This window comes from Arachis hypogaea, chromosome 17 (genome assembly GCF_003086295.3).
Source record: "Arachis hypogaea cultivar Tifrunner chromosome 17, arahy.Tifrunner.gnm2.J5K5, whole genome shotgun sequence".
In the NCBI taxonomy this organism is placed as follows: domain Eukaryota; kingdom Viridiplantae; phylum Streptophyta; class Magnoliopsida; order Fabales; family Fabaceae; genus Arachis; species Arachis hypogaea.
In genome coordinates, this window is record NC_092052.1 from 35345899 (window position 1) to 35417987 (window position 72089).

The following is a 72089-nucleotide window of genomic DNA, read 5'->3' on the forward strand; positions in this document are numbered from 1 at the left end:
AAAAAGTTAAGAAACAAACAAGAAGTTAGTTAGTTAGTTGAAACAAATTTTGAAAAGATAAGAAGTTAGGAAGTTAGAAAAGATATTTTGAATAGATATTTTTGAAAAAGATAAGATAAGAAGATATTTTAGAAACTAATTTTGAAAAAGATTTGATTTTTAAAATCTCAATTAATGACTTGATTCATAAGAAATCACAAGATATGATTCTAGAACTTAAAGTTTGAATCTTTCTTAACAAGCAAGTAACAAACTTCAAATTTTTGAATCAAAACATTAATTGATTATGTCATTTTCGAAAATTTGATATAAAAATAAGAAAAAGATTTTTGAAAAAATATTTTTGGAATTTTCGAAAATAACTAAGAATTTTGAAAAAGATTTAATTTTTGAAAAAGATTTTGAAAAAGATAAGATTTTCAAATTGAAAATTTGATTTGACTCATAAGAAACAACTTGATTTTAAAAATTTTTGAAAAAGTCAAATCAAATTTTCGAATTTGATGAGAGAAAAAGGGAAAGATATTTTTTTGATTTTTGAATTTTTATGATGCAAGGGAAAAACAAGAAAAATGATGCAATGCATGAAATTTTTAGATCAAAACAATGAATGCATGCATGAATGATATGAGTGTCAAGATGAACATCAAGAACATATTTTTGAAAAATTTTTGATGCAAAGAAAACATGTAAGACACCAAACTTAGAATTCTTTAATGCTTAGGCACTAAGAATTCAAGAATGCATATGATAAACATGAAAAGACACAAAACAAAAAATCATCAAGATCAAACAAGAAGACTTACCAAGAACAACTTGAAGATCATGAAGAACACTATGAATGCATGAAATTTTCGAAAAAAATGCAAGATGCATATGCAATTGACACCAAACTTATAACATGACTCAAGACTCAAGACTTAAACAAGAAACAGAAAAATATTTTTGATTTTTATGATTTTCTAATTTTTTTGGATTTTTTTCGAAAATTTATTGAAAAGGGAAAATCAGGATTCCAAAATTTTTTATATGAATTCCAGGAATCTTGCATTCTTAGTCTAAAGCTTCAGTCCAGGAATTAGACATGGCTCACTAGCCAGCCAAGCTTTCAAAGAAAGCTCCAGTCCAAAACACTAGACATGGCCAATGGCCAGCCAAGCTTCAGCATTTAACACCAGAGTATATTGCTTTTGATAACAAATTGCTGCTCATCATTTATCAAGTATGTAACTTACCTCTGATGGTTTGGAAGCCTCAGTCCAAAAGAATTTAGACATGGCTTTACAGCCAGCCAGGCTTCACATGCTTCATGAAACACTAGAATTCATTCTTAAAAATCTTGAATAAAATTTTTGAAAACATTTTTATTTTTTTTTCGAAAACAGATGAGAGATTTTTGAAAGATTTTTTTGAAAACAAAATGAAAAGAAAATTACCTAATTTGAGCAACAAGATGAACCGTCAGTTGTCCAAACTCAAACAATCCCCGGCAACGGCGCCAAAAACTTGGTGCATGAAGTTGTGATGTCCAGGCTCAAACAATCCCTGGCAACGTGAGCAACTTGGTACGCGCAATCGTGATTACACTTTAATTATGTAAAATTCATGGCACTTTCTTTCCCTGGCAATGGCGCCAAGAACATGGTGCCAATACCATGGTTCACAACTTCGATACAACTAACCAACAAGTGCACTGGGTCGTCCAAGTAATACCTTACGTGAGTAAGGGTCGAATCCCACGGAGATTGTTGGTATGAAGCAAGCTATGGTCACCTTGCAAATCTCAGTCAGGCAGATATAAATTGATAATGGTGTTTTCGAATGATAATTAATAGAATAGGGATAGAGGTACTTATGTAAATCATTGGTAGGAATTTCAGATAAGCGAATGGAGATGCTTTTCGTTCCTCTGAACCTCTGCTTTCCTGCTATCTTCATCCAATCAGTCTTACTCCTTTCCATGGCTGGCTTTATGCAAGGGCATCACCGTTGTCAGTGGCTACATCCCCTCCTCTCAGTGAAAAATATGTTCACATGCTCTGTCACAGCACGGCTAATCATCTGTCGGTTCTCGATCATGCTGGAATAGGATTCACCCTCCTTTTGCGTCTGTCACTAACGCCCAGCACTCGCGAGTTTTAAGCTCGTCACAGTCATTCAATCATTGAATCCTACTCGGAATACCACAGACAAGGTTTAGACCTTCCGGATTCTCTTGAATGCCGCCATCATTCTAGCTTACGCCACGAAGATTCTGGTTGGGAGATCTAAGAGATATTCATTCTAGCTTATTTCATGTAGAACGGAAGTGTTTGTCAGGCACGTATTCATAGGGGAGAATGGTGATGAGCGTCACACATAATCATCACCTTCATCACGTTCTTGGGTGCGAATGGATATCTTAGAAGTGAAATAAGATGAATTGAATAGAAAACAGTAGTACTTTGCATTAATCTTTAAGGAACAGCAGAGCTCCACACCTTAATCTATGGAGTGTAGAAACTCTACCGTTGAAAATACATAAGTGAAAGGTCCAGGCATGGCCGAGAGGCCAGCCCCCATGGTCTAAGAACTATGCGTTCAGAGATGGTATACAACTGATCAAAGATACCTAATACAATAGTAAAAGGTCCTATTTATAATAAACTAGCTACTAGGATTTACATGAGTAAGTAATTGATGCATAAATCCACTTCCTGGGCCCACTTGGTGTGTGTTTGGGCTGAGCCTGAGTGTTGCACGTGTAGAGGTCTTTCTTGGAGTTGAACGCCAGCTTTTGTGCCAGTTTGGGCGTTCAACTCTGGTTTTGGCTCCTTTTCTGGCGCTGGACGCCAGATTTGGGTAGAAAGCTGGCGTTGAACGCCAGTTTACGTCGTCTATTCTTGGCCAAAGTATAAACTCTTATATATTGCTGAAAAGCCCTGGATGTCTACTTTCCAACGCAATTGGAAGCACGCCATTTTGAGTTCTGTAGCTCCAGAAAATCCACTTTGAGTGCAGGGAGGTCAGAATCCAACAGCATCAGCAGTCCTTCTTCAACCTCTAAATCTGATTTCTGCTCAAGTCCCTCAATTTCAGCCAGAAAATACCTGAAATCACAGAAAAACACACAAACTCATAGTAAAGTCTAGAAATGTGAATTTAACATAAAAACTAATGAAAACATCCCTAAAAGTAACTAGATCCTACTAAAAACATATTAAAAACAATGCCAAAAAGCGTATAAATTATCCGCTCATCAGCTACCATTAGAAATTAATTTGAATACTTTGAGAATATCAAAACAGAATGATTTTCTAGTCGATGATTATTGGTATGCAATGTTTGATGATTTGAATGAATTGGACTCAGGGCGAATGATGGCACTTGAAAATATAGTTCGACAAAAAGAAAGCATTGCTCGAAGTTATAATTGTCGAATAAGAGAGAAATATTTTAATATAGGTGAGTTGGTTTTAAAAGTTATTTTGCCAATGGAGAAGAAATAGAAATTTCTTGGCAAATGGTCCCATACTTGGGAAGGCCCTTTTCAAGTGATAGGATTATATTATGAAAATGCATATCAAATCAAGGATATCGAGTTAGGAAAAATAATTAACTCGATTAATGAAAAGTATTTAAAGCAATATTATTGTTGGCTAAATTAAAGTCAAACATGCATAAGTCCAGAAAAGATAAAGACCATCACAAAGAGTAAAGTTTGAGGAAAAAGAAATTCAAGGTGCCAAGAGTCTTGCCAAGTTTGAGCGTAGCTTTGCCCTGTCGTTGTCCAAAGTTGAAATTGCCTCAGCATGCCTGAACTTTTCAAATTGGACCTTGTCAAGTTGTTTCTTATATTCTTCTTGCTTGGTCTCAATAGAAACAATTTCTTGAATGATTTGTTGTTGTTCTTGCTGGGCAGTGGTCAGAGGTACGACTATTTCAGCCCGTCTCTCGCGTACTTTGGCAAGATTTTCATTGATTTGGGCTAAGTCTATTTCGAGCTTTATCTCTTCCTTGTCATAAAAGGCTTGAATAGAGACAGCATGAGAGATTCTCAGATTGAACTCTTTCCGAGAAGCTTTCTTCGATTGAAGAGCAGAGGCACAATTATCTACTTCAGTTGTGATCTTAGCCTCTTCATTTTTGATCTCTTGGAATTTATTCTGAAAAGCTACATTGTTGTTGGCAAGTTGCTTGAATTGTTAGATTATGGCAGAGTATGTAGTAGAAGCCGGAAACTCAAAGGGAGAATTCAAAAGATCAGATAAAAGTTAGTTGAGAAGGGGGTTCTTGATCCATGCAGCAGGTGGATGATCCAAGAGTTTGAGAAGTGATCGAAGCCGTTCTCGAGTGTCAACATCCAACTCGAATAAAGGACTGGATGAAGATGGTCTAGGAAGTGTTGGAACGGGAATGGGCACTTCGTCCTCTTGGATAACTCGATTTAAGACAGAGATAAAGTTAGCCAATGTAGCACTTGTAGGTGTGGTAGAAGTGCCCAAGTGTCCAGATTCTTGACCAGGAGGGGTTTGAAACTTGGCTTGTTGAGGGGGACTGGAGAATCCTTGAGGAGTTTCTAAGATTCTAGATCGAGGCGAGTCTGAATTAGTAGTTTCAGCGACTCGAGAAACAGAATCAGAATCTGGGGCTACTTGGTTTTCAGTAGAAAGTGGAGCTTGGTTTTTTGGAGAACTTGGATCAAGGATTTGTGTTGGTGTTGGAAAATGTTGTGAATGATCTTTTGTTTAATCAATCACTGGTGTTTCGATGGGAGGTGGAAAAGCAGCCTGTAGTGGTTCGACAGATCCTGTAGCTTGAATCGAATCATGAGATTTAGAATGGCCCAAATCCAGGTGTTGTTGCAGAAGTAGTTGATTAGGTGCCACAGGAGATGTGATTGAGTGAGCAGCAATGGTAGGCTGATATAAAAGGTACACAGTTATAAGTTAAGATTTATTCTAACTTAAATGAAATATGTAGAAATGATAATGTTACCAGAGTGCGTCTTAGCCTTCGAATTAGCTGAGGACCAGGGTCTGAATCAGCTGTATCCTCTGATTGAGAGGAAGCGGTAAGGATGTTCTGGATGGTTTGATCACTTCCGTCAGAGCTTTCGAAGTGCATGGGTGTGTGTAAGAAAGCAGTTACCCTTTTAGAAGTCCTGGTGGGAGTCCTTTGACTTTTATGTTGAGGTTGTCGACAGGAAGCTGCAGTATCAGCTTTCCTTTTGTGATATTTTTTGGGAGAACTTTCAGCAGCAGGGGCTGTTCGAACGGCAGATTGCTGGATTTCCTCCAAAGTGTGATTGTACCTAGAGTAGTAAGCAGTCCACCATTCGAAACAGGACTTGGAGATGTATAAGCTGCGATCATAAACAAGGAAATTGAAACATTCCCTGTGTTGTTGGTTTGTTGCGAGGAGGAAATTGAGGTCATCCTGAGAAGTCAGAGTAATGTGGCAAAGTGGCTTGCTGTTTCGAGAAAAAGGGGTTGGAATGGCTTGTGAAAATCCCAGTTGCCTAGCTGTAAGGTGAGGTGTGTACATGGTCACCTTGAATTTTTCCTTTTTATGCTGAGGTAGCCCCGTAGGAATTACTTGAACAGCTAGCAAGTTTGCCCAGTTTCGATTAGCCAGTTCATTTTCCTCAATATCATGTGGGAAGAGCAAGCGATCAAGCCACGTAGGACCACAATTTCGACGCAAAAAGGGGCGAAATTGAGGTTTTCATTATCAAAATCTTTGCAAGAATGGAAGAGAGAAAAAATCGCCCAAAATCGATTTTCATCCGATTGTGTATCTGGAAAGTTTGGCTTGTAGTCAGCCAGTCGGGAGCCCTCGATGTGTTGCTTGTCAGTAGCGCCACCTCCAGGCTTTGTCATATACTTTTCAAAAATGACATTAAGCCATAGTTGAAGAAGCCAGAGGGGACCATTAGTATTGGTCAGATTATTGTCTCGAAGACAATGCACAAATTGACCAAGCTCTTCGAAAACATGCCCTAGAAGAAGCTTAGCCAGATTAAGGGTATTACCTTCGTGAAGCAGAGCAGCCAGAGGCAGAAAAAATTTTGACATCTAGACACTTCGAGAACAGAAAATGATGGCATTTAACCAATAGAATAAAAAGGCTACATGTTCATCGTCTGTGACGGGAGTGCCTTTTTTGCCCATATGGTGAGCAATAAAATCACTGTAAGAGCTTGTAGGGGCAATGTTGTAGTGGCGTCTTGGTTGCATGTCAGGTGTGCAGTCTGGAGGATTTATGGGAAGCCTTGTAATAGCGCCACATCCAAGAGAGACATTTCAACCATTCCATAAGGAAGGTATAAATTATTGGTTGTCCTGTTCCAGAAACATGTCACAGCTCCGATCATCCAAGGGAGCGTTGAGGGTGCGAAATGAGAAAGCCTTAGGAGTTCCTGAATCCCCAGAGCCCCCCCAAGCAGCACTTTTTGAAGGAGCAAGGCGTTGAAGCCAAGCTGTAAAATCGGCTCCTCGAGGGTTGATTTTTGGATTGTTCCTGAAGGGTTTTTGATTGACGAAAAAGGAGATGTCCAAGGCTTGTTTAATCAATAAGTCTTCCCCTTGAGCACTAGAGAAGAAAGGCAGTTTTTTATTTGCCCTCTCCAGGGTTTCGACAGGCCTGAGGAAGCAATGTACATCTCCGCCTACTGTGAAAGGGATTAAAATTCTGTTATCATCAACCTGAAGTTGGGGATCACCAATAACTTCATCGTTGACTTGGTTCAGTATATGAAGTGTTGGTGGAGCTGGTGGTGCTTCCAAGGGACCTTTACCCTTGTCTTGGACAGCGATGTGAGAAGAGGAAGTAGCCATTGCAGAACGGAAAAAAGGGAAATTTGAGAAGTTAAGGGTTACGCAAGAAAGATTGGTGCAAAAGGAATTCAGATAGTAAGGGTTCGCAAAAAATTGAAGAAAAGCGACAATGTCAAATTTAAAGGATGTGTTGTTGTGCCCGTTATTGCAGAATGAGTGCAAAAAAGGTAACTTCCCGAAGAAGGTGAAGAGGTGGAGAGAGAAAGCATCTGTTTCGGGAAACGTGTTGAGTGGATCAGTATTAATAGGAAGTTAAATGGTAATTATTACTAATTTAAGAGATTGAAATTTGAATTTGGATTAAGTGTTTTATCTTCCGAATAATGTTGTTGTTAAAGGCAAACACATTAATCCAAGGGGACAATTTGTTGATCGAAAAATATTTTCGATTAAGGTAAGTTGGTTTGAAGTAGTAAAGAGGTCAAAGATATAAGTAGGTCCCGAAAAGATGCACGTGCAAGCATTGGCTGGAGGTACTCGATGCGGATTCAATTTCGAAATATTTTATCAAATTGAACAGGTCAAACCAGTCAGGTATTCGAAGAAAGTTATCGAATGAGTTATTTCGAAGAGAAGATCGAACGGTTATGTGAGTGGAGAAGTTGAAGACATTCACCATGTGGAGAATTTATGAGTAAGCGTTTAATTAGCCAAGGGGCGAAACGGTTACCAAGGAGTGTGCATTCAAGGTTGTGTTTCTGTAATTAATTGTCAGTTACAAAAGTGGATTATAAATACTAGAAAGTTTTAGGGAATAAAGGTTGGAACTTTAACTCAGAAAATTCTCAAGCACACTCACATCCCCAGAGAATTTCCGAGTCTGCGATCGAGTTACTTTTCTGTAGGGTTCCTTCCATGTTTTTACTCTTTCAATTTATTTTCTTGTAAACTTTATTTTTCAAGCAAGTTTATTTTCCAAGTATCATTTAATTTCAACGTCCAATTTACATTTCTGCACTTTTAACTTTCATGTCAAAGTCCTTTGACCTGGTTGAAGGCATTTTACTGTTTTCTTTTAATTTCAACGCAGTTTTTTCCGATTTCAGCACATTTTCTTTTCGAAAGCTTTATTCATTTGCTTCTTTTACCCTTTTATAAATTTTAATTTATCTTTTATCCCATTATCCGTCTAATCGAAGACACTTTGATGCGCTTTTAGAAAATTGGTACCTGCAAAGAAGAATAGGTTTCACTCCCAGACTACTAGATATCGAACCACCATCAATTTGTTAAAAATCGACAAAACAATATTATTTAACATATTTTTAATATATATTTTATGTTTTAACATACATTTTATATACATGGTTAATTTTATATACGTGGTTAATTTCACTGCTGAATCGTGGTATAAATGTAGCATAATTGTGTTCTTGCAATAAGGCTTGAATCGATTTTAAAATTAAAATAAATATAATTTATTATGATTTAGATTGTATTAATTTTATTTATTTTTCGTCTAATGCAATTTAACTTAAATGATTATGATATGTATTATATTGATTTGAATTTATTCTTTAATCTAATGTGATTTAAACTATTATAATTTAGATTGTATTATATTATTTGACTTTAAAAAAAAAACAATTTTAAATTTGGATAAAATACAATTTATACAAAATTTGTAAAATTTAAATCTTAAATTGGATATAATTCAATTTTGAAAAAATTAACAATATTTTTAATCAAATTAGATTATAATGAAAAATAAAATCAATACAATCAAAATCATAATAAATTATATCGATTTTATCTTGTTCCACAAAAACCCTTTTTAGTTATCAAATTACCAAATTTCGTTGTTACCGTATATAAAATAGATATACACGTATATAATTTATAAAAATAAATTTCTCATAAATATAATTTGTAAATGAAATAAGTAATAAAACTATCTTATTTATCTCATTTAAAATTTTACAATCTTTTTTTTTTCTTAACAAATATGGGAATTGAATTCATTTTGGAGAAATGATCAGTACCAAAAGTCTTTAACAGAACATGCAAAGGGTAAATGTGAAATTTAACTAACAAATAAAAACAACATAGAAAGATCGAAAATAAGAGGTAATCTAGGTTGTAACACTCTACCACACAAAGTTTTACGTTTATGACATAAACTAAAGGTGATGAGATATTAAGATCTCTAAAAACAAAAGACATATAAATATAGCTAAAAAATTATAACTAGGAGTCTTGAAAAATAAGTTAAGCAAAAACGTAACAGAAACTCGCATCACACTCGTCCGAATAAGCGTAGAAGAAACAGATAATAGCGTATGGAAGCATAAGATACATATGATATAGAGTGCCAAAAATACAAATAACAAGATCCAAACTCGACCTGCGAAGCAAAGGCCGGCCAGAGTACACAACACACACACACGCACACGCACACACGCGCGCGCGCGCACACACAAAACTAACTAAAACATAATATAAAAAGCACAAAAGATAAGTCTTCGCTTCTAAGAAAGTAAATCTAGCATGCTCATCAGCGAGGCGCGTCACGCCTTGCATCTAAAAAACAATATGTATGGAATGAGAATCGGGGGTTCTCACTTCTCAGCATAGTAGAGGTTCCCACATAGATAATATATAAGGTCCCGGAAAAGCCAGAGGCATTCCTAGAACTTCGACACTCAGATTTAAACTTAAAGAAGTATATTAAAGCAGAGATTCGGTACTCTATCTAAAGGATTCTATTTCTAATCTAACTCTTCACCTCCTATCAACCCAAACCTCCTTATCACCGGTAGAACTATGATAAACCCCAATTTTGTGGTTTATCTTGTGTTGAATTTAGTGGATTTCATCAACTTATCTCACATTTATTCAATGAAATAGCATGTTTTGTGAATTTTTTCTAAATTGTACTTAAGAGTAAAAACATATTTTTTATGCCTTTAATTTGCTAAATTTGATTCACTTTAATTCTATTTGATGCCTTGATGTGTTTGATGAAGTGATTTCAGGTTTAGAATGCAAAGCTTGGATTGAAGGAATGAAGAAAAAGCATGTAAAAGAGGAGAATTCATGAAGAAATGAAGTTTGGAAATCTGCCCAGTTCCGCATATACGTGACCCATGCGTACGCATGACCAGAAAATTCGTAAGCCGACGCGTACGCGTGACCCACACGTACGCGTGACATTCAGCACGTGACTCACTTAAAGAAATCATGGATAACGATTTCTGAGCTCATTCAAGCCCAAATCCAACTCATTTTTAAAGTATTTGAGACAAAATTCAAGATAGAACAAAGGAGAGAGCAATTAGATTAGGTTAGAAATATATTTTAGAGTAGTTTTCTAGAGAGAGCAGCTCCTTCTTCTCTCTAGAATTAGGATTCTTAATTTAATTTTCTCTTTAATTTCTCTCTTTAGTTCTTGTTTTAGTGTAGTTTCATTTATATTTTCATACTCTAGTAGTTTAATTCTCTTAGTTCTTCTTATTAATTTTTTATTTCAGCTAATTTTTAGTTTTATGAACTCTTGTTAATTTCAATTTTATTTAATGCAATTTGAAATTTTATGTTCTTTTAATGCTTGTTTGAGTTATTGTTGTTATTTTCTTGCATTTGGTAGCAGTAGATTTTATTATTACTGCAATTTAATATGCTTCTCTTTTTATGCATACCAAGTGTTTGATAAAAATGTTTGGCCTAGTTTTATAGTAGATTTTGAGCATTCTTGGCTTGGAAAGGGAAGCTTGGTAGTCTTGAGTCATTAATACCCAATTTATGTTGGTGTTCTAGAGTTGTTAGTTAATCTTGTTTCCATTGATGCTATTTATGGATTGGGATTAACTAGGCCTACTTGATATTCTCCCAGTATTGGAGATAACGTAATAGACTTAACTCTTGGTAATTCTTGTGTTATGATTAATGACTAGGATAGAAGACCTTGATTCTCAATCCTTGCCATGAATGCCTCTTTATCATTTGTCATCTTTAGTTTGCTTTTTTTTTTATTGTCATTTAGATTGTTGTCTTCTTATCCGCAAACCACCCCCTTGAACCTCATAACTGATAACACGCATACCTCACTGCAATTTCTTTGAGATATGATCTGAGATCTAATACTCTCAGTTATTTTTATTGGTTTACACTGTGACAAATAAAATTAAACTCTGATGCAGGTCAATTGTTGGTTTAGAACTATACTTGCAACGAAGTGATTCTCTTATTGAGAAGAAATTCCGGACTGATGATCAAGTTTTTGGCGCCGTTGCCGGGGAATTACAATGTATGCTTGTTATTGGTTATTGTACATATGTTAATATTATAAATAGTTTTCACTTTGTTTGTTTGCTTGTTTGAGTTAGTAGTTAGGATTTTGTCTCTTTGTTTCTTAATAGTTCTTGTTTTTTGTTTTCCCTTTTCACCATGAATTCTCATCCCTTTGGCTATGAGTTTGGTTACAATTATGTTGTAGAGAATGAAAACTTTAATGAGGGATCATATTATGGAAATGGAAATCAAGTTAGGGAGGAGCCCTATTGTAAGACCCAGAAATTTCGAAAAATCCTATTTTGAACTACTTTCAAATCATATATTTATTTACAGTTTTAATTTCAGAAATTATTTTATTGAAAATAATTAGAGGCAGTTTTGATTAATTGGATTTGAAATAAATTAAGGATTTTTATCAAACTCTATAATTATGGATTATTTTTCTATTTACAATTTAAAATTTTAGAAATCCAAAAATAATGAGGTTTAGCTATTTAAATTAGGATTTTATCTAATTTTATAATTATTGAGTTATTCTCTATATTTAAATTATAAAGTTAGTAGTTGTCAAATAATAAGAATTTTATATGATTTAATTTAAATACTTTATATTTTCATAATTTAATACTTTAAGTTTTAAGGATAAAGAAAATTAATTATATTACGATGTATTTTCAATTAGAGTAATTGATTGAGAATCAATTAGTATTTTTATTCCACAAATAATATTTTAAAGTAATTTTAATCAATTAAATTAGATTTCAAATTAATACTCTATGCTCCAATTTTATTAAAATGACCTTACTCTAATTAAACCCAAAATCTCAATTTTATACACAAACCCTAATTCTATCAACGCAAACTTTTCCCCTATTCCTAAGTGAAACCCTAGCCACCCTTCCTCCTCAACATCACACACACATACCAACACATACGCACAAGCCAACACACACGCAGCTTCAGCTGAAAAGAAAAGAAAAAGAAACAGAAAAGGAAGAGAGAAGAGGGATCCGCAGAGAAGAAGGGAAGAGGGGAAGGAGGAGCTTGCTGGCCAGCCGCGCCATGCCACCGTGCCAGCTCCTCGCCGCCGTGCTGCATTGCCGTTTGTTGGGAGTCGCCGCCACTGTTGACCGAGAAGAGAGGAGATCCGAGAAAGAGAGTGGGAGTGCCGGTGGGAGAGGGAGACCGCTGCCTTAGTCGTCGTCGTTTGTGCTCCAGCTCGTCGCCACCATCGCGTTGCCTGCACAATTGCCACCGTCCATCGCGCTGCCACCACGCCACATCGCCGTCGAGAGCAGAGCCACAGGGAGAGAAGGCTCGCAAGTGAGAGATGGTCACGGGCCTGGAACCACCGCGCCTTGTCGCCCTTCCTCGCGTTTTTGTCGCCGCAGTCAGTGCCTTGCCCTCACCGTCACTGCTGCGGGGAGCCGCACCGCGGTGACCGAGCTTTTGCCGCCAAGAAACACTGCTGCCGCCACTGAGATCCACTACCGGTAAGGGTTTTAAGTTGGTTTCCTTTACGTTAAGTTTCCAGGAACTTCGTCGTTGCTGCATGTTGTTCAGGTCACCGCTGCCGCCAGACCAATTCAGAGACCGCTGCTATTTTGTTTTTCTTATTACAGTAAGTATTTCTGTTTCAAAAATCCTGCGTTAGTATTTTGTTATGTTTGGTTATAAACTTTGAAATTCTGGTAACGTAGGGTCGTGTTCTGAGCGTTGCATGTCGGTTTTAAGTCACTGTGATTGCTGCAAAAGTGATCAGGGGCTAAGTTTGCAGTTGCTGTTGGTTTCGAGCTGAGAAAAAAGAGTTTTGTTGACGTGTTTGGTTTATGATTTTGACTTTTCGAGGTAGGGACTTTTATGATTTCAACTTGTCACTGTGATGTGATGAGCGAAATATGTTTATGGTGATTATGTAAGTCTTACGCATTGTCTATTTTTTCTTGGGTGAATATGGTTGTCTGCTTGATTGAAATAAGGTCTAATTTTGTTAAAATGGAGATTTCTGATTGGTTTGATTTGAAATGATTTTAATATTTAAAAGTCTGAATTTGGTTTTATTGGAAACTGATTTGGTCTTGAACCTGTTGGAAAGAGTTGAGGACTGGTTTGGTTGGGACCCGAAAAGGGTGGCAAAGTCCAAGTTTTAAGGGAGATACTATCGAAATTTCTATAAAATTCGAGACTTTGTTTGAAAATGTTATTTTAAAAATAATAAATTTTGCTTTGAATTAAATTATTGATAAATGAATTTATGTTTGAAGTTATTTTGTTAAGAAAATTATTATATTTTAAATGTATATTTAAGAAAAGAATTATGTTTTAAAGTTGATTTAAAGAGGAAAATTCTTATGTTTTGGAATTTGATTTAAGTAAACAAATTTGGAGGAGTTTTAGTGGATTTAAAAGAAACTTGAATTTTGATTAACTAATTTCACTTGTCGATGTTTTTGGAAAAGTTTGAACTATTCTCTAGAACTTTGATTTGGCAAAACTAAAACAAATTTCGAGCCTTTGGAAATAGGTTTAAGAATGAAATTGAAAATTGGATTTCGGTTTAAAAGAATTTGGTTTTGGTTTAAGTAAGTTGGTTTTGAAATTGGTTCGGAATATTCGGATACATGATTTGGTTTTAGTTTAAATTCTATTTTATTTATTTAAATCAAGAAGTTAAGGTTTTAGAGGTTTTCAATAAATTTAAGGAAATGAGTTAGGTTATTCTCCCCTAAAGTCTTGAGAGCTGAGAAACTTTATCACCAAATCTTGATTTAAAATGAATGTTTTTGAGTCACTCGGGATTGCGGCTGCTCAATTCTGCTGCTACCGTAAGTGTACTCTATTTCGAATCCTTGCCTTTAGTTTTTCCGTTATGTGTTTTAAGATTTCCGTGATATTAATGTTTTTAGGAATTAGAAGTCGAGTTTGCATGTTGCGATTGAGGCTGTTCTGCCATTGAGAAAGCAAGCGGAGTTGAGATTTCGGTTGCAGTTAATTTCGGGTCGAGACAAAAAGGAATTCTCTAACGCGTATGGTTTAGGTTTCGTGCGTTTAACATTTAAGGTGTTGTTAAAACTTAGACTAGAAGAACCATAGGATAAGTTGAATTGGTTAAAAGTAATATTTATAATGGTTGTTAATGAAATGGGTTGATATGGTATTAAAATGCAAGTTGTAATGGTAAGGGACATGAGTTGATGAAAATGAGGTTTGGTTAAAGTTGAATTATGATTGGTTAATGAATTTTTGAAATGGAAAATTATAAAAGAGATTTTGAATTCGACCTGGTTTTGAAATTGTTTGGAAGTTTTGGAAAGATGTGGAAAGTGGCTCCGCTTTGAAAAGTGATTCTTGGCAAGATTTAAATTCTTTGATAAATCCACATTTGATGATATTTATTTGCTCTATTTGGATGGATTTCATCAACTCTTCTTGCACTTATTCATTGAAATAACATAGTTTCATGATTTCTTCCTAAATTGTGCTTGAAAGTGAAAACATGCTCTTTTGTGCTTAATTTAGTTAATTTTAATTCACTTTAATCTCATTTGGTGCCTTGATGTATTTGTTAAGTGATTTCAGGCTTTCAAGGCAAGTATGGGTTGAAGAAGTGAGGAAAAGGGCATGCAAAAGGGAAGAAACCATGAAGAAATGGAGTTTGGAAGTTTCAGCACGCGTGCGTACGCACAACGAAGATTTGTGAGCGACGCGTACGCGTGACCCACGCGTACACGTGGATGGATTTTTGCGCAAACGATGCGTACGCGTGACCCGAGTTACGTCAGCTCATTAATTGTAAATCACTCGGGGAGAATTCTGGGCCTCCAAAACCCAGTCCAACTCATTTCTGAAGCTATTTCAACCCCAATTCAAGTGGAAACAAGGGGGGGCAATTAGGTTTAGTTTTTATGATGTTTTCTCTTAGTTTCTAGAGAGAGAAGCTCCCCCCTCTCTCTAGAATTAGGGTTCTTTAGTTTAATTTCTTGTAATTTCTACTTTTAATTCTTGTTTCTATTTACTTTTCCTTGTCATTTATTGTTATTGCTTCTTTTTCTTATTCATTTCTCTTGTTATTTCCTTTATTTTGTCAATTTATGTTTTATGACACTCTTGTTACATTTTACTTTCAATTAATGCAAATTTATGTTTCCATGTCATTTATTACTTTCTTTAGTTGTTATTGTTATTTTCTTGCTTTGGTAGTTATAGAATTTATTTTATTGTAATTTAATGTTATTTTATTTTCATGCACACCAAGTGTTTGATAAAATGCTTGGCTTAGTTTTTACTTAGTTTTTCTCCACTCTTGGCTTGAATTTGATGACTTTGGTGATCCTTGTGTCATTGATGTCCATTCTTGTTTGATATATTAGAGTAGTTAGTTGATTTGGTTTTCCTTGACTCTATGTGTTGACATAGGACTTAGGGATTGAAATTAACTATGCCTATTTGACTTATCCTCGATGTAGGGTTGACTAAGTAGGATTAACTCTTCATAATCATCATGTGTTTGTGGTCAATGTCTAGGATAGGTGATCTTAGCTCTCAATTACTTGCCAAGAGGTTTCTTGCACTTTAATTTTACTTGCTTTGAGTTTTATTGCTTTTGACTTTTAATTTCTTGCATGTTAAGTTTTCTCACTCTTGGTTGAGAAATTGGGTGTTTGTGTGGAATTGAGTTATGGATGTCCATTCCGCATTGTGTGAGAATAGTTAATTGGTTTGGTTTCCATTAACACTAGTCTTTCACTAAGTAATTAGTGAGTTGACTAGAACTTATGGATTAAGATCAAGTATGCTCTTTTGACTAATTCTCAAGGAGAATTGATTAATTTGGATTGATTCCACACAATTGCTATGTTTGTGGTCCATAACTAGGATAGGAATCCTAAATTCCACAAGTCTTGCCAAGAGTTGCCATCTACATTCCTTGCATTGCCTTTACTTGCTTTCATTTACTCTCTTGCATGTTCATTTAATTCCTTGCTATTTACATCTCTTCCTCTCTTGCTTTCATTCCCCAATCCCCATGGTCTCTCTCATAGCCAATGATTGTACACTTAATTGCAACTCTTAGGGAAGATGACCCGGGAGCTAAATACTCTCGTTTTATTTTGTATTGACTTTATTATTTGATCTTGAGAGTTCATTGTTGGTTTGGACTATGCTACCAACGAATTGATTCTAGTTTTGATTGATTCCAAACTATACGAAAATTCTCTTATCAAATACGTTTGTTATTTGAAAGTAAATGGGCCAATAATGATTTTTGAAATAAGATATTGAGTCTGATTGATTGTGGATATTACTGAGATTGTTGATAAGTCACTTGTGCCTGGCAAGAACGGTTGGTTAATCCTGCTTGTCGAGGTTGCGGCACCCGCGTAAGGATGGTTGGTTAATCCCGCTTACGTGTAGATGTGAGGTCAGAGACAGAGTGTCCCGCTCACATCCTTTCGGATCATAGGAGTGTGCCCAGCACTATATCCGTGGGGGGGGGAGGGGGGTTCCCGTAGCTATATACGTGATCGAAAGGCGACATTCCTATGGGAATGTGTCGGGTTGGCAATTGTTCCGACAATATGATATCACAGCTAGTAGGACAGACATTCATCATATGCATCTATTTGACATTGTTCGGGTGTGCATATTGTAATTGATTTGCCTACGTGAATAATTATGTTTAACTGCTTTTTGCTATACTTGATGTAACTGCTTTGATTGTGCTTGAACTACATTAATTATGATTGTGTTTTGATTGGTTGGTTTGTGATGAATTGGTTGATGATTAAGTTGTTTGGGCCGGGGGCCGTGTTGGATTTCGATGGCCCTGAGACTGTGATTGGTTTGTTTGAGGTCTAGTTCTATATAAAGTATCTGACTGGTTCAGCATAGACTTAATGAACCTATGGTTGGAACAGGATGATCATTTATATCGCGTACGTAACTGCTTTCATGTTTATAGTCTAGTAAAGTATGAAAAATTAAACTCTTACAGCATAGACTTAATTGAACCTATGCTTGAGACATGTTGGTCATTCATACTGTCTAGGAAAACTTTTAAGATTTTACCAGAAAGGAAAAATGTTTTTGATTTTGAGGAATTAACCAAGTTCTCTTTAAAAAAAGGATTTCTGGATTTTGAATGTGAACCCATAGTTTTTGGAAAGACTCATAAGACGAACAATGATCACTGTACTATAAAAATAGTTTTAGTTTACGTATCTTATTATAGCAATTCTGTAACCCTATAGTGAGAACCCTATGGCAGGCTGTATGTGATCAACGCCTTACTTGAGAGGTCACCAATACTCCTCCAGATCTGAACCCCAGGGTTAGTGCGAATCCAGTCTGATTGAGGGTGAAGCTTCTGCAGTCCATTCCCCTTAGTGATCCTACTCAAAACGCCACAGACAAGGTCGAATCTTCCAGATCAGAGAATGCTGCGCCCTTGGTTCTAGCCTCTACCACAAAGACCTTAATCAACCCATACCTCGGCTGAACTGATGTCTCGAGAAGTCCCCAATGAACTCGTGGATTAGCCGTTTAAGAGATGTATAATCAAGCTAGTGGTTCATCATTGTCCGATGAAAGACTCACTCTGAACCCATGTAGAATGAGATAACCTTATGCCAGTTCAACACATTCATAAGGATGAAGAACGAAGATACATCTTAGAATAGAGAATCAAACACGGGTTGAAGATAAAACAGTAATAAGGCAGAATAGGGCAGATGGCTGGCGTTGAACGCCAGTTTTGGGCCTTGAATTCTGAAGCAAAGTATGAAATATTATATATTACTGGAAAGCTCTAGATGTTAGATTTCCATGGCCGTTGAGAACGCTCCATTTGGATGTTTGTAGCTCCAGAAAAGCTCTTTCGAGTGCAAGGAGGTCAGATCCTGGCAGCATCTGCAGTGCTTTCTCTGCCTCTGAATCAAAGTTTTGCTCCAGCTCCTCAATTTCAGCTAAAAAATACCTGAAATTGCATAAAAATACACAAACTCAAAGTAGAATCCAAAAGTGTAAATTTTGCACTAAAACCTATGAAAACTTAATAAAACTTAAACAAAACATACTAAAAACTATATGAATGATGGCAAAAAGTGTATAAAATATCCGCTCATCACAACACCAAACTTAAACTGATGCTTGTCCCTAAGAAACCAAAAACAAAGTAGGATAAAAATAAGAGTAAGACACAATAAATCTCAGAGTTTGCAATGAAGCTCAGTTTCAATTAGATGAGCGGGACTTAGTAGCTTTTTGCTTCTGAATAATTTTGGCATCTCACTATCCATTAAACTCAGAAGTGTTGGCATCATTAGGAACTTAGAATCCAGATGATATTATTGACTCTCCTAGTTCAATTCTTTATGGTTCTTGAACACAGCTTTTTAGAGTATTGGCCGTGGCCCTAAGCACTTTATTTTTCAGTATTACCACTGGATACATAAATGCCATAGACACTTAACTGGGTGAATCCTTTCAGATTGTGAATCAGCTTTGCTAGAATCCCTAGATAGAGGTGTTCAGAGTTCTTAAGCACACTCTGGATGACCCAGTGCACTTGCTGGTTAGTTGTGCGAAGTTGTGAAGTTATGCTTGGACCATGGTATTGTGCACCAGTTTGTTGGCGCCATTACTAGGGAGAGAACGAACAACAAATTTTACAACCTCAGAGTAACAATTTCACATACCAGGACCTCAGGGATCACCTTCTTCTCTGCCACTACTTCATAGAAGTGGTCTTGGTGGGCTTTGGTGATGAATCTCTCCATCTCCCAAGATTCGGAGGTGGCGGCTACGACCTTTCCTTTCCTCTTTCTAGGGGGTTCTCCAACCTTGGGTGCTATAAGTGGTAATAGAAAGCAAAAAGCAATGCTTTTCCCGCACTAAACTTAAAAGCTTTACTTGTCCTCAAGCAAAAAATAAATAAAAGAGAAGAATGGAGTAGAAGAAGAAGAAAATAGAAGAAGAAGGAGGGAGAAAGTAATTCGGCCAAGGGGGCTTTGATGTGTATGAAAGGTGTGTATATAAAGGGTTAGAATGAGGGTATTTATAGGAGTAGGCTAGGTTAGGGTTCGGGCAAGGGTGGGATAAATGGGAGGAAAATTTGATTTTGAAGTGGGTGGGAGTTGGTGGGAGTTATAATGGATTTGGGAAAGTGATATGGGTGTGATTGGGCTAGGGTTTATAGGAAAGAGTGTATGGGAAAGAGTGAAAGTAAGAGGGAAGAAGTGGGGTAGGTAAAGATGTTGTGGGACCCACTGGTCCTGAGAGGCTAGGAAATTCAGAATCCCTGCCCTCTGCATGGATGTTTGAATGCACAGGGTCTACCTCTGGCTGGCGTTCAACGCCAGCAAGGTTGCCATTTTGGACGTCGAACGCCCAGCCAGTGCTCCCTGGCTAGTGTTCAACGCCAGCAAGACACTCTATCCAGAGTGTTCTGTTTTCATTGCTGAACCTTTTTGTCTCTTTTCTGATTGCTTCACATGATCATGAACCTAAAGAAAAACAAACTTAAGAAATTAGAGGAAATAGAAATAACTAAATAAGGTTGGGTTGCCTCCCAACAAGCACTTCTTTAACATCACTAGCTTGATGGTTAGCTCCTTAAGGAGAATGATATGGGCTTAAAATTTTGCCCCTTACAGTCAACTTTCTTCCTATCTTCTCATGGATGAGCTCCACATGCATGCTCTAGAGATAAGACACGACTCACTGTATGTGGTATGACTAGTTTCTTGTTGAAGACAACTCTCATGCCAGGTAAGAGGCCTTCAGTGGGGACTTTCTTGTCCTTCCATCCTTTAGGTACTTTTTTCTTAGTACCTTTGTTCTCAGTGCTTATTGATGGCTTCTGAACACCAAACTTAGAATTGGTATTTGGGGGCTTAGTAAAGCTCTACACTGAAAGAGATGGTTGGAACACTAAGTGTTGCACAGTTATCTCTCTTTTTTCAGAGGGAGAGTTGGGGTGAGGCATATTGAACAAGATGTGATCCTCCCCTAGTTGTAAAAGCAGTTCTCCCTTAGCTACATCAATGATAGTATTGGTAGTGGCTAGGAAAGGTTTTCCAAAGATGATGGATTCATCCTCATCTTCCCTAGTATCTAAGATTATGAAGTTTGCAGGGATGTAAAGGTCTTCAACCTTTACCAATACATCCTCTGCTAAGCCATATGCTTTCTTCATTGATTTGTCTGCCATCTCTAGTGAGATGTTTGCAGCTTGTACCTTAAAGATTCCCAACTTATCCATTACAAAGAGTGGCATGAGGTTTATACTTGACCCTAGGTCACACAAAGCCTTCTCAAAGGTCATGGTGCCTATGGTGCAAGGAATTAGGAAGCGTCCGGGATCCGGAAGCTTCTGAGTTAGCTTCTGCTGTACCAAAGCATTGAGGTCTTTGGTAAGCATTGGAGGCTCTTCCTCCAAAGGTTTTGTACCAAACAGCTTGGCATTCAGCTTTATGAGAGCTCCTAGGTACCGAGCAACTTGCTCTTCCCTAGTGTCCTCATCCTCATCAGAGGATGAGTATTCATCAGAACTCATGCACTGCAGGAGTGCATGCAAGGGAACCTCTATGGTCTCTACATGAGCCTTGGCTTCCTTTAATTCTTGGATAGAAATTTCTTCAGTGGATGCTGAACACTCAGTAGGTAGGTCTTTACTGGCGTTCAACCCCAGTTATGGTGGTTCTTTGGACATTGAACGCGTATCATGCATCCCTTTACTGGCGTTCAATGCCAATTCCTTTGCCAAGTTGGGTATTGAACGCCCAGTAAGACCTTCCTTACTGGCGTTCAACACCAGAGTCCCTGCTAGTTTGGACGTTGAACGCCCAGTGAGGGCTTTCTCACTGGCGTTCAACGCCAGCTTGGGCGTTGAACGCCCAGTGAGGTCTTCCTCACTGGCGTTCAATGCCATCCTAGTTTCTCCAGATTCGGCCTCGTCCTCTGTGGTGATGGCCTTGCACTCTTCTCTTGGGTTCACTTCAGTGTTACTAGGAAGAGTGTCAGGAGGAGTTTCAGGAATTCTCTTGCTCAGTTGACCAACTTGTACCTCCAAATTTCTGATGGACCTTTTTTCAGTTATAAAACTATGAGTGGTCTTAAAGAGGTTGGAGACTATAGTTACCAAGTCAGAAAGGCTCTGCTTAGGGGTCTCCATATGTTCCTGAGAAGATGGGAATAGTGATCTGTTGTTGAACCTGTTCTGGGTTCTTCCACCTTAATTATTATTGAAGCCTTGCTGAGACTTCTGTTAATCCTTCCATGGAAGGTTAGAATGGTTCCTCCATGAGGGATTGTAGGTGTTTCCATAGGGTTCTCCCATGTAATTCACCTTTTTCATGGTGGGTTGGTCAGGATCATAAGCTTCTACTTCAGAGGAAGCTTCTTGAATGCTACCAGCTGCAGCTTGCATTCCAATCAAATGCTGAGAAATTATATTGACATGCTGGGTCAAGATCTTGTTCTGAGCCAATATGGCATTCAGAGTGTCGACTTCAAGAACTCCTTTCTTCTGAGGGACCCCATTGTTCACAGAATTTCTCTTAGAAGTGTATATGAATTGGTTGTTTGCAACCATCTCAATGAGTTCTCTTGCTTCTGCAGGCATTTTCTTCAAGTAGAGTGATCTACCTACAGAGTTGTCCAATGATATTTTAGACATCTCAGACAAGCCATCATAGAAGATGCCTAGGATAGACCATTCTGAGAGCATGTCAGAAGGATATCTCCTTATTAGTTGCTTGTATCTTTTCCAAACTTCATAGAGGGATTCACCTTCTCTTTGTCTGAAGGTCTGAACTTCCACTCTGGTTTTGCTCATTCTTTGAGGAGGAAAGAATTTGGCCAAGAAAGCATTGACCAACTTTTCCCAAGAGTCTAGGCTCTCTTTAGGTTGAGAATCCAACCATATTTTAGCTCTGTCTCTAACAACAAAGGGAAAGAGCGTAAGTCTATAGACCTCATGATCCACTCCATTGGTCTTAACAGTGTCATAGATTTGCAAGAATTCTGACAGGAATTGGTGTGGATCTTCTAGTGGAAGTCCATGGAACTTGAAATTCTGTTGCAGAAGAGAGACTAACTGAGGCTTAAGCTCAAAGTTGTTAGCTCTAATGGAAGGTATGGAGATACTTCTTCCATAGAAATTAGAGGTTGGTATGGTGTAGTCACCAAGAACACTTCTTGCATCTTCTCCATTATTAGCATTGTCTGCCATGTCTTCAGCTTCTTGTTCGAAATTTTCTGAGAGGTTTCTTCCGGAGTGTTGTGCTTTAGCTTGTTGTAAACGCATCCTTAGAGTTTTCTCAGGTTCAGGGTCAGGATTAAAGAGAGGTTCTTTATCTCTGTTTCTGGTCATAAATAAGAAAAAGAAGACAAGAAAGAAGAAGAATGGGAGCTCTATGTTAAAGAACAGATGACTCCCTTTGAGATGTGAAGAAAAAAGAAAAGAAGAATAAAGATAGAGAAGGGAGAAGAAGAATTCAGCTATGAGGAGAGAAGAATTCAAAAATTAGAAGTAAAAAGAGAAAATATTTTTGTTTTTTTTAATTATTAATTAAATTCAAAAATAAAAATTAATTAACTAAAAAGATTTGAAAATTAAATGATGAACTTTTGAAAAAGAAGAGAGAGAAATAAAGAAGATATTTTCGAAAATTAGAGGAGAGAGAAGAATTAGTTATGAAGTTTTGAAAAAGAAGAAAGAGAAAACAAGTAACTAATTAAGAAAGATTTGAAAACAAGATAAGATAGAAGATTAAAAAAAGATTTGAATTTAAAATTTGAAATTAGAAAAGATAAGATAGAAATTGAAAAGATTTGAAAAATATTTGAAAAAGATAAGATTTGAAATTTGATTTTTGAAAAAGATTTTGAATTTTGAACATTTAAATTTTAAATTTTGAAAATTAAATTTTAAAATTTGAATTTGAAATAAGATAAGATAAGATTTTTGAATTTTAAAGAAAGATAAAAAGATAAGATAGTAATTTGAAAAAGATATGATTTTGAAATTTAAAACTAAGATAAGATAAGATAATGATTTTGAAATTAAAATTTGAAATCATTTTGGTGATTTTTGAAAATTAAAGTGAAAGAAAAGATCTTTTTTATTTTTTTGAATTAATGAAGAAAGGGAAAAACAACAAAAAGACACCAAACTTAAAATTTTTAGATCTAAGACACCTAGAATTCGAAAATTACAAAGAAAAACACAAAGCAACACCAAACTTAAAAATTTTAAGATCTAAACAAGAAGAAAAACAAGAACACTTTGAAGATTAAGAAGAACACCAAGAACAAAACTCAAAGAATAAAAAGAAAACAAGAATATGTAAAGGACACCAAACTTACAAATTTTGAAAACCAAAGACACAAATTTCGAAAATTTCAAAAGAAAAAAAACACAAGAAGACACCAAAATTAAAGATTGACATAAGACTCATGAAATTTTCTTTTTAAAAGACTTAAGAAATTCGAAAAAGACTCAAACAAGAACAAGAACAAAGACTCAAACAAAAGATAAAGATTGATAAAGAAAACAAAGGTTTTTGAAAATTTTTTTATTTTTTCGAAAAAAGAAAATAAAAGACTCAAACAAAATTAAAGACAATACCTAATCTAAGCAACAAAATAATCCGTTAGTTTGTTCAAACTCGAACAATCCCCGGCAACGGCGCCAAAAACTTGGTGCGCGGAATTAAACTTTGCACAACTGAACCAACAAGTGCACTGGGTCGTCCAAGTAATACCTGAGTGAGTCAGGGTCGATCCCATGAGAATTGTGATTTGAAGCAAGCTATGATTATCTTGATGTAGATCTTAGTCAGGCGGATAGAAAAGTTGGTTGGTTGTTTAAACGCATAAAAGTAAAATAAAGAAAACGTTACTCAGTTGATGGTGAAAGCAATGATAAGAAGATGGTTAAGGCTTCGGAGATGCTTTGTTCTTCTGGATCAATTCGGTTTTACTGTCTCCTCCAACTGTGAATGATTTCTTCTATGGCAGGCTGTATCTGATCAACGCCTTTCTTGAGAGGTCGCCAATGCTCCTCCAGATCTGAACCCCAGGGTTAGTGCGGATCCACTCTGATTGAGGGTGAAGCTCCTGTAGTCCATTCCCCTTAGTGATCCTATTCAAAATGCCACAAACAAGGTCGAATCCTCCGGATCAGCGAATGCTGCGCCTTTGGTTCTAGCCTCTACCACAAAGACCCTAATCTCCCCATACTTCGGCTGAACTGATGCCTCGAGAAGTCCCCAACGAAGTCGTGGATTAGCCGTCTAAGAGATGTATAATCAAGCTAGTGGTTCATTATTGTCCGATGAAAGACTCACTCTGAACCCATGTAGAATGAGATAACCTTATGCCAGTTCAATGCATTCATAAGGATGAAGAACGAAGATACATCTTAGAATACAGAATCAAACACGGGTTGAAGATAAAACAGTAATACTTTATTAATCCATAAAATTCAGCAGAGCTCCTCCCCTCAACCTAGGAGGTTTAGAAACTCATACTGATAGAAAATACAATGTGGAATTCGAAAATATGCTAGAAGTATTCAATCTTCTCTAAAAGTGTAAAAGTTCTCAAATAAATACTAGGCTAATGACTAAGGATTACATAAAAGGGGTAAAACAATCTTTTAGTGCTAAAATCCACTTCCGGGGCCGACTTGGTGAGTGTTTGGGATGAGCTTGATTGAGATCCATGTGATAGGAGGCCTCTAGGGCGTTGAACGTTGGCTAGGGTGTCCTTTTTTGGCGTTGGATGCTGGTCTCTTCTCCTTTGGCGTTGGACGCTAGAATAGGGCACATGGCTGGCGTTGAACTACAGTTTTGGGCCTTCAATTCTAAAGCAAAGCATAGACTATTATATGTTGTTGGAAAGCTTTGGATGTTAGTTTTGCATGGCCATTAAGAATGCTCCATTTGGATGTGTGTAGCTCTAGAAAATCTCTTTTGAGTGCAAGGAGGTCAGATCCTGGCAACATCGGCAGTGCTTTCTTTGCCTCTGAATCAGACTTTTGCTCCTGCTCCTCAATTTCGGCCAGAAAATACCTGAAATTGCATGAAAACACACAAACTAAAAGTAAAATCCAAAAATGTAAATTTTTCACTAAAACCTATGAAAACTTAATAAAACATAAACAAAACATATTAAAAACTATATGAAAATGATGGCAAAAAGCGTATAAAATATCCGCTTATCACCCACCATGGTAAAACCTTCCAATTTCTCTTCTTTATTTCATTCCTGTAAATATTTCTCTTAATTGTTAGATTAATTTGATAGATTTTAGTATGAATGGAATGGTTGAGTAGTTGAATAAATTTTTGGATATTAGAAATCTAGTCAGTTTTTGGATTTTGATTTGTGTTAGAATGTGCATAGTTACATAGTTACATTGCATAGTTTTTGGACTGATTTTGAATTATAGATTTTGATTTTGATTTGATTTTGATTTTGATTTTTTATTTTGAATTGCATGGTTGCATCTAGTTGAGAAGTTGTGTTTAATTTTTAAGTTTTTTATGTTAAAAATAAAAAGAGAGACCATGTCACGTGTACGCATGATCCACCTGTACGCGTGACCCCCAAAAATTGACCATGCGTAAATGGTGCGTGGACTGTGCCACCGCATGACCTGGACAGTGAGTTGTGCCAGGACCATGCAGGGAGGGTGCCATGGTACGGGCACTAGTCACGCATACGCGTGCCCTACGCGTATGCGTCGACGCCTGAATTCTGATGGTGCGAATACTATGCTGTGATGTTGCTACCGCATTGCCTGGACAGAGAGTTGTTCTAAGACCATGCGGGAGCTGTGCATTGGGCACGCTTGCTTGTCACGTGTATGCGTGCCACACGCATACGCGTCGACCCCTTATCTTCCCATTCACGCGTATGCGTGACCTTCCGCGTACGCATGACTGCCCCCTATTCACCCACTCTTCCTTTTTTCTCTTCTCTCCATTTCTTTTCTTCCTTTCTCTTCTCTTCTCCTCTTTCCTTCCTTCAACCACCATCCACCACTATCATTCATCGCCCACCATCATCTCTTTTAGTTAGTTAGTTAGTTAATTAGTTTAATTTTTTGTTTTAGGTGATAAGTGTTGGATCATTGATTTGATTTGCTGATTGTACTAAGATGTTGTTGTTGATTACTGACATGTTGCTATTTTAGCATCATTGTTGTTAATATTTATTGTTAAATTTTTTTTGTGGTTATAATTTGTTTTTTGGTATTGAATTTTTCTTCTTTGATATTTTTACATACCAAGTACTTATAAATTTCCTTCAAAGCATTCTAAATCTTTTGAATTGCATGTTTTGGCTACCATGTGATTAAAATTCTTTAACTTTGACTGTGCAATTTCTTGATGTTTGATGATGTGTATTTATCTTAATGCATTGTGTTGCTTGATCACATGTATCCATATGTTATGCTTATGCCTTAATGAAATGTTGACCCTTAATTGTTTATCTATGTGCTTTACACATACTTAAAACTATCCATTTTGGCATAATGCTTCATTTGTGAAATTGGATTGTAAGCTCATCTAGCGACATTTTTTTAAAATTTTTAAGCTTTGTAGACCATGCGTGCTATGTGATTAATCTCACCTTATATTTCTCTTTTCCTATATTTCATAGCACCTATGCTCCCCCACTTTATGTCAATTAGGTGATGCAAACAACAAAATTCAAAGTATGACATTGATTGATGTGCGAGTTTCATATTTCATTTGATCCATTAAATTTTCTTGTACATCAACCAATGTCCATTCATTATCCATTTCACAATCACTTGATTCTTGCTTGAACGCTTTTATGCTCCTTTATTACTTGTTTGTTTGTCTTAACCTACAAGTTTTCTTTGAAGTATTTCAAGCATACTAGAATGAGTGACGTGCATGCTTCTTTTGTGTAATTGTGACATCATTTTTAATGCTAGTGTGTGAGTTCTAAACCGGGCGCAAACTTAGAATTCATACATTTGTTTCATTCATGTCACAAACTGATTTGCTCACTTCATTTTAGTGATCATCACCTCATTCCAACAATCTATACTTCCTTGCTTTTACATTTACTCATCTTACTATATCATGTTTTCTATCTTTCAAGATAATTCACTATAAACAAAAAGGGAAGCAGAAGAAAGAACATGTAGCAGCCGGTTGATCCACCAGTTGAAGGTGGCAATCCGTGAAGTCACCGCAGCCCCTTGCTCATCTTCGAATGCACCGAGGACGGTGCAAACTTTTAAGTGTGGAGAGGTCGTCTGACCAATTGGCCAATTTTTGGGTGAAAAAATTCTAATCTAAACACTTTCACATTTCATTTATTTTTCTTCTATTACCATGGCTTTTAGAATTTTTGGTTGCATTTTCTTGGTTTGCATATTGGTGCGAGCAAAATCGTCGGTTAAGAATTCCTTCTCGATAAAGGAAAAATAACCTCGTTGCAAGTATAGTTCTCAACCAACAAGTGATGCTCGATCAAAGTTTACAATTTCTAATCTAAACCGAGAGTATTTAGACTCCCGGGTCGTTCCCCCTAGGATGCAAATGAAATGTTACGCTTTTGGTTGTTAAAGGGACAGAAGGGGGTTTTGTGCAAGTCGAAGAACAAAAGATTAAAAGAACTAAGCAATGACCAAAATTGGAATTAATGCAAGTAAAGAGAAGGTGGGATCAAAACTAGTGAAAATGCTATAAATGTAATAAAGGGCCTTGACTTGGGAATGAGTATCCAAGGAATCCTATCATCACCATAACCACAACTATGGTAATTATGATGAGTCAATCTCGCCTAGTCAACCCCAACCATCGAGGAGTAAGTCAAGCAAGCATAATTGACCTTAATCCATAAGTCCTAACCAACTTACCAAACTAGTTGATAAAAGGCTAGCGTCAATGGAAACAATAGTCAACTAACTACCCAAGAATCACCACTAAATGTCGGACATTATGATTCTAGTGCCCTAGGAACTCAACCCACAAGCCAAGGTGGAAAAATCTACTCAAAATCTAGAGTTGACATTTTCACAAACACCTTGTGTGCATAAAAGTAAAACATGGAAAATTTGCAAAGTAAAATGGAAAGCTATAACCAACTATCAACAAAACCAAACATAAACAAGCAATCAAACATAAAGAAAGCATGAAATGTAAAATTCATTAACCAAAACTTCAAGTGACACAAAATTGCAAATATGAACAAGTAACTTGAACCAAAAGGAAAATGAAAGTAAAAGTGCTTTAATTAAAGAGGAAATTGAGAGTACTTACAATTGAAGAAGTAAATTCAAAATCAAAGCTTGCTATAAAATGCTACAATGGAGATTGATAAACCCTAGGAGAGCTCTCTACTCTACACTACTCCTACTCCTAATTACTATGAAAAACTATGTAAAATAAAGTCTAAGTCCTAATGTAAGCTAATGTGTTGATTCCCCCTTATATAGCACTTCATTTCAGCATTTCAGCCTTCCAAAAATGAGCCAAGGGCCCCCAAATTCGCTCAGCACGTGTTTCATTAATGCAAACACGTGCAGGAACCTGTGCGGACGCACAGACGTGTGCATCCGCACACTCGGCTGAAAATTGACCTATGCGTATGCACAGGTACTCGTGCGTACACACAAATGGAAATTATCGCTTGTGCGCGCACACGCATGGCTGTGCGCACGCACACTTTGCTGTGTGTGCTTTTCCTTGTTTTCTTCATGTTTTCTCCCTTGTACATGCTTCCTTCCACTTTTGGCTATCCATTCTTGCTTCCAAGGCCTGAAATCACTCACAAACCACATCACGGCATCGAATGACACAAAAGTGGAATTAAAAATCACTAACATAGGAATTAAAATGCATGTTTTTACATTTAGAATCAAATTAGGGATCAAACACAAAAGCATGCTATTTGAGTGCTTAAGTGTGAGTTCATGAGCTAGAATCCATCCAAATCAAGTCAAAATACATCAAAAAATATGGACTCATCATATATATATATATATATATATATATATATATATATATATATATATATATATATATATATATATATATATATATATATATATATATATATAATAAACTTAGTCAAAATAATAAAATTTTTCAAGGAATTTATCTATAGGGCACCCCAATTGATTTGAGTAAAAAATTTTTATTGACCTTGCTTGAATTATATATTGTGGAATATGTTTTTGATCTAAGAACACACAACCATGTGAGTTTTTAGCCTAATTGTGTGGTTGCATCATATAACCACTATTTCATTATTGTGTGTGTTAATTCTCTTTCTATGATTGTAATCTTTGATTTGTTTTATTTTTTATGTCCATTATTTGGTATATGAATGTATTTATATGATTGAGACCTTTATTTCATTTAGCTCACTTACCCAAATATCCTTACCCTTTTATCTACCATTGTTAACTAATTTTGAGCCTATTTTAATCCCCTTTTGTTCTTAATTTTAGCACATCACTACCCCTAATTGAAAAACAATAAATGTCCTTAATTTGGATTTTTGATTAACTTAGACTAGTGAGAGTGTGTATCATTTAAGAGCGAGAAGTTTGGAAACATTGATTGAGATAAAAGTGTATTTTTCAGTTTTCATTAAAAATCTTGGAAGTTGGCTACATATTCACGCATTGAATGTTGAACCATATACATTAATATTTTTGTATATATTATGTTATTGAAAAAATAGAATAAAAAAAGAAAAAGAAAAAGAAAGGAAAGCAATAAAAAGGGGACAAAGTACCCCAAGAAGAGTAATAATAACAATGCGTATGTGTTATGGTTGAAAAGAATACATGGGTATGTGTGAAAAAAGTGAAGAATGGGTAGTTTGGTTTGCATTTGAATTTTATAGGTTTTTATATGTGTTTGGTGAGAGCTTAGGTTAATCAAAGATTCAAATTTCAAGCTCACTTAGCCATATATATCCTTACCTTGACCCTAGCCTCATTATAACCCTTGAAAAGTTCTCATGATATTTGTATGAATGGATTGAGTAACTGTTGATTGTTAGATGAAAAAAAAATCTTAGAAGGCATGATTAGAGTAGAATTGAGTGAATCAACCCTAAATACTTGAGTGACTAGAGCGTATATACATCCGGTGAGGGGTTCGATTGCTCAATTACATATTTTCACCTATGATCATCTTGTATCTTGCAAGTTTATAAATTCTTTTCTAGAACTCAATTCAATTATGGATTTGATTTGATTGTAATTGTTTTAGCCCTTATGTTCATATATGTATTCTTGGAAATTGATTTATTTTGACTAAGTAGTTGCATGCATTTAGATAGAGTGCATATAGATAATTTGTATTGAATAAATGTTGATACCCCTTTCTTGTCTTTCTTGAGTTTAGCATGGAGACATGCTTGGTTTAAGTGTGGGCAGGTTGATAAACCCCAATTTTGTGGTTTATCTTATGTTGAATTTAGTGGATTTTATCAACTTATCTCACATTTATTCAATGAAATAGCATGTTTTGTGAATTTCTCCTAAATTGTGTTTAAGAGTAAAAATATGCTTTTTATGCCTTTAATTTGCTAAATGTGATTCACTTTAATTCCATTCGATGCCTTGATGTGTCTGATGAAGTGATTTCAGGTTTAGAAGGCAAAGCTTGGATTGAAGGAATGAAGAAAAAGCATGTAAAAGTGAAGAATTCATGAAGAAATGAAGTTTGAAAATCTGCCCAGTTCCGCGTACACATGACCAGAAAATTCATCAGGCGACGCGTACGCATGACCCATGCTTACACGTGATACTCGGCACATGACTCACTTAAAGAAATCGTGGCTGGCGATTTCTGAGCTCACTCAGGCCCAAATCCAACTCATTTCTAAAGTATTTGAGGCAAAATTCAAGATGGAACAAAGGGGGGATCAATTAGATTAGGTTAGAAACATGTTTTAGGGTAGTTTTTTAAATAGAGAAGCTCCCTTTTCTCTCTAGAATTAGGATTCTTTATTTAATTTTCTCTTTAATTTCTCTCTTTAGTTTTTGTTTTAGTGTAATTTCATTTATATTTCCATGCTCTAGTATTTTAATTCTCTTAGTTCTTCTTGTTAATTTCTCATTTGAGCTACTTTTTAGTTTTATGAACTCTTATTAATTTCAATTTCATTTAATGCAGTTTGATATTTCATGTTCTTTTAATGTTTATTTGAATTATTGTTGTTATTTTCTTGTATTTGGTAGCAGTAGATTTTATTATTATTGCAATTTAATATGCTTCTCTTTTTATGCACACCAAGTATTTGATAAAATGCTTGGCTTAGTTTTAGAGTAGATTTTGAGCATTCTTGGCTTGGAAAGGAAAGCTTGGTAGTCTTGAGTCATTAATACCCAATTTATGTTGGTGATCTAGAGTTGTTAGTTAATCTTGTTTCCATTGATGCTACTTATGGATTGAGATTAACTAGGCCTACTTGATCTTCTCCTACTGTTGGAGATAACGTAATAGGCTTAACTCTTGGTAATTTTTGTGTTATGATTAATGACTAGGATAGAAGACCTTGATTCTCAATCCTTGCCATGAGTGCCTCTTTAGTAATTGTTATCTTTAGTTATTTTCTTTACTTTCTTGTCATTTAAATTTCTTGCCATTTAATTTCTTGCCTTTTTATCAACCCATCCCCGTGAATCTCATAACCAATAATTAAGCACTCGATTGTAATTTCTAGGGAGAACGACCCTGGAGTAATACTCTCGGTTATTTTTATTGGGTTGAACTTGTGACAACCAAAACTAAACTTTGATGGAGAATCCATTGTTGGTCTAGACTATGCTTTTAACGAAGTGATTCAATTATTTTGAAAAATTCTAGACCGGCATAAATTTTCTCATCTAACTACCCTCAGCAACAAAGACATACAAGATAGGTAAGAAAAACTCATATAGGATGCAATTATAGAAAATAAGACAAACAGCAGATAAGCATGGCTAATCAATTAGGCAAACTAAAGTAATGCACACTCAAGCAAAACATACAAATGCACATAATGCATGTCTGTCATATGGTCGATGATATCATCTGTCGATTATCCAACCAAACCCGTCCGATAGCGAACCCTGGACAGTCCCAACGATGCGAAGCTCAAAGCATATGCATATATATAAATAATCCATCATCCATCACACAGCTGGGTCAAAGGAATCTCAAATCTCAACCTGGAACCAATGGGGGTGAGTCACTGTATTTACCCAGGGAGACTAAGATCAATCATAAATACCATTCCTGGAGCAAGTGGGGCTACCACTGCATCTACCCAGGAAGTTCACAATCATCTCAATATGGAGAAAGTGGGGCGGACCACATCCTTGACTTTACCAAGGAAGCTCAAACCATCTCACCCTGGAGCAAGTGGGACGAACCACACCCTTGCATCTTTCCGGGGAGTTTCAACTAAGCAACCTAGAGCAAGTGGGGCGAACCACAACCCTTGCGTCTACCCAAAAGGTACGTTCTCATATGTCTAGAAGGAACAAAGGAGGAAATCCTAACTTCCTATCATCTCGATGGAGGCAATTTTACAATACCAGGAGGAACAATAAAGGAAATCCTCACCTTCCACTATCTCACTGGGGTTACACTTTCGAAAAAGAGTACTCAAGATCAAACAGTCATATTCATAATCAAATCACGTCCAATATTATATTTATAATTAACATATAGTTCTTCAAACTTATCTCCACTTATACTCTGATATCTTCTCTTTAATCAACTCAAAACACTTTACAAAACTACTCTAGTTAACCTTCCCACAGCACTCTGTAACCCTAAGTCTTCGGCTCTAAATATAAAACAAAAACAACCTCTTTTATTTTACCAGTTCACTCGCTCTCATCCCAAAAACCAAAAGCCTAAATACTAGCTAAGAAATCTCAAAAGATAGTTATAGAGATTTGGAAGGCTATAGGAATGGTTTAAAACTTAAAAATGCACCCTTCAGAAAACAGGGGTTATGCCTACGCGAACTACCTGTTGTGTCCGCATACGCGAGATATCTGGGCAGAGCCCAATACTTGTGTCGCGTGAAGCGTTCCGCGTACGCATGCCTATCAAAAACTCCAAAAGCTGATAAGTTCAAAAATCAATTTTTCACACTAACTTTGAACACACATAACTTTTTTGTTAAAAATTATTTGTTATCTATTCTTCAAACGTTACGAACTTTACGGACCTATTTTTTTTTCAAAATAAGTTTACCAAATTTGGGAGTTCGGAAGCCATGTTTGGCCCGCTGAATTGGTCAAAAAATAAGCTTTTACCAAAGAAACACCAAACCTCTAAATTTCCAAAATTCTCAATTTCAAGCCAAATTTTCTTAACCAAAACAGCATCAAAAGTTCCTACAACATGTTCAGATACTTTTCTATCATTTCATAACATACCAACATATAAATTCATTAATTCTAAATCACAAATTTTTCACAACCAAAACAATTCCAAATGTTCCTAATCTTGTTCATACACTTCTCACTCAAGCCATATATGCTAACATATAAAATTCATCCCACCCATTCAACAATAATCATTGATCCTCAATCATTCATATAATCCAACTTATCCTACGATTAATTAGCCTAAGTTTTCACATGGCATTATACATTAACTACGAAAAATCAAAACCATACCTTGGCCGATTCCTTCCTAAGCCGGAAAATCTCAAATTCCTCCGTTTCTCAAGCTTTCTCTTCTCCAAGTCCTCACTAATTGGATTCTCAACCCCAAAAACTTTGTCCCAAGTGCTCTAATTTGACAATTCAACTCCAATTCAAGCTAGTTCATATAATTCACTAAATTAGTATAAAGGTAGACAAAAGTGGACAAACCACAAGGTTTTAGAATTTTTTTACCTTACCCATTGATGATTGGAGTTAAATCCAACAATTATCCAATATTAGATTGTACTTAAACTACCAAAATCATTAAAATCACTCAAAATCCAAACCAAATTCTTGGAAAAGAGAATAACAGAAAATTGGATGCAAAATTCAGATAGATTTACCACTTTATTTGAATAGAACTGAAGAGCTCGACGAGACGAATGCATGGCCATAAACGGCTCGTCAATCGGAGCTCCAGGTTGAAAGTTATAGAATATTGAAATTTGGAGTGAATAGTAACATTAGATTTTGTGTTCCTCACCCAATATGCAGCATGTTTCACTTAATGGAAGGAGAGAGTGGCTGAGTTTGGCTTATATATGTTGGACTTTGGGTTCAACATTGATTCGGTTCAATCAGTTTAGTCTGTTGGTCTAATTTCGGACTAAAACCTTTAAAATTGGTGTTTAAATTTGTATTTCAATTATTTTTATTTCTTCAACTTATAATATTTAATTTTTTAATTTTTTTGACTCATAATTAATTTATTAGTTAATTTTTTATTAATTTTCAGGGTTTTACATAGTTGACTTTGGTCTTAGTAAAGGTATTGTTTTCGTTGAGTTTGGAAATAGATTTTATTATTTATTGTAATGACAAATATTTAGTTAGTTAATTGTGGATTGATTTAATTTATGATTTGATGAATATATTATAAAATTTTAGGATCATTAATGGTGCAAATGTTAATTTGATTATATTTAAAAAAAATAAGCATCAAGAGCAAGATATATATTTCATATGGAAGAGATTGCTATTATAAACAGAAAAAAAATTATGATAATTATGGAAATTAATGGATAACAATGGCTAGTGAATCATAAAGCTTTAGTTTTGCTATAAGAAGAAAAAGAGCCTTTTAAAAGACTCAAGGAGAAAATTTAAAAATTATACATTACAAGTTTGAGTGTTATTTTTCTTCATTTTGATTTCTATTTGATATATTCTCAATTTTTGTTTGAGTCTTTCTAATAAAGAAAAAAAAAAGGTTTATGATTGTGTGTGTTCTTGTGTGGATAAACTTTCGAAGGTATAGTTCATCCTTTGCAAAGTTGTAATGTGACTTTTTTTTGACGAACTGAATACAATTCAGATGCCAAAAAACACGGTGGATGGATACCTGCAAAAGACAGTCTAACACTCAAATGAATAAGTATTTAAGTAGTATAAGATTTCTATAAATATAGAATGTTAGTGAATAATTTATAGACATATAGACATCAAAAACTAATCATATGAGTATAGAAACATGAAGTATGAAATTAATGTATAGAAGTTCATGGATCTCTCTTTGTTGAGAAATAGATAGTATTTTATATATACCTTAGGTTGATGGACAATATTAATAACATGACTATTTGATCATTAAGTTGAAAATTATGACTAATAAGGTTGTTGATTACATAATAAGAATGAATGATAATTAAGGTTGAGTTATAACTCATTATGAGCAATTAAGCTGTTTTATAATTCTTATTGAGTTACGGATCATAGTCCTATGTTTTGTTTGCCGATCATATGATCCAGACTAAGTTTAGTCAAGTTCTTATGTTGGAACTTATTTAAAAAATTATTGTGTGGTGAGTTTTATTTTTTTGAATAAATTGTGAAAAAAACTTTTTTGACCTACAATGAGTAATCAAGAAATATTTATGCTCAAAATTATTATTTTATAGAGTATTGGCACAAAAATATATTTATAACATAAAAGATATTAATTAAAAGCGATTTTGCAAAAATTGTAGAATATAAAAAAATTAATCTCTACATACAAATCATTTAACCAACTAAGTTCAACCAGTCATTTACACTCACGCATGCACGTTGTTCTTCGCACCCTTGTTGCACGTCTTTTTCGTTATTTTTTCTTTCGTTATCATCGTCACTAACACCGCCACCACCTCCTCCTCCCCCTCCCGCTCCTCCTCCTCTTCCTCCTTTCTTTTTCTCCTTCTCCTCCATCATCTTTATCATCATAATCATCAACGTTATAGTCATCGTTGTCTTCTTCTTATACGTATCGCCGTTGTTGTTATCATTATCGTAGAATTTTCGTCATATTGATAACGTTGCCTGATCCAAAATTAATTTGGATATATTTTTGTTGATAATTCATTCATTTTTGTGTGTTGTTTTTAAACTGAGTTAATTGAGGTGCATTTGGTCTCATTCACTTGGATTTGGTGTAATTTTGTGTAATTGTGAAAATTTGTACTTTTGTAGCAAAATTTCGGTGTAAAAATTAAGACATTTATCTGTTATTGTTAAGAAATTTCGGTGTATTTGTATTTTGATAAGTTTTGCATAATTCAAAACTCTTCATCTTCCTCCTCCTCATCTTTTGCTGCTTCTTCTTCTTCTTTTTCTTCATCATTGTTAGAGTATAGTTAAGATTTTTTTTCTTATTCATCTTTTTCTTCTTATTTTGCCTTCTCAAGTTTTTTCTTGTTTTACTCTCTTAACAAGAATAAAAATAAAAAAAATCAAACAAAAAAAACACATAATACTGCAAAATTTTGGAAGAGGATGAACCTACATTTATTCAACTAAAAAAAGAAATAAATAAAAAAAGAAGAAAAAATACAACATTAAAGAAAATATTTTTGTACATTTGTAGCAAAACTTCGGTATAAAAACTAAGAAATTTATGTGTTATTGTTATGAAATTTCGGTGTATTTTTATTCTAATTCTAGAGTTAATTGAGGTGCATTCCGAAAATAACCTCAGACCAAAAGTGCACCATATTTAGATCCAAAATGCATCAAAATTACTTAATGATAACCCTCAATGCACTGAAATTACTTAATGATAACCTTCTTAAAACTTTGCGTCACAATTAGAAAATTTCGGTGTAAAAATTGAGAAGCTTCTGTGTAATGATTAAAAAATTTCGGTGTAAAAATTGAGAAGCTTCTGTGTAATGGTTAAAAAATTTTGTTGTTATTTCCTAATAAATTCTGCATAACATAAAACTCCTCCTCCTCCTCCTTCTTCATCATTATCATCTTCTTTTCTTGTTCATCTTCTTCTTATTTTACTCTCTTAATAAGAATAAAAAAAATCAAACAAAGAAGAAGAAACACATAATGCTACAAAATTATTAGGAAGAGGATGAACCTACGTTCATTCAACTAAAAGAAATAAAAAATAAGAAAAAAAATACATCATTAAAAAATATTTTTGTGTATTTGTAGCGAAATTTTGGTGTAAAAGTTAAGAAATTTATGTGTTATTGTTAAGAATTTTCGATGTATTTTTATTTTAATAAATTCTGTATAATTCAAAATTTGTCCTCTTCTTCCTCCTCATTTTCTGCTGTTTCTTCTTCTTCATCTTTTTATTTCATTTTCTCATAATTCTTTTTGAGAAGAAAAAATCAAACAAAGAAAAAAATAATATATAATGTTGCAAAATCAATAGAAAATGGAGATGAAAAAAAATGCATCAACAACAGCAGTAATAAAAAGAATGACGATGAGGATGAAATAACCAAAGAAGAAGAAGAAGGAACACAAAGAAAAAGGAGGAAGAACGCAAACAAGGAGAAGAAGGAGGAGGAGAAGGAAGAGAAAGAACGCAAAATACAAAATGGCATGATTTTACGCGTATATTATGTAGGTAAATTTTATTGGATTAGGGTTAATTTGGTTGGACTTATTTGATAAAAAGATTTATACGTGTAACGGGACTAATATAAAAATGAAATAGATGAACTAATTACCATATATCAAGTAATAATAATACCTGTTAAATATAAAATAAATAATTCCAAATTCATGACTTGGGTGTTAGAAATCTGCATTTAAATTAATGGAAGTTTTGACATTAAGATTCATTGTTAATAACGCAAGCATTATTGGCTTTGAATCCATCATCTTGTTTTGTTTGCATTTAGTTTCAAATGCTATAATAGAAAAAATGTAATAATAATTCAATGAAAAGGCATCGAAATAATACAAGGGTTACAAGTTCTCATATTTAATGACTTTTGCCTTAATTCCTTTCAAATAGGAGTACAAACAGTCAAGAATATTAGCTTTTTTTTTTTTTACAAGCGAGCTCAATATAATAAAGTGGAGCGACAAAGTCTGAAGCAAAGTCTCAAACACCAATATCCAACAAACTATAAAATGAAAACTATCCCTGGTATTATCTCCAGCATTGCCATCAATAACAAAAGGGAGCTATACTAATCCACTCTCTATAACTGGTCAAAGATTTGTGGAACACCTCTTCTGCTCCAGCTTCTTTGTTATTAAAGATCAGCCCGTTCCTCTCTAGCCAAACATTCCAAATAACTGCAAAGAAGCATATGAGCCACTTGTTACACTCCTCTTTCCTGTTAATGACATATGTTCAACTCTCAAAATGTTCTTTCAGTGAGCTCAGAATAGACCACAGCCTCCCAAATTCAGATAAACATTCACACCACACCTGCCAGGTAAACTCGCAACCAATAAGAAACAAGTGGTGAATATGTTTAACATCTTTTTTACATAATACACACATGTTATCACCGTGACTAATAATTCCTAGTCTATGCAATCTTTCTTTGGTATTTACTCTTCCTATCAAAACAAACCAGACAAATAACTCTTTGGTGAAACTATAGCTGGTGATGTCCTCCAGTAGTGTTTCTGATTGCAACACCTGCACAAAAGATTTAGTTGAAAAAATGCCTTCCTTGTCAAACTTCCATACAACTCTATCTTGCGTATCACGTTCTATCTTTACAGGCCTTAAAGTCTCATGCAGTTGTTTCACTAATTCCAACTCCCATTGGAATAAATCTCGCCTCCACTGGAAGTTCCAAATCCACTCTAACCCGTTCCAAAATCCACAATCCCCTATGACAGATCTTCTTTGGTTTGAAACAGAGAAGAACCTCGGAAAACTCATCTTTAGTGAACCACTTTGTAGCCAAACATCTTCCCAGAACCGAGTCCTCCTTCCATCGCCCACCTCCATAGACAACCTAGCAATCATCTTATCTCTCACATTACGATCTTTGAATTGCAGCTGACAGATATCCTTCCATAGGCCCCTCTACTAGGCAATGTCAGAGAAGATAACATCACATTGGGGTTCAAGTTGTGATAAGAGCATACAACCTTCTTCCATAATAGACACTCCTCTTTTGAGAAATGTCACCACCACCTGAAAAGGAGTGTTGTGTTCCTAACCACGGCATCACCCACCCCTAATCCACTTTTTAGGAGACTGAACCACTGCCCACTTAACAAGTTTCAGACCATTCCTACCTTCCTTCTTGCTCCATAGGAATTTTTTCTGCAACAAAATTATCTTTTCTGCCATTGCCTTCGGTATCTTATACAAGCTCAAATAGTATACCGACAAGCTATTCAATACAGATTTAATAAGGACTAGCTTACCCGCTTTATTGAGCACTTTCACCTTCCACAAGCTAAGCTTCTCCTCCACTTTATTAATTATCGGTTTCCAAGTGCTGACCCGCCTTGGGTTTTCTCCTAATGAAATGCCAAGATATCTGACTGGAAGGTTAGCCTCCTTACATCCCAATAAGTTGCACATATTGTAAGTCCACAACTGTTCGCAATTGATTGGGATCAAACTAGACTTATCGAAGTTGATACTTAACCCTGATATCACCTCAAAACACCTTAGCAATCTGACATAGTTTCTAATGGTCTCCTCTTCCGGTGGACAAAATAATATAGTGTCATATGCAAACTGGAGATGTGACAAGTCTATATTATCCTTACCAACTAGCAAAGGCAAAATACGTTTGTTTCTGACTGCCTCCCCTACAATCCTATGCAGAATATCAGCCACAAGCACAAACAAAAATGGAGACAGTAGATCACCTTGTCTCAAACTCCTTTCCATCTTAAAAGGTTTAGTTGGTGAGCCATTTATCAAAATCAACATAGAAGTTGTACTAACACACTCCTTCACCCATTCCCTCCACCTCGACCCAAAGCTCATCTTCTGCAATACAATATCCACAAAACTTCATTTTACTCAATCATACGCCTTCTGAAAGTCTAGTTTAATTATTTCCGCTTTCTTTTTCCTCATCTTTAACCATTGTACTATTTCGCATGCAATTAGTGCCCCATCATGTATTTTTTGACTCTTTACAAATGCACTATGGATCTCATCTACTAGGCCTGGCATCACTAATCTCATCCTTCGGACCATCACTTTAGAGATTACTTTATATATGCAACCTACCATACTAATCAGCCGGAGGTCCTTAATCTCCTTGTCTCCAGTGAACTTAGGTGCTAGGGCCACCCATGTAATATTCGAATCAGAAGACAGCCTTGATGACTAGAAAAATGCCAACACAACTGACGTGAATTCTGCACCGATATCATCCCAGCACTTTTTAATGAAATTCATGTTATACCCATCACTTCCTGGTGCCTTAGATGATTCACAATCCCAAACTGCCTCTCTAATCTCCTCCATTGTCGGCATTCTCTCCAATGCTGCAAACTCTTCTTTATTAATTTGATTTGCCAATCCGTCCCTAAACCCTACAATCAGCGATCTCTTGTGATGTTAGAAGAATATTAGCTTTTAAGAATTGATATAGTAATAATGGAAGAAAAGGTTAGTATGGTCTCATGGAGAACATAAAATGCAGCGATAATTTGGTTTATTGAAGTCATTTGCTTTTGTTTTCTATAACGATTAAAACAAAATCATATTAAAATCAATAATATTAATTGGATTAGTATAATTAGTTTGAGCTATTCCAAATTTTGCATGAATCCATAGTTGTTCGTCTTTTCAAATTCAAAGAAAAATATTAGTAACCAAACATTCCTCTTAACATAGAGAACAAACTAAATAGTAATTTAACTTTGGCTTTAATTGGTGTTATGCCTTTGAGCAGCTATGTTGCTAGTGGAGTATGATATATTTTCTTAGTCAATTTCAAATTTTTTGTCTGTGCTAACCTTAAAATTTCATGAAATAATCATGAGGCAGTTCCAGTTCAAAAAAAATTATAAATGTGACTGTGAGCAATTAAGCAATAAATTATTTACTATTCAAATGAAGAAAAAAAAACGAAAATGACACAATCTTCGCAAAATATAGCGAAATAGAGTCTCTTTACAAAACTAATCATGTTATTGTTAAGGAATCCTGCATTGTTCAATGCATCATAAGCTTAGCCGGTTGTTATTTCCCCATCGCCAATCATAGAGACAATGCAGTTCTCTCCCAGAAGATCCCTTGCAACTGCCAGGCCTACCAGTTTTTGTTTTATTGGTAACCAAAAACAGATAGAGCATTAAGGATATATCCATACATAAGTTTTTTTTGTTTGGTTGGTCGCCACGGTGTCCTTCAGCCCAACAAACCAAGGATTAATCAGTTACGGATTTGAGCTTTATTTTAGGGTCTGTCACTGGCCAATGAGTTGCTAAATACACAAAGCAGGATTCAAACCCTCGACACTTGTTTAAGTAGACGAGTGAACTGACCACTCGACTAACCCAAATTGATTTATTCATACATAATTTAATCTCACCAAGACCAGCAGATATACTTGTAGAACTATGTCCAGCCCCAAAAGCACCATGCATGCTTTCAGCTCTTTTAGGAAAGCCAGTTATAGAATCTTGCGTGTGTACCCCTTTTCACAAAACATGCATGACCCTTTGTGGAAAACATATATAAAAGGAAGCAAATTTCTAAATTTTATCCCAAGAACTAATCTGTCTCCAAATCCATTTCTACCAAAATATTGTCCAACATTAGTTCATGAGAGCTAGAAACTACAACGTAGTTTTTTTAAAGGGCTATATTTGTTAGATTAACTTGTCAACACCTGAGAAAATAACCCATGAAAACATCTCTACGCAATGGATTCTACTTTTGCCAACACCTGAGTGAGAAGAAAGGAGTCACACCTTTAACTTACGAATGACACGTAGTCACGTACAAAACCAAATCTACAGAATCTATAATAAACCATCGCTTTTTCTTTTCTCTTATTTATGTTGTGATAAGATTGCCTGAGATGGATGCTCATTTTCCACAAGGCTCAGGTTTTCAAGGGGAATCATATTTAATAAATTTTGAAAATGATGATCATGTATGCCTATAAATAGAGAACCTGATATGAAGTAATATACACAGTTATAGCAATAAACAAATCAATTCTCTCTCTCTCTTTACGAATACTTCTCTTTCTCTTTATATATATAACATTACAATATATAATATTAAATATTGAGCTAATTATATTAATACTAGGGTCTTCTATTTATACATCTTTATTTTATATTTAGTATATCTTTATTTATTTTACAACACGTTATCAGCACGAGACTCTGACCAAATTTTTAGGAAGACTCAGGTAACAAATTTTCATTATGTCGAAGCTCTCTCATCTTGAATTTAATGCTCTTGATATATCTGAAAACAATTATTTATCATGGATACTAGATGTTGAAATCCATCTTGATTCAATAAATCTTGGAGATACCATTAAAGCTAAAAATAATACATCCCAGAAGGATAAAGCCAAAGCCATGATTTTCTTTCGTCGCCATCTTGACCAAGGATTGAAAAATGAATATCTCACATTAAAAGATCCTGCAGATATTTGGAAAGACCTTGAAGAAAGGTACAATCATCAAAAGATGATGATACTTTCTCAAGCCCAATATGATGGACGCACTTGCATCTATAGGATTTTAAGTCTATAAATGAATATAGTTCTGCAATATTTCGAATCACCTCATGAATGAAATTATGTGGGGAAAAGATAACTGATAATGATATGTTGGAGAAAACTTTCTCAATCTTTCATGCCTCGAATATGCTCCTGCAGCAGCAGTATCGAGAAAAAGGATTTAAAAAATATTCTGAGTTAATCACGAAGCACGCCCAGCTGGGGTAGCCCCATTTCCCGAAGTAAATGTGCAAATCATTACCCCAAAAGAGGTAAATGGCAAGGTTTTAGCAACAAGGAAAATTATGGAAGGAAAAGGAATTATGTTCAAAAGAGAGGATCTCACCAGAAGTAGGATAAAGAAAGAAATATTGGACAAAATAATTCAACAGAGGATAAGTATTTTCGTTGTGGTGGAAAGGGCCATTGGTCGCATACCTGTCGTACACCAAGGCACCTAGTCGATCTTTATCAAGCATCTTTAAAAAAGGACTACAAAGGAAAGGAAACAAATTTCATTTCAAATGATGCTGTTGAGAATTCCACCACTCATTATGATGTATCTGATTTCTTTGAGGATCCTGAAGGAAATATTGGTCATTTGATTAATGATGGAATAGTTTAATATATGGGATTGTTAAGTATCCATGTAAATAAATAATGTAAAGAACTTATTGTTAAGTTTTATTTTCTATGTATTTAAGTTTCAATTACGATGTATATAAATAATGAAATATTAATGTTTATGAATTTTGAAATCATTAAATGTGTTAAGTTTTAAAATAAAATTTTAGTATATGACATTATGTGCAATGTCTCTTAGAAAAATAATTCCTATCAAGAATTCAATTTGACTGTGCATGTATTTCTACTCATTTTATTATTATTTATCTTTGAAGAAAATGACAAGGATATATAATGAAGATGTACGCCTTGCGGATAGTGTAAGTCCGCACACCATTCTCAAAAGCGATATATATTTTACCTATCTTGTGCCAAAAGAAGAATATAATACTATTATTGGCTCAAGCAATGTGATTGAAGGCTCCGGAAGAGCTATAATTTTATTTTTTAGAGGAACAAAATTCATAATAAATAATGCACTATTGTCTACCAAGTCTCTAAGAAACTTGTTGAGCTTTAAAGATATTTGCCGAAATGGATATCATATTGAGACTATGAATGAGGGAAGTCATGAGTACTTATATATCACAATTCATGATTCAAATAAAAAGGTTATATTAGAAAAGTTGCACTCACTTTCATCTGGGTTATTGTAACACCCTAACTACCAAAGCTCACGCTTCCGGCTACGCGACTCTAATAGGTCGGACATTACGATGACACTTATACTATTTAATACTAAAATATGAGCCTGTTTAAAACTTTAAACCGTAACACCGCTCCCAAAAAAACTTTCGTTCGATAACATACAGCCATAAATACCATACAATTTACAACAACTCATAAAGAGTACATTCATATATATATATATAAATATATATAAGTAATATTACAAGCATTTCCCAATACAATTCCTATCCCTCTTATAGAATATATCAAGATAAAGGCGAGGGTACTATAATTAATAATCTAAAGCAATACAGAGCATTTCAACAACAACTAAATAAACCCTTCGTGACTTCAGCATCCATATCCTGAAAGGGGAAAAATGTAGGGGGGTGAGAACATCATTGGTGTCGTGATTTCTACCAGTAAAGAAATTCATAGAAACGGTTGCGTTGTAGATATAGTTTCTAAACCGGCAAAAATCCCTTCGTACAAACGTTTTCGTTGTCACAAGTAACAAACCCCTTTAAAAATTGTTAACCGAGTATTCAAACCTCGGGTCGTCTTCTCAAGGAACTGCAAGGAAGTATGTTCTTATTATTGGCTATAAAGGTTATAATCGGGGTTTAGAAGGTGAGAAGCAAGTAATCTGAATGACGAGTGAATTAAATGGCAATTAAGAATAAATAATAACTGTAAAGCGACTTTTAGCAAGTTAAAGAAATTAAAGGTCCAACTTAGTTATCTCTCTCAACAATAATGAAAGTTGAATCTAAACTCCACTTGATCGACCTTTACCAGGGGTAAGGGAAAGTCAAGGGACTAATTAAGTTGACCTTTGAATTCTAATTATTTTCTCAGAAAAGGTTGGAATTATTTAAGTTCAGCTCAATTAGCAAGATCACGATTATCAATTGTATTGAGTTTAATAACTGTTGAGTTATTAAATTCTTAACCAGAACCAAAAGGGGAAAAAGTAAAGTTGCTGGAATAATAGTAAAAATATCCTTAGAAGGGAAACAATGGTAACTTAAGTCAAAGAGAACAATCATAAACTGAAAATACCTCAATTATCATTAATTCAATTAGAAATCTGTAACATGGAATAATTCATAAATAATAATAATCAATTCAAATGTTGGAATAAATAAAGAGAAGTAATATTAAAATAAAATTAAACCTGGATCCAGAGTTACTCTTAAAACAAGAAGAAATCATAAATCCTAAAAGCGAGAGGGAGGAGATCTCCCTTTCAACTAAATCTATTCATTGAAAGGTGAAAAAAATGCGAGCTCCCTGAATGGATGCATTCCCTCACATCATAACCTCTGGTCTATGCCTTCTGGACTTGAGTTTGAGCCAAAAAGGGCCTCAAAACTCGTTATGAGCGTTTTCTGCAATTTCTGGTGCGTGGCCTCTGTCATGCGTCCGCGTGGGTCACGCGGTCGCGTCAATTGGAGCTTTTCCTTGCCACGCGGTCGCGTCAGTCATGCGACCGCGTCATGTGTGTTCTGCTTAAGGCGCGCGGTCGCGTCAGTCATGCGGCCGCGTCGCTGCTGATTCGTGCTTGGCACACGATCGCGTCATCCATGCGATCGCGTGGATACCAGTTTCTTTAAAGCTCCGTTTTGCTTTCTCCTTCCATTTTAGTATGTTTCCTTTTTCATCCTTTAAGCCATTCTGCCTTAGAAAATCTGAAACTACTCAACACACTAATCACGGCATCGAATGGAAATAAAGGTAATTAAAATAATTAATTTTTAAAGCTTAGAAAACATGTTTTTCATTATATGACATAATAGGGAAGGGAAAGTAAAACCATGCAATTAATGTGAATAAGTAGGTGAAGAGTTGAATAAATCACTTTAATTAAGCACAAAAGAACTCATGAAATATGGGTTTATCAATCATCCTCGAAAGGGTTCTCAGTAGAGGTTTTTTGGGAATTACCGTAATAGGATACGTGAAGATAATCGCACCAGTGATTAATAACCGTCTTATGCCTCTTTTCAAAAACAACGGTTTACAATAAAAGTAAAGTCGGAAATCTTTTCTAAAAGAGGAACCGTTCAATTCTCAAAAACTCAAAAGCCTTTCAAAAAGGTTTAACCATGTTGAACCAAATTAGCATTTCATGCTTTTCCAAACCAGAAACACAAAACCGGAGGGTATCTGCGCCCTGTCGCCATTAGAGGGTATCGGTGCCCTGTCACCCTTACAACCAGAGAGAAAACATAAATATTTTCACATACAACATTCATCTCAGCCATCCGGCTCACGGTTCAATCCAGAACCAGCCAATTTATCAATAAATACAGCCCTTCGGCTTAAATTCATAATTCATAATCAGCCATACGGCCCATAACTCATTCGGCAACCAGCCATAAATCAATATCATACATAGCCATTCCGGCCCATAACAAACAACACTTCCACCATTCAACATCATAAAATTCATAAAATCGGCATTTAAGCCATAAATCACTCTTCTCAAGCCATTTCACCTTGAAATCAAATTTCAACTCTTTTCAGCTTTAGCTTTAAAGATCTCATTTCTCAAATCATCTCAGGCTCATAAGCCAAACTTACTCAAAGTGAGTTCCCTTTTTAACACAAAGCCACTCTCGGCATTCTCTTTCCAAAACTTCCAAAACCATGGCAAGTTAAGGATTTATTTCAAAGTATTCAAAATCACCCATCCAACAATGGGATTTTACAACCAAAAGTTTCCCGGTAGAGTCCCAAGTCTTTAGGGGAGAATAACATAACTCATTCCGTCAAATTCATTTAAAATCATTAAAACCTTGGCTTTCCGATTTGAGTAATAAAATAGGATCTAAGCCAAACCTAGTCACGTAATCATTTACTTCTTCCAAAGCCGTTTCCTTTACTTAAGCAAAACCAACTTCAACCCCCATGATAAATTCTAGAACGTTTCAACTGTTCAAAATTGTTTTAGTCTTGCAAGAATTCAAAATTCAAAGAGTACTTAAAACATTTCTCAAAACATTTCAAAATGAAACTTGTCAATAGGCAATCAGGTTCTTTCAAAGTCATTGAAACCCCCAAGTCAAATTCAAAGGCATTGCCCTTGTCACATTTAAAACAGCTTTAAAACATAAGTTTCATCTAAATTGTAACACCCTAACTACCAAAGCTCACACTTTCGGCTGCGCGACTCTAATAGCTCGGACATTACGACGACTTTTATACTATTTAATACTAAAATATGAGCCTGTTTAAAACTTTAAACCGCAATATCGCTCCTAAAAATACTTTCATCCGATAACATACATCCATAAATACCATACAACTTACAAAACTCATAAAGAGTACATCCATATATACATACATATATATATATATATATATATATACAAATATATTTACAAGCTTTAACCAATACAATCCCTATCCATCTTACAGAATATATCAAGATAAAGGCGAGGGTACAATAAACCATAACTAAAACAATACAGAGCATCACAACAACAATTAAATAAACTCTTCGTAACTTCTGCGCCCATATCCTGAAAGGGGAAAAATGTAGGGGGGTGAGAACATCATCCTCGAAAGGGTTCTCAGTAGAGGGTTTTTGGGAATTACTGTAATAGGATACATGAAGATAACCGCACCAGTGATTAATAACCGTCTTATGCCTCTTTTCAAAAACAACAGTTTCCAATAAAAGTAAAGTCGGAAATCTTTTCGGAAAGAAGAACCGTTCAATTCTCAAAATCTCAAAAGCCTTTCAAAACGGTTTATCTATGCGGAACCAAAATAGCCTTTCATAATTTTATTCCAAACCAGAAACACAAAACCGAAATCAACCATCAGTTCATCTCTTTCCAACCACGGTCCTAGGCCCAAACAATCCAACCAACAACCAATCACCACAATCCAACAGAGTCCCAGATGCAAACACAAATAGGAAGATGCAGGCACAAACAAACAGTTATTGCAAGTAGGACAATTAGCAATTAATCACAAAGGCAAGCCAAGTACAATATGCACACCCAAGCAATGTCACATAGATGCATATGATGAATGCCTGTCCCTAGTGGCTGATGATATCATCTGTCGGTTATAGAGCCAACCCGACAAGTCCTGGTAGCTAACCATTGGACTGTCCCTCTGTCGCGCATCCCCAACTCGAGTTATACTCATCATAAACTTGATCATAATCATGATCCATATCCATCACCCTCACTGGTGAATATTTTCGGGGGCGAGCTCATCCGGGGCTTTCACAGTGCCCGGCCACACTTACGACATAGGGTCAACAGAGTATCAAGTCTCAACCTGGAGCACGTGGTGGCTAGCCACTGCTACTACCCAGGGAAACTCGTATCTCAGATAGTGGAAGTGCAACATTCACATTTATCAATGATTCAGCATAAACATGCAATCAATCTCATCCATGGATCAACATCCATCTCAGCCATCCGGCTCACGGTTCATTCCAGAACCAGCCAATATTCATATCATACACAGCCATTCCGGCTCACAGTTCAATCCAGAACCAATCAATATGTATAAACATACACAGCCATTCCGGCTCTCAACAAAACAGCACTTCCACATTCAAAATCATCGAATTCATGAAATCGGCATTTAAGCCATAAATCATTTTCTCAACTCATTTCACTTTGAAATCAAGTTTCAACTCTTTTCAGCCTTGGCTTTAAAGATCTCATTTCTCAAATCATCTCAGGCTCATAAGCCACTTTTACTCAAGGTAAATTCTCCTTTCAAAATAATGCCACTCTCGACATCCTCTTTCCAAAACTTCCATAATCATGGCAAGTTAAAAGCCTCTTTGAGATATTCAAAATCACCCATCCAACAATGGGATTTTATAACAAAAGTTTCTCGGCAGAGTCCCAAGTCTTTAGGGGAGAATAACATAACTCATTTCGCCAAATTCATTTAAAATCATTAAAACATTGGCTTTCCGACTTGAGTAATAAAATAGGATCTAAGCCAAACCGAGTCAGGTAATCATTTACTTCTTTCAAAGCCGTTTCCTTTACCTAGGCAAAATCAGCTTCAACCCCCATGATAAATTCTAAAGCATTTCAACTGTTCAAAATTGTTTTAGTCTTGCAAAAGTTCAGAATTCAAAGAGTACTTAAAACCTTTCTCAAAACATTTAAAAATAAAACTTGTCAATAGACAGTCAGGTCTTTTCAAAATCATTAAAACTCTTTAATTGAAACCCCCAAGTCAAATTCAAAGGCATAAACCCTTTTCACATTCAAATAGCTTTAAAACACAAGTTTCATCTAAATAACTTTCTCCTGAAAGAGATACAATGCCTTTCTTAAGAAGCAAGACTAAACCACAATTCCCTCTTTAATAATTCATTTCAAAAGTATGAATCATCCTTTTCTTGATAATTCAAATAAAATAGTAGAAGTCTTTAACTCATCATTCTCCAAACAACATTTCAATAAAGACTCGGATTTTATAGAAATTTCGGCAGCACCTCCCCTAAAACTTGGACTTTTGCCACCCGTTTCGGGTCCCAACTAAACTGTTTCTCATTCCTTTTCAACAGTTCAAAACCAGAAATCAATTCAAAAGCAAGCTAAATCCAACAGTCGCCTCAGTGGCATATCTCAAGGAAACCATTTCAGAAATCAACTCAATATCAACCGATTTAACTCATTTCTAAAGCTTTAAAGAATCAGTTCGGCAATAAATCATTTGTCCTTAACCAAGTCAATTAAAGTAAACCAGGCTGAATTCAAAAGTGCATTCGACTTTTCACATCATTGAAATAATTGACTCAATTCAAACCAATCCTCAACGGTTTATACTCATATTTCAAATCTTTAAAGAATCAACTTTAAAACATTACATTTCATAAAGCCGCACAACAATTCAGCCAAACCAACATCCATAATCATTCGAGTCAATCAAATAATACATAAGGCAATTACAATCACCAAATACACAATATCTCACATCAGTATCCATATGTAATAATTCCAATACATAAAACATAGTTTTTGGAAAGCGCCCCTACCTCAAAACGCAAATCCATAACTCAAACGCGCCACAAAGTCCTTTCTGCCTCGACCCGAAATCCACAACCACAATTCCGGCAGCCAAAACCTCAGCTTCCAGTCACGTTCGCAATAACCATAGCAACACTAATCGTAACATACAATAATCAGGACTCTACCCCACGTTATCAAAACTCGTATTCATTAACCGAACACAACAGAATACTAATGCGAGATCATTCGAAACATAATTTCTTACCAAAACAACACAATGAGGCAACTACGATTTCGAACCGGCCCGGCAACAGCTCCGGCGGCGGCCAGAAGCTCCGGCGGATCAACTGGAAGAGCCGTACAGCATCAAAACCTTCTCGAAACTCAAAATGACCGAAGCCACAAATTTAAAACCCTTACCGGCAAAGTTCTCCAGTGACGGCAGCGAAGTTTTGGGCGGCAGGAGCGGCGACTTGAACGGCACCCAGGAGCTGGCAGCAGCGGCAAAGCCTTGGAACAACCCCAACCAGCTCCATTAACGGCGACCTGAACCATTTCTGATGGCGGCGCTCGAGAATGTCGGCGACGACAACGACAGCACAGGCAGCGGCGGCGGCACGGTGCTTCTGGCAGCGTCCACCTCCCTCGCGCGTCTCTGCTTTGGTGTTGGCTGAAGGACGACGACACGGCTCCACGGCGAGGAGCAACCGCGGCCACACATAAGCCCCGCGAAGACGGCGGCGGATGCAAGGCTACCTCGCGACGGCGCCTGCACGAGGGTGACAGCAACTGGAGTCTGAACGGCGGCGAGTTGAACGCGGATTCTGGGCCGCGCAGCAGCTTCTCCGGCGCTTCTCCTGAACGACCGTGGCGGCGCGATCCCCTCCCTCTCGTGTCTGTTTGCTCGCTCACTCGCCCTCCCTGATGTAACACGGCGGCGCGGCGGCAGTGACGCCCGCCGGCGCTGTGCTTCCTCCCTTTCCCTCATCTCTCTCAGAAGTTCTCCTCCCCTGTTTTGTGTGTGCTTTTCATTTTGGGGGGGGGGAAGAAGGGGCTTGCGGCTGCTACTGCAGCTTCTGATGGGAAACGGTAATGGGTTAGGGTTTTTAGGGTTAGGATTTTATTTTCAAAAATTAGGGTTAGGGGTATTTTAGTAATTTCACTTAAAAATAGGGATAATATAGTAATTAGAAATAAATTCTAATCCATTAATAATAATGTATAAAAATACTATTTGCTCATCAATTTCATAAATTATTTTCAATAAAATGTCCCCACCAAATAATTAGAAATAATATACTTATTTTCTTCATTTTCCAAAATAGTAATATCAATATTCTAAAATATTAATTATTTAGTCCAAAATCATATAAAAATCCTTTTTATTTCACAACTACCAACTATATGATTTAAATATAGAAAATAATCCAATAATTGTAAAATTGGATAATACCCATAACTTATCTCAAATTCAATAAATCAAAACTTGCCTTAATTATCTTTAATAAAATAATCTCTGAAATTAAGGCTATAAATAATTGTAGGATTTGAGACTTAATCATAATAAGACTTTTCAAAGATTCTGGGTCTTACATTCTACCCACCTTATAAAAATTTTCGCCCTTGAAAATTGATACAAAATGAAAGAAATTCCATAACAGTTCACCCTTGAACACATTCAAGGAAGAAGCAAAATATCTCAAAATATAATCATATATACGATTTTCAAATACTTTGATTGTCATAAACATAAGGATGTAAAGGTAGGAGTGTGATTGCAAAGCAAACGTTACAAGGTAGGCTCAATGCAAAAGATAACATGGGTCAATCATGTGATAGAAGGGCAAGGTATCAAAGGCTATAAAACAGGATGGAGTTAAAACGACGTGCTTAACCTCCGCACACTAATCTCATATCAACCTCAAAGTTTCAACTTTCCAACCCCATCAAGCACTTTACAAACCCCAAACTCGATCATTAGCCTGACAACCACAAACCCGTTCGCAAGGAACAAAACGCCCACAACTCATACGTTGCACACCTACCGCTTCAACTTTCGTATACACATCACGTCTTAAAGAACTAACGTATCGCGTTACTACGTCTACAAGTCGCACGTGATATCAAAACAATTCTCGAGTCTACTCAGAAGGATACAAGATTTAAAGAGGAGAGTCAAATGTCAAGGATAATACTCAAAGAGTTGAGAGAATGTATCCAGTTCCAGAATAACAAGGATGTTCAAGCAAAGGAGTTTGCTAGAAATAAATCGATTGAAAACTCCAAAGAAAACACTTGGATCCAAGAAATCCAACAGGACCAATCAGAAGAGAACCAACGCCTTAGTTCAAAACAAATTCAAGTTGAGTCGAAGAAGTAGGAGGTTTACAAAAAGGAATATCAAACCCAAGACAAAGCTCACAAAACTCAAGAGCACGATTAAAAGTACTTCCAAATACATTGTTCATAAAGGAACCGAAACTTGCGAAAAAATCACTTCGCAGTCTAAAAGAAAGGTTAATTAACAACATCCTTCAAGAGAGTAACAAAAGCATAATCGCGGCTTTGCTTTAATGCAAGTTCATGTTGAAATAGATTTTGTCGAGTTCTAAAAACAAGGTGCACACGGGTTTGGCTAAAGGCTAAAATATTTCTTCAAATATTTTAGAAAGATAATTAGATGCACAACTTAACCAAAAGCAGTTCATAAAACTCGGGAGAGAAATCAAAGGCTCGTTCAAAAATTCTCAAAGTTCATATTCAAACAAGCGTGTATAACATTCGTAGCAAGGATGAAAGAGAAAATTAAACTCCTTTTAGAAAAGAAACTCCAAGGTAAAAATTTGCACACAATCTGGTAAGGAAATAAGTGGTGTGTTACAAACAAACCGGTTTCCACTAAACAAGGAAGCTTTCCAAAACTTCATTTAAAAGGACGCATGCCAACTTTAAATTAATTTCGTCAAAATTGGACAATGGTTTTAATCTCAATCAAACAACAGAAAATAAATTCCGTTTAATATTTCGTCAAAGAGAATTCGAAACTTCTTTAAAAGGTTCAAAACAAGACTCCAAAAGTGTTTCTTGAAATCACCATCTCAGAAGAACATTCAAGAAGTTTAAGATGTACTAAAAAGGAGTCAAGCCTTGCAAGAAAGGATCTTAAATAGTTCAAACAAGATCCACTAGGCATGGGGCATCAAATAAGCTTTCAATTGATCCAAAAGAATACAAAAGTCATAGAAAAAGACAACTCAATCATTTGTAATTTCTAAATGATAAATCTTTGACTAAAAACTCTTGTAGAAATAATGGGAGAATAAATAATGCACTAAATTGAAACGAATCAAACTGACTCACATAAGGATGAGATCCACAAGAGAGGACAAACCAAGATCAATAGTAATGTTTTTAAGATGTAAAAGATTAGTTAAAGACAGAGTCACGTATGACATTCATAGAGGTGAAAAGCTTAAGAAGGAACGAGTCCGTTCATAAGAGGAAAGCTATGAGTCCAACATTTTCAAAAGAACAACAATTTCATAAACCATGTAGTATGCTAAACCCAACTCAATTTAAAATAAGTTAAGTAGAGCTTATCAAATGAAACTCAACCAGGATAAAAATGAAAAATTCTTTCTTTCCAAAATTTTGAAAAATATCCAAATACACAATTAAATAAAGATGTCCGTTGGAGCTATAGTAAAATCACTAGAAAGTCAAATTTACTTTTAAAGTAAGTGCAATTGCGTAAACCAGTAAAAGTACAGACAAGGTATTAGAAAGAAATAGTTGTTAAACTGCATAAATAATTTCAAAGTCTCATATATAGAAAAGTATATATCTAATCAACAGCAATTTATAAAATCTCAAAATTGGCTGTGATCACTGTCCAGTAAGAGAAAAACTGAATCAACAATTTCTCAAAGAATGGAATCAGAACCCGGAGTTAAAAGTCACAGCACATTAAGACAAGTTCAAGGATATATCAAAGAATACTTGAATCAAGAAGAACTCAAACAGAGGAAGATAGATGCAACAAGGATTTTAAACAAGCATATGCACTTAAGATCAAACAAGAATGCATATGAATAGAGAAACAGAGTGGAAGAATCAAATTACTTTTCAGGAGGAGTAGCAAACAAGAACTTCAAGTTAGGGTATGAAGAACAGGTCGACTCGAACAAAATCCAAGATACACAACTGAACAGTCTCGAGAAATAGTTTCTAACGTTTCCAAAACCAGCGATTCGCTTCACTCAAAACTCGTATATCATCTATGATAACCCATTAGTGCTTTTATATACAAGATTCACTGGTATTAAGCCGGCCAAACTTAATATCAGGAATTATGCAATGCAAGACTAATAACGTTAATCAATAGATCGTCATGTGCATAAAGCTCTAATTCTCGTCATTTGACAAGACCTATTCCATGACAAACGCTCAGAGCATGCAATTGAAGCATAGTCAGTCCATTCCTCAGGCTCTACAGGAAGAACTGCTCTGATACCATAATGTAACACCCTAACTACCAAAGCTCACACTTCCGGCTGCGCGACTCTGATAGCTCGGACATTACGACGACTTTTATACTATTTAATACTAAAATATGAGCCTGTTTAAAACTTTAAACCGCAATATCGCTCCCAAAAATACTTTCATCCGATAACATACATCCATAAATACCATACAACTTACAAAACTCATAAAGAGTACATCCATATATACATACATATATATATATATATACACAAATATATTTACAAGCTTTAACCAATACAATCCCTATCCCTCTTACAGAATATATCAAGATAAAGGCGAGGGTACAATAAACCATAACTAAAACAATACACAGCATCACAACAACAATTAAATAAACTCTTCGTAACTTCTGCGCCCATATCCTGAAAGGGGAAAATGTAGGGGGGTGAGAACATCATCCTCGAAAGGGTTCTCAGTAGAGGGTTTTTGGGAATTACTGTAATAGGATACATGAAGATAACCGCACCAGTGATTAATAACCGTCTTATGCCTCTTTTCAAAAACAACAGTTTCCAATAAAAGTAAAGTCGGAAATCTTTTCGGAAAGAAGAACCGTTCAATTCTCAAAATCTCAAAAGCCTTTCAAAACGGTTTATCTATGCGGAACCAAAATAGCCTTTCATAATTTTATTCCAAACCAGAAACACAAAACCGAAATCAACCATCAGTTCATCTCTTTCCAACCACGGCCCTAGGCCCAAACAATCCAACCAACAACCAATCACCACAATCCAACAGAGTCCCAGATGCAAACACAAATAGGAAGATGCAGGCACAAACAAACAGTTATTGCAAGTAGGACAATTAGCAATTAATCACAAAGGCAAGCCAAGTACAATATGCACACCCAAGCAATGTCACATAGATGCATATGATGAATGCCTGTCCCTAGTGGCTGATGATATCATCTGTCGGTTATAGAGCCAACCCGACAAGTCCTGGTAGCTAACCATTGGACTGTCCCTCTGTCGCGCATCCCCAACTCGAGTTATACTCATCATAAACTTGATCATAATCATGATCCATATCCATCACCCTCACTGGTGAATATTTTCGGGGGCGAGCTCATCCGGGGCTTTCACAGTGCCCGGCCACACTTACGACATAGGGTCAACAGAGTATCAAGTCTCAACCTGGAGCACGTGGTGGCTAGCCACTGCTACTACCCAGGGAAACTCGTATCTCAGATAGTGGAAGTGCAACATTCACATTTATCAATGATTCAGCATAAACATGCAATCAATCTCATCCATGGATCAACATCCATCTCAGCCATCCGGCTCACGGTTCATTCCAGAACCAGCCAATATTCATATCATACACAGCCATTCCGGCTCACAGTTCAATCCAGAACCAATCAATATGTATAAACATACACAGCCATTCCGGCTCTCAACAAAACAGCACTTCCACATTCAAAATCATCGAATTCATGAAATCGGCATTTAAGCCATAAATCATTTTCTCAACTCATTTCACTTTGAAATCAAGTTTCAACTCTTTTCAGCCTTGGCTTTAAAGATCTCATTTCTCAAATCATCTCAGGCTCATAAGCCACTTTTACTCAAGGTAAATTCTCCTTTCAAAATAATGCCACTCTCGACATCCTCTTTCCAAAACTTCCATAATCATGGCAAGTTAAAAGCCTCTTTGAGATATTCAAAATCACCCATCCAACAATGGGATTTTATAACAAAAGTTTCTCGGCAGAGTCCCAAGTCTTTAGGGGAGAATAACATAACTCATTTCGCCAAATTCATTTAAAATCATTAAAACATTGGCTTTCCGACTTGAGTAATAAAATAGGATCTAAGCCAAACCGAGTCAGGTAATCATTTACTTCTTTCAAAGCCGTTTCCTTTACCTAGGCAAAACCAGCTTCAACCCCCATGATAAATTCTAAAGCATTTCAACTGTTCAAAATTGTTTTAGTCTTGCAAAAGTTCAGAATTCAAAGAGTACTTAAAACCTTTCTCAAAACATTTAAAAATAAAACTTGTCAATAGACAGTCAGGTCTTTTCAAAATCATTAAAACTCTTTAATTGAAACCCCCAAGTCAAATTCAAAGGCATAAACCCTTTTCACATTCAAATAGCTTTAAAACACAAGTTTCATCTAAATAACTTTCTCCTGAAAGAGATACAATGCCTTTCTTAAGAAGCAAGACTAAACCACAATTCCCTCTTTAATAATTCATTTCAAAAGTATGAATCATCCTTTTCTTGATAATTCAAATAAAATAGTAGAAGTCTTTAACTCATCATTCTCCAAACAACATTTCAATAAAGACTCGGATTTTATAGAAATTTCGGCAGCACCTCCCCTAAAACTTGGACTTTTGCCACCCGTTTCGGGTCCCAACTAAACCGTTTCTCATTCCTTTTCAACAGTTCAAAACCAGAAATCAATTCAAAAGCAAGCTAAATCCAACAGTCGCCTCAGTGGCATATCTCAAGGAAACCATTTCAGAAATCAACTCAATATCAACCGATTTAACTCATTTCTAAAGCTTTAAAGAATCAGTTCAGCAATAAATCATTTGTCCTTAACCAAGTCAATTAAAGTAAACCAGGCTGAATTCAAAAGTGCATTCGACTTTTCACATCATTGAAATAATTGACTCAATTCAAACCAATCCTCAACGGTTTATACTCATATTTCAAATCTTTAAAGAATCAACTTTAAAACATTACATTTCATAAAGCCGCACAACAATTCAGCCAAACCAACATCCATAATCATTCGAGTCAATCAAATAATACATAAGGCAATTACAATCACCAAATACACAATATCTCACATCAGTATCCATATGTAATAATTCCAATACATAAAACATAGTTTTTGGAAAGCGCCCCTACCTCAAAACGCAAATCCATAACTCAAACGCGCCACAAAGTCCTTTCTGCCTCGACCCGAAATCCACAACCACAATTCCGGCAGCCAAAACCTCAGCTTCCAGTCACGTTCGCAATAACCATAGCAACACTAATCGTAACATACAATAATCAGGACTCTACCCCACGTTATCAAAACTCGTATTCATTAACCGAACACAACAGAATACTAATGCGAGATCATTCGAAACATAATTTCTTACCAAAACAACACAATGAGGCAACTACGATTTCGAACCGGCCCAGCAACAGCTCCGGCGGCGGCCAGAAGCTCCGGCGGATCAACTGGAAGAGCCGTACAGCATCAAAACCTTCTCGAAACTCAAAATGACCGAAGCCACAAATTTAAAACCCTTACCGGCAAAGTTCTCCAGCGACGGCAGCGAAGTTTTGGGCGGCAGGAGCGGCGACTTGAACGGCACCCAGGAGCTGGCAGCAGCGGCAAAGCCTTGGAACAACCCCAACCAGCTCCATTAACGGCGACGACAACGACAGCACAGGCAGCGGCGGCGGCACGGTGCTTCTGGCAGCGTCCACCTCCCTCGCGCGTCTCTGCTTTGGTGTTGGCTGAAGGACGACGACAAGGCTCCACGGCGAGGAGCAACCGCGGCCACACATAAGCCCCGCGAAGACGGCGGCGGATGCAAGGCTACCTCGCGACCGCGCCTGCACGAGGGTGACAGCAACTGGAGTCTGAACGGCGGCGAGTTGAACGCGGATTCTGGGCCGCGCAGCAGCTTCTCCGGCGCTTCTCCTGGACGACCGTGGCGGCGCGATCCTCTCCCTCTCGTGTCTGTTTGCTCGCTCACTCGCCCTCCCTGATGCAACACGGCGGCGCGGCGGCAGTGACGCCCGCCGGCGCCGTGCTTCCTCCCTTTCCCTCATCTCTCTCAGAAGTTCTCCTCCCCTGTTTTGTGTGTGCTTTTCATTTTGGGGGGGGAAGAAGGGGCTTGCGGCTGCTACTGCAACTTCTGATGGGAAACGGTAATGGGTTAGGGTTTTTAGGGTTAGGATTTTATTTTCAAAAATTAGGGTTAGGGGCATTTTAGTAATTTCACTTAAAAATAGGGATAATATAGTAATTAGAAATAAATTCTAATCCATTAATAATAATGTATAAAAATACTATTTGCTCATCAATTTCATAAATTATTTTCAATAAAATGTCCCCACCAAATAATTAGAAATAATATACTTATTTTCTTTATTTTCCAAAATAGTAATATCAATATTCTAAAATATTAATTATTTAGTCCAAAATCATATAAAAATCCTTTTTATTTCACAACTACCAACTATATGATTTAAATATAGAAAATAATCCAATAATTGTAAAATTGGATAATACCCATAACTTATCTCAAATTCAATAAATCAAAACTTGCCTTAATTATCTTTAATAAAATAATCTCTGAAATTAAGGCTATAAATAACTGTAGGATTTGATACTTGATCATAATAAGACTTTTCAAAGATTCTGGGTCTTACATAAATAACTTTCTCCTGAAAGAGATACAATGCCTTTCTTACGAAGCAAGACTAAATCACAATATCCTCTTTAATAATTTATTTCAAAAGCATGAATCATCATTTTCTTGATAATTCAAATAAAATAGTAGAAGTCTTTAACTCGTCATTTTTCCAAACAATATTTTAATAAAGACTCGGATTTTATAGAAATTCCGGCAGCATCTCCCCTAAAACTTGGACTTTGCCACCCGGTTCGGGTCCCAACAAAACCATTCCTCAATCCTTTTCAACAATCCAGAACCCAAAAATCAATTCAAAATCACGCTAAATCCAACAGTCGCCTCAGTGGCATATCTCAAGGAAACCATTTCAAAATCAAATCAATATAAACCGATTTAACTCATTTCCAAAGCTTTAAAGAAATGGCTCAATAACAAATCATTTGTCCAAAACCAAGTCAATTAAAGTAAACCAGGCTGAATTCAAAAGTGCGTTCGACTTTTCACATTATCAAAATAATTAACTCAATTCAAATCAATCCTCAACGGATCAAACTCAGATTTCAAATCTTTAAAGAATCAACTTCAAAACATTATATTTCGCAAGCCGCACAACAATCCAGCCAAACAAACATCCATAACCATTCGAGACAATCAAATAACACACAAGGCAGATACAATCACCAAATACCAATTGTCTCACATCAGTATCCATATGTAATAATTTCAATACATAAAACATAGTTTTTGGAAAGCGCCCCTACCTCAAAACGCAATTCCATAACCCAAACGTCTCAGAGTCCTTTCCGCCTCAACTCGAACTGACGGCAACCAAAACCTCAGCTCCCAGTCACGTTCGCAATAACCATAGCAACACTAATCGCAACATACAATAATCAGGACTCGACCCCACGTTATCAAAACTCATATTCATTAACCGAACACAACAAAATACTAACGCGAGGCTTTCTGAAATATAAATACTTACTGAACTAGCAAAACGAAGCAGCTGCAATTTCAAACAGGCCCGGCAATAGTTCCGGCGGCGGCCAGAAGCTCCGGTGGATCAACTATAAAAACCACGCAGCATTAAAACCGTCTCAAAATCCAAAAAGGCAGAAACCTCAATTAAAACCCTTACCGGAAGAGTGTTCTTCTGCCGTAGAGCCCGTGGTTCAGCAGCAGCAATACCCTCCTAGTGGCCCCATTCCGCAGCAACTCCAAATCGACGGCAACAGCTCTAGCGGACAGAACGGCACCAAGGATAACCATTAAACAGAGGCAGAATAAAGCAGAACAGAGCAAGAGCAACAGCTGTTGCAGGTCCTTACCAGGCACAATGGCACTAGCCCTAGTCTCATCCTCTTTTCGCAGTGAGCTCCAACGCAGCTCCGGAAGTTCTAACAGGGCACGGGGGTGCGGCTCCAGACGGTAGAGGTGATAGGGAGCACTGGGGTTCAGCGGGCAAATTTGGCGGCAGGAGGAAGCACGAACGACGGTGGCGACAGCAACACCTTCATCCACCCTGCGCGTGCGCTCTGTCTCAGCCTTCCTCCTCGACGCAACACGGCGGCGACCGGAGCAGCTCGTGGCTCCATAGGTGACAGCGTGAGGCGCAGCTGGCGGCAAGGCGTGACGGGTTCGGCAGTTCAGTAGGGGCGGCAGTGGCAGGAGGCGCGGCAAGATGCACGGCGGCGCCAAGCCTCTCTCTCTCCCTCTCTACCTCTCTGCTCTCTCGGACCTCTGTCCTTCGCGCGGTTCTGATGGCGAGGCGCGGTAGGAAACGCAACGGCTGAGCACAGTGCGACGGCGGTGCGACTTACGGCGTGGAGCACAGCCCCTTCCCCTCTGATTTCCCCTCCTCTTCTCTGTTCTTTTGCCCTAAGCGTGTGTGTGTTGTTGAGCTGAGGGAGGAAGGAGACTGCGGCTGTGTGTTTAGGGGGTGAGTAGGGTTTCATTTTTGAAACTTAGGGTTAGGGTTACTTTTGTAATTTCAAATAGAAATAGGGATAATATGGTAATTAGAAATAAATTCTAATCCAACAATAATAATGTATAAAAATACTATTTGCTCATCAATTTTACAAATTATTTTCAATAAAATGTCCAAATCTAAAAATTAGAAATAATATAATTAATTTCTCTATTTTCCAAAATAGCAGTATTAATATTTAAAATATTAATTATTTAATCCAAATCATATAGAAATCCTTATTATTTCACAACTACCAACTTTATAATTTAAATATAGAAAATAATCCAATAATTATAAAATTGGATAATAATCTCAATTTATTTCAAATTCAATAAATCCAAACATGCCTTAATTATCTTTAATAAAATAATCTCTGAAATTAAGGCTGTAAATAACTATATGATTTGAGACTTGATTATAATAAGACTTTTCAAAAGTTCTGGGTCTTACATTCTACCCACCTTATAAAAATTTTCGTCCTCGAAAATTGATACAAAATGAAAGAAATTTCATAACAGTTCACCCTTGAACACATTTAAGGAAGAAGCAACAATATCTCAAAATATAAATATATATCCGGTTTCCAAATACTTGGATTGTCGTATGCATAAGGGTATAAAGGTAGGAGTGTGATTGCAAAGCAACTTTGCAAGATAGGCTCAATGCAAAAGATGACATGATTCAAACATGTGGTAGAAGAGCAAGGCATATAAAACAGGATGGAGTTAAAACGACGTGCTTAACATCCGCGCACTAATCTCATAACAACCTCAAGGCTTCAACTTTCCAACCCCATTAAGCACTTTACAATCCTCATATCCGATCATAAGCCTGACAACTGCAAGCCCGTTCGCAAGGAACGAAATACCCACAACTCATAATGTTGCGCACCTACCGCTTCAACTTCCGTATACACATATCACGTCTTAAAGAACTAACGCATCGCGTTACTACGTCTACAAGTCGAACGTGATATCAAAACAATTCTCGAGTCTACTCAGAAGAATACAAGATCTTAGAAAGGAGAGACAAGTGTCAAGGACAATACTCATAAATTTGAAAGAATATATTCAATTCCAAATAAACAAAGATGTTCAAGCAATGAAGTTTACTAGACACAATTCAATTGACAACTTCAAAGATAACCCTTGGATCAAAGAAGTTCAATAAGATCAATAGGAAGGAAACCAGCGCATCAGTTTGAAACAAACTCAAACTGAGTCAAGGAAGTACGAGGTTTACAAAAAAAGAATATCTCAGACCCAAGACAAAGCCCACAGAACTCAAGAGCACGATTACAAATACTTTCGAATACATTGTTCATGAAAGAGTCGAAAACTTGCAGAAAAAACCACGTTGCAGTCTAGAAGAAAAGTTAAGCAACAAACATTCTTCAAGAGAGTAGCAAAAGCATAAATGTGGCTTTACTTCAATACAATTTCATGTTAAAGTAGATTTTGTAGAGTTCCAAAAACAAATGTACACAACTTTGGCTAAGAGCTAAAATATTTCCTCAAATATTTTAGAAAGATAATTAGATGCACAACTTAACCAAAAACAGTTCATAAAAACTCGGAAGTAATCAAATGCTTGTTCAAAAATTCTCAAAGTTCATATTCAAACAAGCGTGTATAACATTCATAGCAAGAGCGAAAGAGAAAGTTAAACTCTTTTTAGAAAGGAAATTCCGACGTAAAAAAATTATATATATATATATCTTACAATTTGGTAAAAGAAACAAGTGGTGCGTTACAAACGAACTGATTTTCACTAAACAAGGAAGCTTTCCAAAACCCCATTTAAAAATAGCGCATGCCAACTTTAAATTAACTTCGTCAAAATTGAACAATGGTTTCAATCTCAATCAAGCAACAGAAAATAAATTCCGTTTAAAACTTCTTACAAGAGAATTCAAAACTTCTTTAAAAAGTTCAAAACAAGACTCTAAAAGTGTTCTTGAAATCACCATCTTAGAATAACATTCAAGAAGTTTAAGATGTACTAAAAAGGAGTCAAGCCATGCAAGAAAGGATCTTAAACCAAGATAGCTCAAAAAAGATCCACTAGGCATGAGACATCAAACAAACCTTCAATTGATTCAAAAGAATACAAAAGTCATAGGAACAGACAACCCAATCATTAGTAATTTCTCAAGGATAAACCTTTGACTAAAAACTCTTGTAGAGATAATGAGAGAATAAATGATGCACTAATTTGAAACGAATCAAACTGACTCGTATAAGAATGAGATTCACCAGAGAAAAAAAAACCAAGATCAATAGTAATGTTCACAAAATGTAAAAGATTAGTTAAAAATAAAGTCAAGTATGACATTCATAGAGACGAAAGGTTTAATAGAGAATTTAGTCCGTTCATAGGAAGAAAGCTATGAGTCCAACACTTTCAAAAGAACAACAATGACACAAACCATATAGCATGCTAAATCAAACTCAATTCAAAATAAGTTAAGTAAAGCTTATCAAACGAAACTCAACCGGAATAAAAGTGAAAAATCCTTCCTTCCCAAAATTTTGAAAAATATCCAAATACATAATCAAATGAAGATGTGCATTGGAACTATAGTAAAATTACTAGAAGGCCAAATTGTAATTTAAGGTAAATGCAGTTTCATAAACCAGTAAAAATACAGGCGAGGTATTAAAAATAGATAGTTGCTAAGCGGTATGAGTAATCTTCAAAATTTCATGTATAGACAAGTATATATATCTATTCAACAGTAATTTTCATAAAATCTCAAAATTGGCTGTGCTCACTGTCAAATAAGAGAAAAACTGAATCAACAATCTCTCTAATAATGGACTCGAAATCCCGGAGTTACAATGTACAACATAGTAGGACAAGTTCAAGGCTATATCAAAGAATACATGAATCAAGAAGAACTCAAACCGAGGAAGATAGATACAACAAGGATTTCAAACAAGCATATGCACTTAAGATCAAACAAGAATGCATATGAATAGAGAAATAGAGTTGAAAAATCAAACTACTTTCCAAGAGGATTAGAAAGCAAGAACTTCAAGTTAGGATATAAAAGAACATGTCAACTCGAACAGAATTCAAAACACACAACTGAATAGCCTCGAGAAATAGTTTCTAACGTTCCCAAAACCCGCGATTCGCTTTACTCAAAACTCGTATAACATCTATGATAACCCATCAGTACCTTCATGTACATAATTCACTAGTATTAAGCCGGCCAAACTTAATATCAGGAAGTATGCAATGCAAGACTAACAGCGTTAATCGATAGACCGTCATGTGCATAAAGCTCTAATTCTCGTCATTCGACAAGGCATAATACATGACAAACACTCAGAGTATGCAACTGAAGCATAGTCAGTCCATTCCTCAGGCTCTATAGGAAGAACTGCTCTGATACCATAATGTAACACCCTAACTACCAAAGCTCACGCTTCTGGCTACGCGACTCAGATAAGTCGGACATTACGACGACACTTATACTATTTAATACTAAAATATGAGCCTGTTTAAAACTTTAAACAGCAACACCGCTCCCAAAAATACTTTCGTTCGATAACATACAGCCATAAATACCATACAATTTACAACAACTCATAAAGAGTACATTCATATATATACATAAATATATATAAGTAATATTACAAGCATTTCCCAATACAATTCCTATCCCTCTTATAGAATATATCAAGATAAAGGCGAGGGTACTATAATTAATAATCTAAAGCAATACAGAGCATTTCAACAACAACTAAATAAACCCTTCGTGACTTCAGCATCTATATCCTGAAAGGGGAAAAATGTAGGGGGGGTGAGAACAGCATCCTCGAAAGGGTTCTCAGTAGAGGTTTTTTGGGAATTACCGTAATAGGATACGTGAAGATAATCGCACCAGTGATTAATAACCGTCTTATGCCTCTTTTCAAAAACAACGGTTTACAATAAAAGTAAAGTCGGAAATCTTTTCTAAAAGAGGAACCGTTCAATTCTCAAAAACTCAAAAGCCTTTCAAAAAGGTTTAACCATGTTAAACCAAATTAGCATTTCATGTTTTTCCAAACCAGAAACACAAAACCGGAATCAATCATCGGTCCATCTCATTTCAACCACGGCCCTAGGACCAAACAATCCAACCATCAACCAATTATCACAGTCCAACAGAGTCCCAGTAGCAAACACAAGTAGGAAGATGCAAATACAAACAAACAGTTATTGCAAGTAGAACAATTAGCAATTAATCACATAGGCAAACCAAGTATAATATGCACACCCAAACAATGTCACATAGATGCATATGATGCATGTCTGTCCCTAGTGGCTGATGATATCATCTGTCGGTTACCAAGCCAGCCCGACGTGTCCGGTAGCTAACCTGGACACAGTCTCTCTGTTGCGCATTATTATCATTAGAGGGTATCTGCGCCCTGTCGCCATTAGAGGGTATCGGTGCCCTGTCACCCTTACAACCAGAGAGAAAACACAAACATTTTCACATACAACATTCATCTCAGCCATCCGGCTCACGGTTCAATCCAGAACCAGCCAATTTATCAATAAATATAGCCCTTCGGCTTAAACTCATAATTCATAATCAGCCATACGGCCCATAACTCATTCGGCAATCAGCCATAAATCAATATCATACACAGCCATTCTGGCCCATAACAAACAGCACTTCCACCATTCAACATCATCAAATTCATAAAATCGGCATTTAAGCCATAAATCACTCTTCTCAAGCCATTTCACCTTGAAATCAAATTTCAACTCTTTTCAGCTTTGGCTTTAAAGATCTCATTTCTCAAATCATCTCAGGCTCATAAGCCAAACTTACTCAAAGTGAGTTCCCTTTTTAACACAAAGCCACTCTCGGCATTCTCTTTCCAAAACTTCCAAAACCATGGCAAGTTAAGGATTTATTTCAAAGTATTCAAAATCACCCATCCAACAATGGGATTTTACAACCAAAAGTTTCCTGGCAGAGTCCCAAGTCTTTAGGGGAGAATAACATAACTCATTCCGCCAAATTCATTTAAAATCATTAAAACCTTGGCTTTCCGATTTGAGTAATAAAATAGGATCTAAGCCAAACCTAGTCACGTAATCATTTACTTCTTCCAAAGCCATTTCCTTTACTTAGGCAAAATCAACTTCAACCCCCATGATAAATTCTAGAACGTTTCAACTGTTCAAAATTGTTTTAGTCTTGCAAGAATTCAAAATTCAAAGAGTACTTAAAATATTTCTCAAAACATTTCAAAATGAAACTTGTCAATAGGCATTCAGGTTCTTTCAAAGTCATTGAAACCCCCAAGTCAAATTCAAAGGCATTGCCCTTGTCACATTTAAAACAGCTTTAAAACATAAGTTTCATCTAAATAACTTTCTCCTGAAAGAGATACAATGCCTTTCTTACGAAGCAAGACTAAATCACAATTTCCTCTTTAATAATTTATTTCAAAAGTATGAATCATCATTTTCTTGATAATTCAAATAAAATAGTAGAAGTCTTTAACTCATCATTTTTCCAAACAACATTTTAATAAAGACTCGGATTTTATAGAAATTTCGGCAGCATCTCCCCTAAAACTTGGACTTTGCCACTCGGTTTGGGTCCCAACAAAATCATTCCTCAATCCTTTTCAACAATCCAGAACCCAAAAATCAATTCAAAATCACGCTAAATCCAACAGTCGCCTCAGTGGCATATCTCAAGGAAACCATTTCAAAATCAAATCAATATAAACCGATTTAACTCATTTCTAAAGCTTTAAAGAAACGGCTCAATAACAAATCATTTGTCCAAAGCCAAGTCAATTAAAGTAAACCAGGCTGAATTCAAAAGTGCGTTCGACATTTCACATTATCAAAATAATTAACTCAATTCAAATCAATCCTCAACGAATCAAACTTAGATTTCAAATCTTTAAAGAATCAACTTCAAAACATTATATTTCGCAAGCCGCACAACAATCCAGCCAAACAAACATCCATAACCATTCGAGACAATCAAATAACACACAAGGCAGATACAATCACCAAATACCAATTGTCTCACATCAGTATCCATATGTAATAATTCCAATACATAAAACATAGTTTTTGGAAAGCGCCCCTACCTCAAAACGCAATTCCATAACCCAAACGTCTCAGAGTCCTTTCCGCCTCAACTCGAACTGACGGCAACCAAAACCTCAGCTCCCAGTCACATTCGCAATAACCATAGCAACACTAATCGCAACATACAATAATCAGGACTCGACCCCACGTTATCAAAACTCATATTCATTAACCGAACACAACAAAATACTAACGCGAGGCTTTCCAAAATATAAATACTTACTGAACTAGCGAAACGAAGCAGCTGCGATTTCAAACAGGCCCGGCAACAGTTTCGGCGGCGGCCAGAAGCTCCGGTGGATCAACTATAAAAACCACGCAGCATTAAAACCTTCTCGAAATCCAAAAAGGCAGAAACCTCAATTAAAACCCTTACCGGAAGAGTGTTCTTCTGCCACAGAGCCCGTGGTTCAGCAGCAGCAATACCCTCCTAGTGGCCCCATTCCGCAGCAACTCCAAATCGACGGCAACAGCTCTAGCGGACAGAACGGAACCAAGGATAACCATTAAACAGAGGCAGAATAAAGCATAACAGAGCAAGAGCAGCAGCTGTTGCAGGTCCTTACCAGGCACAATGGCGCTAGTCCTAGTCTCATCCTCTTTTCGCAGTGAGCTCCAACGCAGCTCCGGAAGTTCTAACAGGGCACGGGCGTGCGGCTCCAGACGGTAGAGGTGATAGGGAGCACTGGGGTTCAGCGGGCAGATTTGGCGGCAGGAGGAAGCACGAACGACGGTGGCGACAGCAGCACCTTCATCCACCCCGCGCGTGCGCTCTGTCTCAGCCTTCCTCCTCGACGCGACGTGGCGGCGACCGGCGTAGCTCGTGGCTCCATGGGTGACAGCGTAGGGCGCAGCAAGGCGTGACGGGTTCGGCGGTTCAGTGGGGCGGCAGTGGCAGGAGGCGCGGCAAGATGCACGGCGGCGCCAAGCCTCTCTCTCCCTCTCTACCTCTCTGCTCTCTCGGACCTCTGTCCTTCGCGCGGTTCTGATGGCGAGGCGCGGTAGGAAACGCAGCGGCTAAGCACAGTGCAACGGCGGTGCGACTTACGACGTGGAGCATAGCCCCTTCCCCTCTGATTTCCCCTCCTCTTCTCTGTTCTTTTGCCCTAAGCATGTGTGTGTTGTTGCGCTGAGGGAGGAAGGAGACTGCGGCTGTGTGTTTAGGGGGTGAGTAGGGTTTCATTTTTGAAACTTAGGGTTATGGTTACTTTTGTAATTTCAAATAGAAATAGGGATAATATGGTAATTAGAAATAAATTCTAATCCAACAATAATAATGTATAAAAATACTATTTGCTCATCAATTTTACAAATTATTTTCAATAAAATGTCCAAATCTAAAAATTAGAAATAATATAATTAATTTCTCTATTTTCCAAAATAGCAGTATTAATATTTAAAATATTAATTATTTAATCCAAATCATATAGAAATCCTTATTATTTCACAACTACCAACTTTATCATTTAAATATAGAAAATAATCCAATAATTGTAAAATTGGATAATAATCTCAATTTATTTCAAATTCAATAAATCAAAACATGCCTTAATTATCTTTAATAAAATAATCTCTGAAATTAAGGCTATAAATAACTATATGATTTGAGACTTGATCATAATAAGACTTGTCAAAAGTTCTGGTTCTTACAGTTATATTATACCAAAATTAGTGCAATTAAATCACATGCCACTGTAAATCATAAGTTTACTAGCCCAAATAAATTCATAACTTGGCACGACCGATTGGGTCATCCGGGAACAACTATGATGCGGAGAATTATTGAAAACTCCCATGGACATTCACTAAAAAACCAGAAGATTCTTAAATCTAGTAAATTTTGTTGTGCTGCATGTTCTCAGGGAAAGTTAATTTTAAGGCCATCACTAGTAAAGATTGGATTTGAGTCCCCTGAATTCCTAGAAAGGATTCAAGGTGATATATGTGGACCTATTCATCCACCATGTGGATCTTTTAGATATTTTATGGTCCTGATAGACGCATCTTCGAGATGGTCACATGTGTGCTTATTTTCTTCTCGCAACCTGGCGTTTGCGAGATTACTGGCGCAAATTATTCGATTAAAAGCACACTTTCCAAAAAATCCAATCAAAGTAATTTGTCTTGATAATGCTGGTGAATTTACTTCCCATGCTTTTGATGCTTATTGTATGGCTAATGGAATAAGTGTTGAACATCCAGTAGCTCATGTTCACACACAAAATGGGTTAGCAGAATCACTTATTAAACGCCTCCAATTAATTTCTAGACCCTTACTTATGAGAACAAATCTCCCAACCTCGGTTTCGGGGTATGCTATTTTACATGCCGCAGCACTTATTCATCTGAGGCCAACAAGTTACCATCAGTTTTCTCCTATGCAATTAGCTTTTGGCTAGCAGCCAAATGTTTCCCATTTAAGAATATTTGCATGTGCGACATATGTTCCCATTGCACCACCTAATCGCACTAAAATGGGACCCCAAAGAAAATTGGGGATATATGTTAGATATGATTCTTCCTCTATAGTGAGGTATCTTGAGATACAAACTGGAGATGTATTTAAAGTCCGGTTTGCGGATTGTCATTTTGATGAATCAAAATTTCCAACATTAGGGGGAGAGAATAAGCTTCCTGAAAGGGAACTTAATTAGAGTGCATTATCGTTGATGCATTTCGATTCTCGATCAGGGCAATGTGAACTAGAAGTTCAAAAGATTATACATTTGCAAAGAATAGTAAATGAATTGCCTGATGCATTTTCCAATACAAAGAGGATAACCAAATCTTATATACCGGCAGAAAATGTCCCAATTCGAATTGATGTCCCAGTTGGACAAATTGCCACCGAAGCAAATACACGCCAAAAGCGTGGCAGGCCTGTTGGTTCCAAAGACAAAAATCCTCAAAAACGAAATGAGATAAATACTATTCCTGTTGAAAAAGACATAGTAAAGACACCTGCAGTTGTCCAAAATTCTGATATAATTTTAACGCCAGAAGACATTCAGGTACCTGAAAATTATAAAAATGACGAGATCTCGATAAATTATGTCTTTACAGGAGAGAAATGGAACCGAAATAAGACAATTGTCAATGAAATATTTGCATATAATGTAGCATTAAATATCATGCATGAAAGTAAGGATCTTAAGCCAAGATCAGTCGAAGAATGTCGACAAAGGAATGATTGGCCAAAATGGAAAGAAGCCATGAAGGCTGAGTTAGACTCACTTGCAAAACGTGAAGTTTTTGGACCTGTAGTCCGTACACCAAAAGATGTAAAACCTGTTGGATACCGATGGGTATTTGTGAGAAAACGAAATGAGAAAAATGAAGTTGTACGCTACAAAGCTCGACTTGTAGCACAAGATTTTTCACAGAGACCCGGTATAGATTATAAAGAAACGTATTCCCCTGTAGTGGATGCGATAACATTGCGTTATTTGGTCAGTTTATCTACATATCATAAAATGCATATGCATTTAATGGATGTGGTAACAGCCTATTTATACGGCTCATTAGGTCGGGATATCTATATGAAAGTCCCTGAAGGACTAAAGATATCTAAACCATCCAATGAATATTCACAGGGGTTATACTCAGTTAAATTGCAAAGATCTTTATATGGTCTAAAGCAATCTGGACGAATGTGGTATAATCGTCTTACTAAGTATCTGGCTAAAAATGGATTTAAGAATGATGATATTTGTCCATGTGTTTTCATAAAGAAATCCACATCTAGATTCATTATAATTGCTGTGTACGTTGATGATTTAAATATCATTGGGATTCCTGAAGAGATTCCAATAATTATAAAAACTCTAAAAGAATAGTTTGAGATGAAAGATCTTGGAAAGACTAAATTTTGTCTCGACCTACAAATTGAGCATACAAAAAATGGGATCTTTATTCATCAAACAACATACACAGAAAAGATCTTGAAGAGATTTTATATGAATAAGTCACATCCATTAAGTACCCAATGATCGTAAGATCTTTGGATATGGAAAATGACCAATTCCGTCCTAAGGAAGAAAATAAAGATATCCTTGGTCCTGAAGTACCATATCTTAGTGCCATTAGAGCACTAATGTATCTTGCTAATAATACACGACCCGATATATCATTTGTTGTGAATTTACTAGCAAGATATAGTTCCTCTCCAACCAAAAGACATTGGAATGGAATCAAATAAATCTTCCGATATCTTCATGGAACGGTTGATATGGGATCATTTTATCCCTATGGATCCAAGTCACAACTAGTTGGCTATGCAGATGCCGGATACTTGTTTGATCCACATAAAGGGAGATCTCAAACAGGATACCTGTTTACATATGGTGGAACAGCTATATCATGGAGGTCCACGAAACAGACAATTGTTGCAATATCCTCTAATCATGCCGAAATACTAGCGATTCATGAAGCAAATCGCGAGTGTTTTTGGCTCAGGAGTTTGATCCAATATATTCTGTCATCATGTGGACTGATTGATCATAAGATAACTCCAACTGTCCTGTTTGAAGATAATACAACATGCATTTTTTCAACTTAAAGACGGATACATCAAAGGTGATAGAACAAAGCATATTTCTCCCAAATTCTTCTTCACTCATGATCTTCAAAATCAAGGGACAATTGATGTCCAATAGATCTGCTCAAGTAACAATATGGCAGATTTATTCACAAAGTCACTCCCAAAATCCTCATTTAAAAGATTGGTACACGAGATTGGGATGCGCCAATTTCAAGACATTAAATGATGTCAATAAGAGGGAGAGATTGTACTCTTTTTTCCTTGGTCAGATTTTTTTTCATTGGGTTTTTCTTGACAAGATTTGTAATGAGGCAGTCCTCATCACAAAGGATATTGTACTCTTTTTCCTTCACTAAATTTTTTTTTTCACTGGGTATTTCTTTAGTAAGGTTTTAATGAAGCATATTCCTAAATGGTCATCCAAGGGGGAGTGTTATGATAATATTGCCTGAGGTGAATGCCCATTTTCCACAAGGCTCAGGTTTTCAAAGGGAATTATATTTAATGAAGTTTGAAAATGATGCTCATGTATGCCTATAAATAAAGAACCTGATATGAAGTAATATACACAGTTAT

At 36.3% G+C, this 72089-nt stretch overlaps 1 protein-coding gene and 1 long non-coding RNA gene across 5 annotated transcripts; both read right to left on the reverse strand.

Annotated features, from left to right (window-relative positions):
• Positions 1 to 38161: 38161 nt before the first annotated feature.
• Positions 38162 to 40450, reverse strand: LOC140180575 (uncharacterized). The gene is made up of 5 exons (XM_072221815.1): positions 40348 to 40450; positions 40211 to 40263; positions 39347 to 39964; positions 38577 to 39040; positions 38162 to 38333 (listed from the first exon to the last, which is right to left on the reverse strand). The coding sequence occupies exons 1-5, from the start codon at positions 40448 to 40450 to the stop codon at positions 38162 to 38164; spliced, it is 1410 nt and encodes a 469-aa protein (XP_072077916.1).
• Positions 40451 to 47202: 6752 nt separating this feature from the next.
• LOC112763146 (uncharacterized) lies at positions 47203 to 57831 on the reverse strand. Of its 4 annotated transcripts, XR_011875164.1 has the most exons (5): positions 57613 to 57831; positions 57374 to 57500; positions 50387 to 54873; positions 50232 to 50313; positions 47203 to 50119 (listed from the first exon to the last, which is right to left on the reverse strand). It is a non-coding gene; the product is annotated as an uncharacterized lncRNA (long non-coding RNA). The 4 variants fall into 4 exon arrangements; XR_011875163.1 differs by having other exon boundaries at positions 57374 to 57830; XR_011875162.1 differs by having other exon boundaries at positions 50387 to 57500; positions 57613 to 57827.
• Positions 57832 to 72089: the final 14258 nt, after the last annotated feature.

Bases quoted from the DNA above. Each gene is read 5' to 3' on its own strand.
- LOC140180575 (XM_072221815.1), bottom strand. From the start codon at position 40,450: ATGGAGGAGATTAGAGAGGCAGTTTGGGATTGTGAATCATCTAAGGCA. The intron at 40,264-40,347 runs GTGCAGAATTCA...GGGTGGCCCTAG, and splicing joins AAAGTGCTGGGATGATATCG to CACCTAAGTTCACTGGAGAC. The intron at 39,041-39,346 runs GTATACTATTTG...ATTGCCTAGTAG, and splicing joins CTGTATTGAATAGCTTGTCG to AGGGGCCTATGGAAGGATAT.